Source organism: Squalius cephalus, assembly GCF_949319135.1.
Source record: "Squalius cephalus genome assembly, chromosome: 12".
NCBI classification, from domain to species: Eukaryota; Metazoa; Chordata; class Actinopteri; order Cypriniformes; family Leuciscidae; genus Squalius; species Squalius cephalus.
This window is the reverse complement of record NC_137133.1, coordinates 16,768,257-16,840,345: the sequence shown is the minus strand read 5'-3', so window position 1 is coordinate 16,840,345 and position 72,089 is coordinate 16,768,257. Positions and strand designations below refer to the sequence as shown.

The window sequence follows — 72,089 nt, the reverse complement described above, 5'->3', positions numbered from 1 at the left end:
AGGTGTCTGGAGGCATAAGCTGCTGCTATCGCGTCCACTATCCACCTGGACAAGCTCTGTTTCGAGGCGGCAAGACCCTTGGTGCGTCCGCCGAAGGAAACAAAGAGCTGCTCTGAACGCCTGAAAGCGGCGGAGCGCGTGATGTAAACTCTCAGCGTTTACATCTCAGCGTTTACATCATAGGAGGTTATCACTGTCCCCACTGTCGGATGCTGGCAGAGCCGAGAGGGACATAACTTGTGCCCTAAACGGGGTTCCAATCGCTTTGGGGATGTAACCGTGTCTCGGTCTGAGAATGACTTTCGAGTCATTCGGCCCGAACTCAAGACATGCAGGGCTAACAGATAGCGCGTGCAAATCACCCACTCGTTTGACTGAAGACAGAGCTATCAGAAAAACGGTTTTAAGCGACAGATACTTTAGATCCGCGGATTCAAGCGGTTCAAAGGGAAAAGCCTCTAGGGCCGCTAGGACCAAGGACAGATCCCACGAGGGAACCGAGGGGGGCCGCGGGGGATTCATCCGTCTAGCTCCTCTGAGGAAGCGGATAATGAGCTCATTCCTTCCCATTGCCCGGCCGCGCGTCGTCTCAGCGAACGCTGCAATAGCGGCCACATATACTTTGAGCGTGGAAGGGGATCTGCCCTTTTCCAACAGCTCTTGTAAGAAGGAGAGCACCCGCGGGACCCCGCATGCGCGCGGATCCAAGTTTTTAGTAGCGCACCATTTAGAAAACACCGACCATTTAGACGCGTAGAGCCGTCTCGTGGAGGGGGCTCTCGACTGTGTGATCGTGTTCACGACCCCTTCTGACAGGTCAACGGGTATCCGTTGATCACCCATGCATGCAGCGACCAGCGCTCTGGATGGGGATGCCAGATCGATCCACCGGCTTGGGAGAGGAGATCCTTTCTCACCGGGATCGGCCATGGGGGTGAGTGCGACAGCCTCACTAGCTCTGGGTACCAAGTTTGGTTTTCCCATCGCGGGGCTATAAGCAGCACTGAGTGGTGCGTTTCTCTGATCCTCGAAATGACCTGTGGCAACAGGGAGATCGGAGGAAAAGCATACAGCGGGAGGCTGGGCCATGTCTGGGACAGCGCGTCCTCGCTCTTCGAATAAAACTTCGGGCATTGAGCATTGTCTTTCGACGCGAAGAGGTCGATTTCCGCTCTGCCGAATAGGCACCAGAGAAACTGGACTGTCTGGGGGTGCAGAGACCATTCTCCCGGGGGAATGTTGTCCCTGGACAGTCTGTCTGGACCGACATTCAGGTGGCCCAGCACGTGCGCGGCTCTCAGCGAGCGCAGCGAGCGGTAAGCCCACACGAGAAGGCGTTCTGTCAGCCTGCACAGATTCCTGGATCTGACACCGCCCTGTCGGTTCACATAGGATACCACGGACGTGTTGTCCGAGTGGACTAGCACATGGTGATCCCGTATGAATGGGAGGAAGCGCCTGAGCGCGTTCTCGACCGCTATCATCTCCAAACAGTTTATGTGGAGGCATTTTTCCCGGTCTGACCACAGGCCAAAAGCCGGTTTGCCCTCGAACAGAGCGCCCCAGCCTGAGGTGGAAGCGTCCGTCGAGATAACTTTGCGGTGTGAGATAGCTCCCATTGTCACTCCCCGCTGGTACCAGTCGGCCGCTAACCAGGGCTTCAGAGCTGAAACGCAGCTCTGAGTCACTCTGATGCGGATACCGCCGGAAGCCCATGCTCTGTGAGGCACTCGGGCATTCAGCCAGCGTTGTAGCGGGCGCATTCGTAAAAGACCCAGCCGAAGCACTGCTGCGGCTGAGGCCATACAACCCAGTAACCTCTGAAATGTTTTGAGAGGTACGGTGCTGCCCGGCCGGAGGGACGCGGCCAGGCGTCGAATGCAGCGCGCGCGCTGTGTCGACAGGCGGGCCGTGTACTGATATACCTGACCGTCGAAGGCGAATCTCAAGAATGGCCTCTGACGGGGTATTATCAGGATCTGAAAAGCACGCGTCTTTTAGATCGAGAGATATAAACCAGTCCCTCGGGCGAATTTGCGCGAGAATTTGTCTGGTTGTGAGCATTTTGAATGGTCTTCTCATAAGAGCCTTGTTCAAACGTCTCAGATCCAAAATTGGTCTGAGAGCTCCGTCCTTCTTGGGAACGAGGAAATAACGGCTGTAAAAGCCCGACTCGCTCATGGAAGGGGAAACCGGTTCTATAGCCCTTTTGCACAGAAGTGTAGCTATTTCTGCTCGAAGTAGATGTGCTACATCCCCATTCACTCTGGTCTCGATACGCGCTTGAAAGCGCGGAGGGCGGCGAGCGAACTGCAGAGTATAGCCCTGTTTTACTGTGCTTAGCACCCGTTCTGATGCGCCTGGAATAGCTTCCCACGCTTTTGCGTGTGCAGCCAGGGGCAGAATGGCCTCCGGGCTCCGATCGCCGCGCATCGCGGGCTCGAGAGCTCGAAACGGAGGGGCGGGCGCGGCGCGCGCGCTCTTGGTGCTTAGATACGGCGGATCGCACGCAGCGATAGCTGGCCGTTTTACACACAGTGTCCCGGTGGCTTTAGACGGGGAACATAAAGTGTGAGGCGCGACGCGCGATGGCGGCGTCGGGGGCGAAAATGTTCGTTAGTATGTGTGAGCGCTCGAGGGCGGGCACAGGACTTACATTCAGGGGCGGGCGCAGCGCGCGCGCTCTTGGTGGTTAGATACGGCGGATCGCACGTACAGTAGCGATAGCTGGCCGTTTTACACACAGTGTCCCGGTGGCTTTGGACGGGGAACATAATGTTAGGGAACGGGGCGAAAATGTTAGTTAGTATGTGTGAGCGCTCGAGGGCGGGCACAGGACTTACATTTAAAACATGACCGGTCGTGCGAGGCCGTGTGACAGAGCGGGCAGTGAGTAGGTGTGGGCACGGAGAAGTGGACACGTGACCTACTTTTAACACTAAAGCGGCTTTTGCCTGCTTCATGAGAGTGGGCTCTGTGAGAGACACGGGATGTATAGTGCTTGTGTACAGGGGTGAGCACAGAACGTGGGCACATTCACTGTACTAGAAACACATACGGCGTCAGCCGTGCAACCAGACATTATGCTCTTTTGAAATTTTTCTGGGTTGCCGTGAGAACGGCGGATGCGCGCAGGCGAGCGGGTAGATACCGGCTCGTTGACTGCGGGGTAAACAGCTGCAGTAGCCGTGGCAACGGGGACTGACAGAGCGTTAAGCTTCGACGGTGGTCCAGCCGCAGGGCTGCGGGATTTAACCGTCTTTTATTCTCTCGTGTTTAGACGCTCAAAAATACTCGAGCACCCTGAGAAGGTGTGGTGCGAGAGGCGGGTTCGCTTTCTGTAAGTAAGAAAGACTGGCCGCGAGCTCGGAGAAGCAAGCAGCACAAATTTTTATCTTCCCCGAGAGCTGGGATCGAACGCGGATCTCTCGCATGAAAGCGTATGATTCTGCCACTGAGCCACAGGGGAAAACACATAAGCTTTCAGTTAGCGCGAGCATATAAAAAGCGACCTCATGTGTCGCGTCGGCGTTTGTTTGCAGGCGTGCGTGTGTTTAAAACAGGCTCGTTTACTGCAATTGTAATATTTCCAGTCGCCTGAACTTAAGAGGGGACTGAGAAATGTGTGAGGATTGGCGGTTGTCCAGCCGTAGCGAGACTAACACACTCTCTTCTCTTTTCGCCGGTGAGTGAGGCGCGCACGCTGAACGCTGCTCGTGACCGTCCGCTTTGTCATCCCTTGAACGGCGCAATCTGCGCGGCCCAACGAGGGAGAGAGCGGGCTTGTTTTCTGTATGTAAGAAAAACTGGCCGCGAGCTCGGAGAAGCGAACAGCATAAACTTTAACTGCCGCGAGAGCAGGGATTGAACCCCGGTCTCTAGCTTGACAGTCTAGGATTCCGCCACTGAGCCACAGGGGAGAATACATTAGTACTCGGTTAGCGTCATCATGTCTTGTGACGGCGTTTGCTTGCAGGCGAGCGTGTATTTATAACAGGCTCGTATACTGCAATAGTAACAATTCCAGTCGCCTGAACTTAAGAGGGGACTGAGAAATGTGTGAGAAATGGAGGTTATAGTCCAGGCCACGGCGGGACGAAAACACTCTGTTCCCCTTTCACCGGAGAGTGACGCGCGAGGACGGAGTAGCTTTCTTGTAACGTAAAGAGAGCTCCAAGACCGTCCACTCCTGCCATCCCTTGTGAGCGGCGCAGTTTGCGCGGCTCGAACAGAGGGAGAGGAAACTCGCTCCGAGACCGTCCGCTCCTGCCATCCCTCGTGAGCGGCTCAGTTTGCGCGGCTCGAACAGAGGGAGAGGAAACTCGCTCCGAGACCGTCCGCTTCTGCCATCCCTTGTGAGCGGCGTAGTTGCACGGCTCGAACAGAGGGAGAGTACGGGTATCTATCACATTCGCCTCATCTCCTGACGCGGCGGCGGCGCGGGCGAGAGCCGGCGGTTGAGCGGCCGGGAGGGAGAGGGCGAGAGAGAGCTCGAGGGAGAGGTTCCGGCGAGCTCCTCAGTCACAACAGTCTCCGGTGGTCGCTGCGAGCGGCGCTTCTTATTGCGCGGCCCGGCAGGGACAGGCGGAGCGACAGCTTGGTCGAAAGCTTCAAGTCGAGCCCGCAGGGTCGACATTGAAAGCTCTTCGCACTCGGAGAGTGCGGTGGCGGCGTGCCCGCGGCCCAGGCGGAGAGCGCAGAGAGGTGGCGGTCTCCGTTGCTGAGCGGGGCGCGGCACGAGCCGCAAAAACGAGGCGTTTTTACAAAAACGCCTCGTGCTCTTTTAGAGTACACACAGAAACAGAAATAATGTAAAGGATATGTCGCCGGATAGCGTAGCAGGCACGGATGGCTGAAGGCGGCGAAGACGGCCGGCTTCCTCAGGCGCTGTCCTAAGCTTGCTGGTCGCTGGTTTCAACGGCGGCGGCTCTCAAGATCCAGCGATGCGAAGAGCGTCGCTGAAGACAAGAAAATCAGAATTTTAGCCTATGAGCGCTGAATATATACACGCTGGCCACACCCATTCTGACGGTTAGAAGGGTGTGGAGGGCGCGAAGCGCCCTCATTGGTTGCCGCGTTCAGAGCGCTCACCGATAGGCTTAAGCAGTTGCCGCCGAGCAGCCAATGAGCACGCTTATACAGCCTGCCTAGGTCTGTCGGCTGCTGCACTGCGTTGACAATGTATACAAAATTAAGGATAATTTTTTGGCTTCAGATCTCGAAGAAAGAAGACTTTCCCGATGCGTAAGCTAACCTTACGCAATACGAGAGACCTCTCGTAAGAGAACTCCTCTTCAGTCTCTGTGTATATTTTTATTTACTTTTATAATTTATTTAAAGTCCCCCTGTGGTGAAAATTAAGCTTTTAATGTTGTTTATATGTCTATGTGGTGTTTTTAATATGTTTTAAGACAAACCATGTGCAAATTCAAAAGTCAACACCATTGTTGAGTATTTTCTCTTCAAAACTTCAGTGAACCAAAGACAGTCTCAAAAATGCGGTTTTGTCACAAACTACCTTGTAGCCAATCATGTCAATGTGTGGATCTCTGAGCTGGTGTGAGTGAGTGGAGGTGGGCCGAATTTGCATATTCACAGAACTGCGTATACCAAATTAGGCAAGGGTGTAGAGTTACATTCAATCGGTTTTAAGGCATGACAATTCTTTTTTTCAAGGAAAATACTTTTAAAGGGGTCATGAACTGAACTGAGAATTCAAATTTTCAGTTAAGAGTTTGTTATACTATAAAAATACCCAGTAAGTTTCAAAACTCAAAACTTCCTTGTTATTCCAAAAACTGCTTTTATTGAAACCAAGGCCATAAAACGACAGGATCTCAAAAGTGGAGACTTGTGACGTCACAGGGCAGCGAAAGACCACCTTTGCAGAAAAATATAAATGCCTACGTTTACATAACCGCATCTTTGGCGCCGCCCACTGGCGCGTTCGTGAATAGTGACACAGGATCAATACCATTACCTTCCCAAGGATCCTAATGCAAGGAAAGTAGTTTTTTTTTTTTTTTTTAACGACGTGAATGTCTCAGCAGTGCATTATTTGTTTGTATTCGGTGCATTTCACTGTGGATTATTTGGTGAATCAGTCGCAATTTCGACGCAGGCTTTGCAAACAGACTGTTACAATATAAATCTGCCAGTAACGCCACAAACATGTAAGTAACCATGTTTATTCTAATACCTGATCTATGATCAGTGATTTCTGATGTGTAATCAAGTTCAGACAGATAATCTTTCTCTCAAAATCGTTCAATACACATCAGTAAATCAATCCAATGACTATCAACTCCACATCGTTTCTCTTAGTAGGATGAATACTGCAACCTTTCAGGTGATGAAATAGATCTAAATATGATGCTTTAATCCAGGGGTGGGGAACGTCCGGCCCCCGGGCCGTAACCGGCCCGCAAAACAGTTTGATCCGGCCCGCGAGTCAATTCCTCCCAAAAAAAAAAAAAAAAAAACTTCAGAAACAAAAATCTCAGCAATTACTTTTCCTGTGATAGAAAACGCAAAATAGGCAAAGTGGCAAGCAGCACGAGTCCACGAGCCGTGAAGGCAGGGCGAGGCCAGTAGCGCGAGTATGAGTCACCTGCGCGCCACACCGGTTTCAAGTTTCTAACGGATGAGCTTCGGGGGCGCGCGCGCCGTACCGGTTTCAAGTTTCTCACTGATCAGCTTCGGGGCGCATAAAAGGATCGGAACGAAGACAGCGGAGGACCAGGCATGGACTTTACTGTGTGTGTGTGTGTGTGTGTGTGTGTGCACTCAGACTAAATCACATGACTGTGTGTGTGTGCGTGTGTTGCGTGTGTGTGGTAGTCGTCCACGAGGGGCTGCTGCTTTTACTTTCGTTTTGTCATTTGCGTATTAAAGTGGAATGAGTGGCCGACAGTAGAATGTGTGGCCAACAAAAAAAAAAAAAAATTTAACTATAAGCAACCCAATTTGTCTAGATCTGTATTATTTCCTTTGTATAATGAGCTTAAATATTGCTGCGCAGTCGTGTGATTTAGTCTGCTTGATTAACATTATTACAATGTATTCCTATTTAACTCTGATATGTAGCCTATAAGGTCCTCGAATGTGTTCGAATATTTCACCAGCATCAGCCTTTTCACAGTTTGTATCACTCCGATTGTCTGTGTTTGCGCAACTTGCATCATTAAGCCAGTAGGTGGCGACAAGTGACTGTCTTTATGAGTGAACAATTGAAATTTAATTGAACTGATTTAATTGTGCCAAAAACATTGATTATCTCAAGATAGAAACAAGTTGCTGAAACCAATTTTTAATGCTAAAAAATTTACATGTATGCAAAATAATCCTTGAAAGATTTCTCATTTAAGGCCATTCCTGTTTGGAATATGTGATTGTGTATTGTCAACAATAAGCAGAAACATTTTGCATTTCCATTTTGTAGTGTGGATCATTCATTTCAACATGTATCCTCATTCTCATGTTTAAGATCTGTTATCTTGACAAATAATTTATGCTACTGCCCACTGACATGCTTTTAAAGCTATTGTTGTAGGTAAATGCACATATGTAGGTCCGAGAAATCAAAATTTTCTCGGGGGAGCATGCCCCCGAACCCCCCTAACTACCTCACATTTGAATGTGTGTATCTGTGTGGTAATATGGGCTGGTGTGGCTACAGTGCCAGGACTGAATTTTTTAACCAGTCTGCCCCCTGCATATGTAGGCCTAAAATATACATTATTATCTGTATCGAATCATGTTATCTTGTTACCCACCCCCAGCCCCTGATGTTTTTAAAACCTAGAAACGCCCCTGCTCATTACAATGGCCCTTAAAGAATGTTAAAAAATTGTAAATGGCCCTTGATAGGAAAAAGGTTCCCCATCCCTGCTTTAATCAATACTTTTCACGATTCGTTAATCTCAATAGCTGTAATAGAAAAAACTTTGTAAAAGTACTCAAGAGATTTCCACATATAATGCTGGCTATTTCAAAAGCAAACATGTTAGCCAGTCAAAGCAGAGGGTGTTTACACTGAAGTCTCACAGCAGACACACACCTTAAAGGGGTGGTTCAGGATTTTCGACATCGGACCTCATTTTCAAGTGAGCCTGGTTGTTATTCATCAGTGGAGACAGTTTTCAAAAAAATTCATCCAGTCCTTACTTTTGGATAGTTCGCCTATGCTAGGCTAGCGCGAGTCAACGGTGCACGTTAGCCTGCCATTAAAAACAGTTTTACCCACTCCACAGTACACCAAAAGCAAATAAATTATAATGCCAGACTATCGATGTAAATGTCTATTGAGAGAATAATGTTAGAAATCAAAGTACTCTTGTATCTCAATTATCTGCGGCAGGTAATACACTTGCGTGATTGTTATGTGGACCGGCTCTCTCGGTTTCCTAGGTAACCAAATATAACTCCGCCGCTGCTGTAGACTGCTTATAAATACAGGGAACAAATTATAACTAATGCAATGTGATGAAAGGGTAGTTTGATTTCTAACATTATTCTCTCAACAGACATTTACATCGATAGTCTGGCGTCATAATTTATTTGCTTTTGGTGTACTGTGGAGTGGGTAAAACTGTTTTTAATGGCAGGCTAACGTGCACCGTTGACTCACGCTAGCCTAGCAGGCGAACTATCCAAAAGTAAGGACTGGATGAATTTTTTTGAAAACTGTCTCCACTGATGAATAACAACCAGGCTCACTTGAAAATGAGGTTTAAAACAGCACGTTCAAATCAGAGGCTACAATCGGGGTAGGATAAATGCCTTTTATTTCTAAATTATGACAATTTTTGATGTAAACATCATACTAACATTATAAGCGCACCCCAGGAAACATTATAAAATAATAAAATAATGCAGTTCATGACCCCTTTAAATATGTATTTTTGGTGATCAAAGGTAAGTGTTAAAGGGGCATTTCACCCATTTGAACATTGTTTTTTATTTAAAGTGGGTCATATATGTAGTCGAAATGTAAAATACATTTTGAATTTGGTGCCTTTGTGACCGAGAAAAGACAAAAACTAACTTCAGGACGCATTTGTATGAAAGACAACAACTCCCACAATGCACCACATTGCACAGCTCCGCAAGCCACTCCCACTAATCCAGAAAGCGCATATCTGCCTATAAGAGAAATCACTCTTCCGTCTACAAGGCTAGCTACTAGCTAGAAGCGGTGATGCGGTGGCACTGGCACTTCACTATATTCTGCAGCACCTAGACACTCCCAATACATATGTACGAGTATTGTTTCTGGACTACAGCTCCGCTTTTAACACAATCCGGCCGACGAAGCTGACCGGCAAGCTGACAGAACTGGGAGTACCAACTACCACTTGTAATTGGATAACAGACTTCCTCACAGATAGGCCACAGGTGGTGAGGATGGGAAAGAAGGTCTCAGCTGAGCTCACAGTAAGTACAGGAGCCCCACAGGGATGCTGTCTCAGCCCTATACTTTTTTCATTATATACATATGACTGTGCCACCAACTCGGACAATAACAATATCGTCATTAAATATGCAGACGACACTACTATTCTTGGCCTCATCAAAGGCGGCAATGAATCATCATATAGGGACATGGTTCACAGAGTCACTGTCTATGGGGAGGACAATGATCTTGTTCTCAACATAGACAAAACAAAGGAACTTCATCTGGACTTTAGGAAGAGTGCTTCCCCCCTACAGCCTTTAGCCATCAAGGGGATTGAGGTGGAACGAACTGACAGCTATAAGTTCTTGGGACTTCATATCTCCGAGAATCTTAGCTGGGCTAAAAACACTGTTGCAACAGTGAAAAGAGCTCAGCAGAGGCTGCACTTCGTTAGGGTATTGAAGAAGGCCGGACTTAAAAGCCAACCTCTAACCCATGTTTATAAAGGCCTTGTCGAAAGTATCCTCACCAGTGGTATCACAGTGTGGTATGGCAATACCACCCTGGCTGAGAGGAAATCACTGCAACGGGTCATTAAGACTGCTGAGAGGGTTATCGGCTCTAACCTCCCCTCCATGGACACCATATACACCCAGCGTTGTAAACGAAAAGCACAGAGCATCCTTAAGGACAAACACCACCCAGCTTACTCTTTGTTTAAATGGGTGGACACAGGCTATAACCTGAGACATCGTAGGCCTGTGAGCATTAGCACCCACAAGGCCCGTCTGTTCAAAAGTTTTTTCCCAGCCACTGTCAGGCTAGTGGCACAGGACATTAAGGAGGGAAAAAAGTATCCTATTCCATGTTTTTAATTATTGTAATGATTAGTGTAATAGTAATTTATCCTATTAAGAGTTTTATTTTTTGTATGCACAACATTATTATTATTTATTATAATGTGTATTTATCTAAACTAGAAAGGTTATTTATACATCGGTTCTGTATCTCTTTCGTATTCCTTTCTGTTTAGTCGCTCTTTGTTCTACCTCATGATGTGTATGTGTATGTATGTATATATGTGTATGGTGTGCGTGTGTGTATGCACATATATGTGTACATGTATATATGGAAGTATGTGTACGTAGATGTATGTATGTATGCAAGCTATGTGTGGGTGTATGCATATATTTTATTTTTTATACATTATTTTTAATTTAGAACCTGACTTTGAGAAACGCATAAGAATTCCAATGTACCTGTACTGAAACGTACCTGTGCAAATGGCAATAAACTTTAACTAACTAACTACTACCAGAGCTTGAAATTCATTTCACATTCACACAAAATGTCTAGTTAGTTGGCGAACTCATATAGTGCATTACTCCTCGTTTGTATTTCTTTCGAAAAGGTGAATTATTGCATGGTACCTGGATGTTCAGTCAGAACATATGCGGTGCGAAACTAGGAAACTAGTTCACAACACAAACGTCCGTGTCCTCGTCTGATTCAGAGATTTCGTCCAGGAGAAATTGTCATCGTTGAAATTCTTTGCCACAGACGGACTCTATCTCTGTGTTCGTAGCGGTTCGTAGTTGCATAGTGAGATCACCGGCGCCACCAGTCCGCCCTAACCCGAGCCAGTTCGGGCTCCTCGTCCGCGGCAGGCAGGTCTTCTGCCTCGGCTGCTCTTCGCTATAATGCAGCTTGTAAAGGTAGCCACAAACACAAGCATCAGACTTCCGAAATCCTCTTCCTCTATATCATATTGAGCACTCTCCCCCGCTATTGTCATAACTTTACATCTGTCTCCACAGCGCCTGTTAGCTTAGCTTCAAACAAAATGGAGGATATTGCTTTCAGTTTCAGAGAGTAAAGTCCCACCCACTGATCTGTAATAGGTCTGTAGCGTGAGCGGGTCCCGCCCCCTGGGAAAGATGAGGAACTAGTGCTTGTAGTCTCAACAGAAATCCCTCCCTCTTACACTTCCTCCTACAATGACGCAAAATGACGATTTTTGCGTCATTGTAGGAGGAAGTGTAAGAGGTAAATAACGGATTTCTCCCGTCTCAGGGGAAAATGAGAGAGTGTTGCACGACCATTCAATAGTATGACTGGGTTTCTAACAATGCAAAGCTTAATGCAAATGGGTGAAGTGTCCCTTTAAAGGATTAAATGATTTACTACAGGGGGAATTTAATATATAGGCCAATTAAGGCCAATGTATACATTTTTATTTTTTAAATTTGCTACTTTTGTATAAATTATCTCATAATTTGTAAATGGAATTGATTGGATGGTTGGGGGTTGCAATTGGTCAAGCTCATGTGAGGTTATCCCACCCTTGTGCCAGTAAACACGTCATCGGAGAAGTGAATAGATGCCAATGCAAAAAGAAAGTGGAAGTTATTTTAGTTAAAGATTATGAGGACACATTCATTTTTTTTTTTTTAAAGGTTACACTGTTTTGATGGTCCAGTTTAGACTTTCTACTAACTATAAGTAACTTTGCAACTACATGTCAACTAATTGTCATTAGTAGTAGACTAAGGTTAGGATTAGATTAGGTTTAGCAAAATAAGTTGACATGTAGTTGCAAAGTTACTAGTCAGTAGAATGTCTGTTGGGGAGCATCAAAATAAAGAGTTAACAGATATTAAGCAGACAGTCAACTAATACTCTAATGAGAGTTAGTTGACATGTACTGTAACTAACTGTTCAAAGTTACTTGTAGTTAGTAGAATGTCTAAAGTGCACCATCGAAATAAAGTGTTACCAGATAAATCATTTATAATAAATATGGCAATATTCAAAATAAATAATTAAATTTCAGAGTTGGTAACCCTGTTAAATGCATGCTTAATTATTTAAGCAACCATGCATAATAAAACAGCTTTTCATGTAATTATTTTGCCTGTATTTTTCCAAATATTAGTAGTATAAAAACGAGAGAGCAAATAGGGCAACCAATTAGAGCAATCATATGTTTGCTCTTTCTCTCTCACTCTCTATATCTCTCTCCCACTCATGTTCTTTTTCTTCATCCTCCACCTCCTCTTTCTGTCTGCTTTTCTCACTAAGGCTGCTGAAGGCTTGTCAGCAGGCCTCCATGCTTTTCCATCGTTCAGCTTTAGGGCTTGACACATCACAATGATAAGGAAGCAGTAGGGATACATTAACGCAAAGATGATGTCACATCTCTTTTAATTAACCCAGTGTGAGCTGATGCCCAGCTGCCTGATTCCCACAGGGGAGGAACTTAACATAGCAGACCACTTCCCTCCTATTGCTTTTATTTTGAGAAGTCCAGACATTCAGAGAAACATGATCACATATGGCTACTCCTTACTTTAACAATCACAACCCCTAATAATGTATAAGTCTAGTCAAAATCTGCAAAAATCTGACTGAACCAGAAAAGTATATCAGTTTTTCTAAATCAGTTCCTTCTTGTGAACACGAATGTGTATTTACAGCCATGTTTACAGTAACATGTTGTTGCTATTTTTATTCAGGGTTGGTGAATTATTTTATTGTTGTTGTCGTATAGAGTTGATGTTATTATTAATGAAGTAGCTGGTTTGTGTTAGTATTAGTGTTAGGTTAGTTGGGTGGCATGATAGTGAAATTGTTAGCATTAAAGGGGGGGGTGAAATGCTCATTTTCACTCAATCTCCTGTTAATCTTGAGTACCTATAGAGTAGTATTGCATCCTTCATATCTCCAAAAAGTCTTTAGTTTTATTAGTTTCTTTAGTTTAAAGATAGGCTGTACCGAGTCTTTCCGAAAAAACCCGAGCGTCTGGAGGCGGGCCGTGTGGGCGAAGCCAGAGCCATAGAGAGAATCCGTCGATCTGGGCTTTGTTTATAAAACATTCATCGTCGAAATGCAGGGAACAAACAGTCTACACAACTACACAACAATCTGCATCCACTGTTCCTAACGCTGGGTTCTTTGGGAAGCTTTCCCTCACATCCAAAAACACACTTTGGAGACACTATGCAGCGCTGCCGATGATTTCCTGTTGAAGCGCGTTGATGTGCGCGGTCTCGCTCTCCTCTGGTCGACGTGTGCGCGGCCGCGCTTTTCCGGGAGAAATGCTCATATAAGGAGTTCCACTTTGGTCTACGTCATTAGATCCACGGTCGAAAAAAAACCAGCCGAAACTTGTACCAACCCGGAAGTAAGATTTTCGGCACAGAAATTCTCCGTTATTCGTCCAAAATATTTTTTAAAAACTTTGGCCATGTTATGCATGAGAATCCATCTCTTTAACACTGTAAACAACTCTGAATACATGAAACACCATTGTACCCCCCATTTAATGTAAGCCAGTGAGATGAGAATTAGAATGAATGTGAGCTAGAATTAATGGTGGCAAAACGGGTTAGAGTTAGGGTAGTTTATGTTAAGACTAGTAAGTGTTAATGTTAGCATTAGTGTTATAGAGGGAGTTAGTCCTAATGTCCTCAAAAGTGCTGGCTACTAAATTTTGCATAATGCTAACAAGGGCATACAATAGAAATCAAAAACTATACAAGGTATAACAGCAGAACAAAAAACACACACAATTACAATAATTTACAATCTTCAAATAGATACAATCTTTTCACCTGAAATGGCTGAGAAAGCTTGCTTAACAGCGATCAGTTACTTGTCTTGATGGTCAAAGTATTTCATTTGCATGATATTATATCCTGCACTGTTGTTCTATAAAAGTAGTACTACAGAGAATTCGTCAAAACATTAGAAATGTAAAAAGTCATCAATCATCAATCTATTGTATCCAAAAGGAAGATCTGGATTGGTAAATTACCCACACAATTCAGTAATGTTCAAATGTCTATGAGATAATACACTGCTAAATGCTATACAGTATTTAATCTTTGATTCAGTGTCTGGGAAGTAAATGTTCCCCTGTGGAAAGTTTGGTCACACATATCATAGTCTAGTCTCAAATAGAAGTATACATGTAGACCAAATTAATGACAAGTAGGTTGAGGATGGTTCCAATAATCCCGAAAAAGCCAGGATGGACTCTTCCCTGCTCTTTATCTTTGGTGGTCTTGAGAATTGATGAGTGATTGCATAGTCCAGCGTTTTCGCCTGGTGGGTCAGTCTTTTTGAAAGTGGTCTGCATGAGAATGATAGATTCCTTTTACACAGAGAGGTGAACAAAAGATGAAAGAGAGAGCTTTCATCAATTACGCCATGGCTAATGAAGAAGACAGATTTAGCACACACTGAGTGCGATAGTAATGATGTCATAAAATCTAGTGTAAATTTTGTCCTATAATTAATTATACTAATTTGCACTCTCTGAATGCCTGGTACTTTCATCTAGGGAAGATTAGCAAAGGAGTTGATGACATAACACTCATGTTTCCTACTTTCCATTAATTCCAAAATGTATTAGAAAATGCAATTCATACATACAGTAACTTGAATACAACTCTTCTATGATGAATGTGTTTTTTTTTATTTTCTGAATTCATGAAAAAAAATAATATGAAGTAGTTTGGCATAATTGTACATTATTACCAACAGTAATGATTCTGTAAATAATATCAACATTTAATGATGATTCATTAAATTTAAACTTTTCAAGAAAACAGTTAAAACGAAGGTTACATCCTGCCTGTAAGGAGGTAATGTGGAGTTGCAAATATGGACTGACTGCTAGAGCAGTACTACATGATGAAGATCTCTGTGGTAGATCCCGCCTAGTTCAGGGGTGGAGCCAATACCATTATAGAGATGGCAGAGTGGAAGGTATGGGCTAGCCAACAGGAAAGCCGTACCGTGGACAATACACATATGGGATCACAACATATGGGCATCTAGTCTAGTACAGGGGCTGACCAACCGGGCATACACACAAGTACTAGACCTAGCGTCAGATGCCTCTGCTGCATCTTCCATATTCAATGCTGGAGGAATTCCACCAGGGTTCACCAGTTGGCGAACTCGCCTGAGGAGCAGAATAAGCGCATATACACCGTCCTCAGAAGGGAATGGCACACCAAGCGAGACACTGATCTATCCTTCCCACATATTACCTATTTGTAGACAACACACGGGAAGACACTGGCTCCACTCAGAGATTGTAGAATCTTGCAAATGTGTTAGGTGTCGCCCAGCCCTCAGCTCTGCATATTTCTGCCAGAGAGGCGCAGCGCACCAACGCCCAGGAAGAACCAACACTCAGTGTTGAGTGAGCTCTTACTCCCAGGGGGCACAGCTCGTCTTGAGAGTTGTACGTTAAGACGATGACATCCACTATCCAGTGGGCCAACCTCTGGTTGGAGACAGCCTTTCACTTCTGCTGGCCTCCATAGCACACAAAGAGCTGTTGTGAGGTTCTGAAGCTCTGCGTGCAGTCCACGTACAGTCTACGTACAAACGCAAAGCGCGAACAGAACATAGCAACATGAGGGCTGGGTCTGCATCCTTCGGGGGCAGCGCTTGAAAGTTCCACCTTGGTGGTTTGCCATGCAGAGAACGGCAGAATCCAGCGCAGGGCAAGATGTACAGCTAGCAACTCGACTACCATTTGCTGGTAGGGTCCTGTCCAGGAGCCCGAGGCTGCATGCCCATTGCACACAGCACCCCAGCCCGTGCTGGAGGCATCTGTTGAGACAACAACATTGGACACTTGTACTAGGGGAACACCTGCCTGTAGAAAAGCAAGGTCCGATTGCGGGCTGAAAGTCCGGGGACAGACCGGAGTAATTTCCACTCGATGTGTGCCGCGTTACCATGCCCATCTCGGGACCCGGTCGTAAAGCCAACGCTTAAACACTCTCATATGAAGCAATTTGAGCGGCACCAATCTGAAATAGTTTCAGTGGAACCACTGTTCTGCTCTTGAACGAATTCAGGAAGTTCAGCACGGACAGGGAAAGCTCGTTCATGAGGCGCGCCGACATGTCGACCTAGTCCAACTCCAACTTTCACAGTTGACCCGAAGCCCCAAGCGGCTGAGGTGCGTTAGCACAATGTCCCTGTATTTGCATAACTGATCTCGTGACTGGGTCAGTATGAGCCAGACGTCGATATAGTTGAGAATGCTAATGCCCGCCTCCTTCAATGGAGTGAGGGTGGCCTCCGCTATATTTGTAAAGACGCAGGGTGACAAGGACAGCCCGGAGGGGAGGATTTTCTACTGTTATGCCTGTCCCTCGAACGCGAAGCATAGAAACGGTCTGTGTCGAGGTAGGATCGAGACATGAAAATGAAAGTGTCATTTAGGCCGACCACTGCAAAACAATCTTGGCTGCGAACGTACGCAAGAATGCATTTCTGCATCAGCATCTTGAACGGGGGCTTGTGAAGGGCCCGGTTCAAAACGAGCAGGTCCAAGATAGGTTGTAACTCACCGCCTCTCTTGGGCACGATGAAGTATTAACTGTAAAACCCTGACTTCATGTAGACTTTTGAAACTGTCGATTTCCACACGCAGGACAGGAGCATCCTTGTCTGCCACTGAGGAAAACTGGACACTGCTGAACCTGCGGGGGATGCAGTGCGAACTGAATCGCATAGCCAAGTCTGATCGTCCGAACGATCCACAAAAAGGTTTATTTAGTGGAGAAAGGTTCTTCAGATTATTAAAATGTTCTTCAAACTAAGAAAACAATATTTAAAGAACTGTACTGAAAGGTTCTTAGGGGAACCCATAATGGTTCTTCTATGGCATCACTGAGAAAATCTCCTTTTGGAAACTTTATTTTTAAGAGTTTAAGCTAGAGCAGTGGTTCCTGGTCCTGGCCTTGGTCTCCCAACACTGCACATTTTCGATGTCCCTCTTATCTGAAACACATATTTGAGTGCTGCCTCCGAGATTGCATTCCTACTATTTAGAAGGCAAAAAGCAAAAGTATGTGAAAAAAGAAGTATGTCTGAATTCCCATTACGGGGAGAGGGTGATTTGAGACTATGGGGAAGTTGAGCCACCCCTTGTTTCTAGGTAACCATAAGCAAAGTTGGTCATGTGACAACAAAAAAAGTCATCCATTTTACTCACCCTGTGAAGGAGAGAGGACCATGGAATAATTGGTAAGTATGTTTAAGTAAAATAATAATAATAATAATAATAATAATAATAATAATAATTGATTATATTATGGTTTTTTTTCTTTGTGAACTTGATTTTGTTCTGAAAATGTTAAACAGGCCTTGTGCAGTTCAAGTGTGACATCAAAGTACCACAATTCCTTATTAAAGGGTAACTCTGGCCAAAATGCAACCTAGACTCTTTTTGTTAATCAACCCGAGGCAAACTTTTGTTTAAAAGCATAATTAGAATGGAAACACCACTTTTAAGTTTGACCATATTTTCGTTTTGGGTTAAAATGCCTTGTGAATGGGAGTGAATGGGGCACTTTTATGATAGCATCAAAAATCGCTATTTTTAAAACACTAAGGAGGTTCGACACAACATGAAACTTTGCTCGAAGTATCACCAGGGGCTCTACACATGAACTTGAGCATTGAGAACATTGTTTGTGTACACAGAGTTTACTAAAAAGAAAGATTTTGAACAACTCACTGTAGCTGTGTCCGCCAGCATTTTGACAGTCAAAAATTGTCCAAATCAATTTATCCAAAGTGATTATTCACAAGGATGCACAACATCCTGAAATGTATGTACATATTTTAGTTGGACACATTACTGTCATGCACTCATCTAAAGACTCAACTCATCCTGCTCTCCCCTAGATGACATACTACTTCCCACGAGATTATGAAGTTACTATCCTATTATGGCACAGAGGATTTATGAATGGCAGTAAAGAGATGCAAATGATGCTAGTATGTCACGATAATGACAACATGGTGAAAGTAGTACGTAAATATTACATTCATACACATTCTGTAAAGTAATATAAAATAAAATAAAATAAAACAAAACTCACCTGCCGGTGGCCTTAGTAATCCTGAAGACATTAATTAGCTTGTTCAGGTGTATTTGATTAGGGTTGGAGCAAAACTCTGCAGGACAGCAGCACTCCAGGACCAATCGCTGCCCATCCCTGGTTCGGCCAGACCTTTTGTTCTTGGACTAATGGTTCATTACGTGGTTCATATTCAAAGCCATCCACAACCTTGCCCCCCCCCCCCCATATTTGTCTGATCTCCTCCAGGGTCCAACTTCCACCCGCTCCCTTAGATCCTCTTCCTCCATACACCTGTCTGCCCCCCCCCCCCCCCCCCCCCCGCTCTGCTCCCCGTCTCTGGAACTCATTACCACCCCAACTCAGAAACATCGATTCATTCTCCCATTTCAAATTGCAACTCAAAACACATCTGTTTAAAACTGCCTATCTCACTTGATGTCAATTGCTCTGCCTCTTTCTGTTGTTTTTGTTCTATTCTTTATTTTTTGCTGCTTTTAAATGTCTTATGTATCCCTGTACGGTGTCCTTGAGTGCAAAGAAAGGCGCCTTTAAATAAAATGTATTAATATTACACTAACTCAGACTGAGTGTTTTTAGTTTACAAGGCCTGGTTCTACATAAACACCGCAATATTAGGCAGACTGCTGACCCCCAATGGCTATTTAATCCTGTTTGATCTCAACTGCTTTAACTTTCTGAGATCATGTTCAGGAGAGGTGCTTACCTGACATAGTTTCTGGAAAAGATCCTTGCCTTAAATCACCTTATCTGAGAAGAAATTAGGAAAATGTATAGGACTTTAAGGTTCTGTCCTCCTCAGCCCACATATATACAACAGTTTATTTCAGCCCATCTTCATACGGTAAGTGTTGACTATGGTTATATATAAAATGCTTACACCATTTCCTTTCATGCTTTTTTATTTCCCCCCAGAGTATTGATTGTGTGCCGCAAGTGTATAGCCAGGGATTTGTTCTCTGCGGTCCTGGCAACAGCGTTTTTAATAACGCCATGGAAATTTTCAGCAACTTCTGTGTGTTCTTTAAAAAATGTAGCTCTGACAACTGCTGTGAAACCTTCTTTCCTGCTCGAGTCTCAGATGTTTACATGTACCTGCAGAGCAGAGGTGTCAAACGCTCTTCAGGAACTGGCACCAATGACCTGATTCTGTTTGCAAACAAAATCCACATGGAGAATAGTGGCATTCCCTGTTCCTGTGCCTCATATTTGAGAAAACCTGAGCTGTGTTCTAAATTGCCCCATATACCCTCATTCACTATTCCCTACATTACTTCACTAATACAGTCCACTTGAAGGAGTGAATTCGGACACTGAGTGCGCTGAAAGGGCTGCCGCTTTTGCAGTTTGTGCTTGCTGTTTAATAATCCTTTGAAACTTCCCAAACTGGCTGCTCCAGTAGCAATGAAAAGATTAATCTTGAACTCTGTAATGGAAACTAGAATGTATAAACCTTAATAAACAATTTAATAATAAATCTAAAAGGAATTTATACCTTTATGATATTACACTGTATAACCATGCACCAGATGTTTGGAAAATGGATGGATGAATGATTCGGCAGCGGACGCTTCTTCTGGTGAGATGCGGGAATTAATTCTGCGTGACCCTCACAGTGCATTTTGGCTATTTACTAGCCGTTGAGCGTATCAGTTGCACACTCGTTATTGCGGTGCATTATGGGTTTGAATGAGTCCAATCGATAACGTCCACCACACTATAAAAAATGTCGCTGCCTTAAATTTTTAAGTACAATCAACTTGGATGTTTAAGACATTTCAACTTTACTTCATTACATTAAACTGACTTAAATTAGTTTAATTTTGAATAACTTAACTTATTTTGATGAATTAAAGCAATGTAAAAGCATGTTGTCATAACTTATTGATCATATAATTTTTTACAGTGCATTGTTTCGGACACCACTACAAATGGCTGTCCCCTCAAATAGTGCCCTTATTTAATGGAATAGGGGGCGATTTTAGACACAGTTGTGGTGTTGCCTAGCAACCAGCTTAGAGGGAGAAGTAGTGCTGGGATATGAAAGCTTTTGAGAGGATGGTGAAAATGGCAAGTCAGGCATGGTTTACCATTTAAAAAAAAAAAAGGAATAAAGAAAGGTGGTACCATGTAACCTTGCCTACTACATTTCCACATCTCAATCTATTATTTATTTATTTTTATTTTTAAGAATAAATACTTGAAAATACCTCCTGTATGATTTGACTTTTAAAATAGTTTTCTATTTTTTTTTTTTTTTTTTTATTAAACACAATGTCAATTTGAACAGTCTGGCATTATAATGAAGGTAAACATATAGACCAAGTATAAACAATTAAATAATAATAATAATAATAATAATAATAAGGAATAATTCATTATTTGAAATTTTCGGTAACACTTTATTTTACAGTGTCCTTGTTACATATGTTACATGTACTTACCATAGTAATTTATGCATTAATTTAACAGTAAATGATGCATAATTACATGCAACTAACACTCAACCAAATCCTAATCCTACCCTAACCCTATAGTAAGTACATGTAGTTACTTAATAATACTCAGTACTTACATATATAATTACACTGTAACAATGACACCTTAAAATAAAGTGTAACCTAATTTCCCTTGAAACATTTACCCCTGGTTTCACAGACAGGGCTTAAGACTAGTCCTAGACTAAAATGTAAGTCTGAGCTGTTTCCACTGAAATAAACTTGCACTGACTGATCTTAAAAATATATCAGTGCCTTTTTAGTTTTAAGATGCACATCGGTAATGATTTTTTCTAAGCATGTTTATAAAAAATTACTTAAATGTCCTAATTGATCTATGGTCTAATCCTGGCTTAGTCTAAGCCCTGTCTGTGAAACCGGGCCTTAAAGACTTAAATATGTGCTTTTCAAAACCACATGGAATCAACGAATTGATTCATCATTTTAATTAAAAAAAAATAATAATTTTAAAAAAATCGCTAAAAGTAATTTCTAAACTATTTTTTTTTTATATAGTTACCTTAATGACATCATTTTTGGTTTTCTATGATCAGTCAGAAAACAATTGTAAGACTATTGCGTCCTCTAGTGGACACACGTGAAGCTACAATCATCACTAACTCCAATATACTTGGAATGTTATTTGTCGAATCAGATCTTTGACCTATTCTTTAGACCTAATTTTTGATTAATGTCCTTCATGATTATCAATTTCCAAATTTGTCAAAGATACAAACATTAAAACAATCAACAATATGAAACTCTTTACACTTCAAAGAGTCAAATAGGAGATGTCCATGTATTATATCGCAACTGATGAAAAAAAAAATTTAAAATAAGTCTCACCATTAAAGCCAAGTAGATACCTTTGACCCAAAAGATTTCAACATCTTATTTGAGTAAACTGCAAACAATCTACAACAGGACAACTTCCAAGCATGTTTTTAGACCAGACTCATATTAAGAAGACTTTATGAAAACCTGAATCAACAAGCACATTCTTTGCAATGACATCAGATCCACAGAATTCATAATGTTGCGTCACACCCAACAGCTTTACTTTCAAACAGTGGGTGCTTTATATTATTTTATTGACAAAAAAACTGATATACATCTAAAATACATGTAATATATTTCAAAATACAACATTTTAAATATGCAGTGGTCTAACATTAGAGTATCTGAAATAAAGGCAAGCATACTGCAATAGAAATGTAATCATCATGTGTGTAATACGGTAATTCTATGTCAAGTGTTTTACAGTGATTCTTCAGGATTTGGGAGTTTTGACTTCATATCCTTTAGTTTGGACTTCAGCAGGTCAAATCACCCTTCACAAGTCAACCTTTGATAAGTTTACATCAATGGACAATCATCCTACAGATGCGACTTCGCTGACTAGGACTGTTTTTCTTGATCCAGGAGAGCTGATCTGATTCCCAGCTTCTGAAGTTCCTCTACCAGGTCGCCGCTTTGATGCATCTGAAGAAGAATATCGCAGCCCCCGACAAACTCCCCGTTGAAGTACACCTGTGGAATCGTCGGCCAGTTGGAGAATGACTTTATTCCTTTCAGGTGGAACAAAGTTGCATGTCAGTAAACATCATTTTTTTAGTCCTTAAAAGGAACACGCTGACTTTTTGGGACTTTAGCTTATTCACCATTTCCCCCAGAGTTAGATAAGTCCATACATACACTTCTCATCTCCGAGCGTACCGTAACTCTGTCTGACGCACCCACCGCTAGCCTAGCTTAACACAAAGACTGGAGGTAAACGGCTCCAGCTAGCATACTGCTCGCAATAAGTGACAAAATAACACCAACATTTTCCTATTTACATGTTGTGATTTGTATAGTCACAGCGTGTACAAATAACAAGGTCACATGAGACACAGCCATCTTCTAACCGTATACATACTGGGAACTATATTCTCAGAAGGCGAAGCACTGCTACTTGGGCGGAGTAAGCCCCATGGTGGTGAGGAGCAGAGAGTTCGCTCAGAGTTGGAGTAAATCACTCCGCAGAAGTAGCAGTGCTTCGCCTTCTGAGAATATAGTTCCCAGTGTGTATACGGCTGTGTCTCATGTGACCTTGCTATTTGTACACGCTGTGACTATACAAATCACAACATGTAAATAGGAAAATGTTGGTGTTATTTTGTCACTTATTGGGAGCAGTATGCTAGCTGGAGCCGTTTACCTCCAGTCTTTGTGTTAAGCTAGGCTAGCGGTGGGTGCGTCAGACAGAGTTACGGCACGCACGGAGATGAAAAGGGTATGAATGGACTTATCTAACTCTGGGGGATACGGTGAATAAGCTAAAGTCCCAAAAAGTCGGCGTGTTCCTTTAACTCTCACATGCACAACTCTGGAAATAATGTTACTTGACCTGGATTTCCTTATTCTCTTTTTAATTCTCCTTAAGCATTTAAGTCTAGGCTTTACTGTTTGGAAACTAACCTCAGTGGTCTAAGGGTTAACACCCCTTTCTTCCTGCTGCGCAAAACTGATAAAGGCAATCAGAGCTGACCGGGTGACTGCTGGTGCCGTTAACCTATACTTGTGCTGTATTGATCAAACTAACCACGTCTGGAACCAAGTTTCAGACCCAAACTAAAGTGCACTGTATGGAAGTCATAATAATTAGAAACTTTCTCATAATGACTTTGTTACTCATTATTTCGAGATGCCTAGTCATTATAACGAGAACGTTTCTGATTATTATGAGATGTTTTCTCATATAATGAGAAACTTTTTCATAATAAGTTAGTTACTATTACCATGAGATGTCAAGTCATTATTACAAGGAAACATCACATAATAATGAGAAACTTTCTTAATATTGAGATTTTTTTCATAATACAATTTCTCATTCATATCCCGTAATAACAGACCAAAATAATAATGAAAAATGTTCTCATAATAATGAGAAACTTTTTAGTAATAATGAGAAACTTTCATGCCTTGGTTTCTCAAAAATGTAGAAACGTTCTCATAATAATGACTTAGCATCTCGTAATAATGAGAAACTAAGTCATTATTATGATAACTTTTCAGATTATTATTATGAGATGTTTTTATTACAAGGAAACATCACATAATAATGTGAAACTTTCTTAATAATGATTTTTTTTTCCTTATTAATATCCTGTAATAATGGATCAACATAATAATACAACACTTTCTCATAATAATGACTCAATATCTCATGATGAGAACAATTTTAGTACTAATGATAAGCTTTTATGTAGTAATTCCTTTTATGTTTATGTAACCTTTAATGTAGTAATGCCTTTCTCATAATAATTGCTTGACATCTCATAATAATGAGACTAAGTCATTCATTATTATGAAATGTTTTTCATAATTAATAAGTTTCTTATTATTGTGAGATGTCAAGTCATTATCACAAGGAAACATAACATAATTATGAGAATTCTTTTTTTTTTTTTTATTAATAATTAATATTACTGGCTGTCGATTAATGGATCAACATAATGAGGTAGGCCTACTTTCACATAATAATGACTCAATATCTCATAATAATGAGAAACCTTAGTAATAATTAGAAACGTTCATGTAGTAATGCCTTGGTTTCTAATCAAATGAGAAACTTTCTCATAATAATGACTTTGTTTCTCATGAATATTTCGTAATAATTACTTAACATCTCATTATTCTCATAATAATGAGAAACTGACTAATAATAATGACTCATCTCATAATAATTAAAGTTTTTAATAATAATAATAATAATAATCATAATAATAATGTGAAACTTTCATGTAGTAGCCTAATACTGAGAAACTTTCTCATAATAACGTGTCATTATTTTGAGATTGGAAGTCATTATTAGATTTTCCCCAACAATTACTACATAGTACATACCATAAGAAAGTTTCTCATATGAGATACTAACTAAGCCATAATTATGAGAACGTTTCTTGATTTTATTATTAATAATTGGCAGCTTAAAATAGATTTTTCCAAAAAGGTGTCACTAACTTTTGATTTCATTATTAATAATTGGCAGCTTAAAATAGATTTTTCCAAAAAGGTGTCACTAACTTTTGATTTCATTATTAATAATTGGCAGCTTAAAATAGATTTTTCCAAAAAGGTGTCACTAACTTTTTTAGTATGTCACACGTTTAAGAAGAACCACACATGAAATAAAACCGTCGTCCATGTAAACTCCAAAAACTCTTCAAACAACAATGACCAGCCACTGACCTTCTCTAATATCCTGATCATCAAGTACGTTATAAGCAGCGTAGCTGTCGACCCCGTGCATTCTGAGGATCTGAACGACGGCGTTGCTGAAGCCGCACATGGGCTGAACAGGGGTGCCTTTCATGAAGACCACCACCTTGTCCTTCTTCACCATCTCCTCCATGTTCTTCTGGCCCGCGGAGGAGCACATGAGGCGGGCCCAACCAGACAGAACCTCTCCATTATACTGAGCTGTTCTGTAATGCCACGCGCCCGGTCGAAGACACCGGGCTGTCGATCTGAGAATGTTGTTCATTGTACTAGTCTGAAGGGTTTGGTTAAGATTTTAAGTGGTTTGTGTATGTGTGTCACGTCCTTTCACTCGCCACAGTGACAGAACCTCACCGAAGAAACTAGTAGGAACGTAAGCTCCGCCTCTTCGAGAATAAACACTCAATGGAGGAAAGCTATTGGTTCTCGTCTTTTTCTTATCCTCCGTGATTGGTTGAATCCTGCGTCAGTCATGAAGGTTACACAAGTTGCTTTTTATCTCTTGACAGCTTCTATTTTAGCGAAGTAAAATATTGATCTACTATTACACGTACATTCACTGTAAATTAAAAACGCATTTTTTTCTCCTTTATTTATTTTTTTAGTAAGAAGTAATTAGTGGAGGCATTTACATCCGGTTAGAATAACACTGACGTTTTTCCTTCCGGTACGTACATGCTCCAACCGGCTCCGACTCATTTATGCGAATCGGTTCTTTGAAACTCTTTTAAAGATTCATTTAAAAAACGATTCAGTGATTCCTCTATCTTGCTGGGAATTTCAGTTCAGCAGTGATTCCGCTCATAAAACACACAGCCATTTAAAAGCACTGTAATCTAGTTATAATTTGATTTTGTCATAATTGTAAAACAACTAAAAACAGTGCTCACTCGACATTGCTCGAACGCATTAAATAATCGTTCGATTGTTTGCTATAGGCTATACAATACTGTCCTACTGTCCCATATTCAAATATCCCTCCTTGGATGTTTATAATGCCACTGATTGCTTTGCAAATACATGAGGAAATAAAAGATAATTCAAAGCAAATACCTGTCTGGTTTGTTGCCCAAAGCTACTTAGAAAATAATTTTACAAATAATGATATTCTGGTTCAAAGAACCCTAAAAATGGACATACATGCTGCAGTGTATAGGCTGCATCCCACAATGTGGAAAATCTATCAAGAAAAGAACAAAATATAATCTTTCAGTTTATACAGTAGAACTGGTAGCCATTATATTGGGATTGCAGTGGGTAGAAAAAAAATGTTTTAGTTGCATCTGATAGTTTGTCTGCACTCACAAGCATACAATCAGGGAAATCATGCCGGCCTGATATGATGCTAATTGAACTATATCAAACAATATACAGATTACATAATAAAGGTTTGAGGGTTTGTTTGGGTTCCTGCACATGCTGGTGTGAAAGGCAATGAAGAAGTGGATATGGCTAAACAGTCTCTTAAATCACCAACAGTAGATTTACAGATTCCATTAAGTAAAACTGAGGTTAAAGCAATCATAAAATATCAAACTCAAAAAATATGGCAGGAATATATGGATATTAATGATATAGGAAGACATCTGTATAGTATTCAAAGCTATGTTGGCATGGAAAGGGAGATGAGTAAAAAGCAAAGTGAAGAAATGATTATCACCAGTCTCAGAATAGGACATACAGGGCTCAACAATTACTTCATCTATTAGGTAGAACAGGTCTGATGGAGCGAGTATAAAGGTTATTGCTAATTATATATTCTACATTCTGCCAAATCTTCTGATCCACACTCCCGTTCAGTAGATGGCGGTAAAGCACCTAATAAGCCGGTTTGCCAACCGCCAATAAAAACATAAGAAGAAGAAGTTAGTTCGTTTTCGGCTTGATTAAATGAAGTCTGCGGTTGTTGCAAACCGCGTGGATGTTCTACAGTTTTGTAAGTAAGATTTAAGCTACTTTTGTCCACGTCTGTCCCCAGAAAGAAGTGCAGTCTCGCGATCCTGTCTCCGCCTGCAGTGGCTGGAGACTCGACGAGGCTGCATAGATCAAAATGGAGGAGCAAAAGGCGTGACTTCTCTAGACTTTGAAGTTTTACGTGCGATATTCTTTCCACAAATCTCGTCCTGTTTCCACGGCGGTAATGGTTTGTTTTATACCGTTACCAATCTCAAAACAGGCAGAGTAATACAGCGGCGGCAGTCAGATATTGTCTGGCAGGAGAAGCGCGCCTTTCAGACACTTCGAATTGCCACAGTGAAACGTTATGTTGTGAATGGAGGAAAAACCTTGCATTGACTAATTCAGACTGTTTTCTATATCCGTAGGTTCGTCCGGATTCCAACATTGCTCACCATAATCTCGGTAATGTGTAAAGGTTTGTTTTGTGAACGTTTTATTGACTTTACTCCAATTTTTTTTTCGTTCAATAAAAAGTGAATTCATGCACGCACACAAAAAAATCCCAGATTTGCGTCTTTTTTTTTTTTCCCTACCATAAGTCAATCAAGTATTTTCTGAGGTATCTAACTTTAGCCATTCAGCTAATTGTTTGTAGCTTGGGTAAACTCTGAACATTGTAATTTTCATTCATGCATGAGTAGGCTAGTTCATGAAGGTGCATTTGTTTATGTCTGAGGCCTGGCTTCCTTGGGTTATAAAATGAGCCACTATCTACACTCTGTCCTGCAGAACCTACAACAAGCTCAGCCAGTCTGTAGGAGTGATTTATAACAAACTAATTACACTTTTATACTCAATTACACTCACAAACTCCCCTAAACACTTCCCCTAGGGAGAATCCCCAGCACAATTTAAAAGTGTGGTCAAGTGGACAAGGGAAGTTTATTTGGACAGACCCTCGATTTTGACTGAGGGAGTCTTCTCATGTACACTTCAGGCATATCCATATACAATGCAACACAATTGTGACATCACAATCAACTTCAAGTGCTTGCATTTAATTTATCCAAAAGTGATCAAGAGTTTATGGTGTTTAAACCAATTGCAATGTTTCTGCCAGTAGTGGGCACTCGTGCAACGATGTACACCTGAGTGATCGAGGGGAGGGCATAAAAAAAGACTTAAACGCAGCCTAAGTTGTTCCTTCTATAGTTAAATTGTCAATTTTAAGAATGGTCTGTTTTTATTTCATGGTGATAAATGTAGGCTATATTTAAACTATTTCAATAGTGTTTATAAAGTAAAACATAAGTCTCTATGTGAAGTGTATCATAGTGGTATATTTCTTTAAAAAAAAAAGTTATGTTTTGGTATTTCATGCAGTGACATTCAGGTATATTTAGGCCACATCCACACGAAGCCAGAGCTCTCCCTATCCAATCTTTTTTTCCCCTCATTCTAAAAAAAAATCTGTAAATTGCGTCATCTCAAGAAATACCTACATACACAAGAAAGAAAATATAAATAAGTAAAATAAAAGAAATAAAAATACAAGTAAATAAATATAGGAATAAAAGAGGCTCAGTAGCTTCTGCAGCACGAACACAAGCATGTAATCCGCTGTTGTTGTTGCTGTTACGTGTCGTGGTGTGTGACTAGGATCGACACGTGGGGTGATGACATCATCGTTTCACAAAATATATGGATTGGCTGTACACAAGAAAACGCAAGGGTGTCGTTTTCAGATTTACCCTCTCTGGGACCCGATTTAAAAAAATAGCGGTTTCAGGCTTCCAAAATGCCGGATCCGTCTGGACGAAACGCCCATACGATCAAGTCCCTGTCTCTCTCTTGAAACCAATAAATTAACCAGTGAATTAAACGACAATTCATCAACTGGCCGCTTGAGGCTGGCTGCAAAAGTGAGTCAAATCTGCATCTCCCCCATGTAGAAATGCCCAACTTTACAGCAGAAAAAACATGTTTACAGCCTGGAGCAAAAAGTGGCTTTGGTCTATACAGCTAATGTTTCCCTTCATGACAACTGTGAGGGGGGTGAATTTTTTTTAGAACTCATCCGTTTAAATTATATTAAGCCATAAATTTCTGCATAATTAAGAGGTGTCCACTTTTGAGTTGACAGGTGGATTCCCACTGCTGTGGTCATTAGTTGTTTGTCTGCTGTCTGTTAGCCGTCACGTTACGCGCTGCCAAGATGGCGAAGGTCGGCCACGCCCACTTTAGGCTTCAAAAACGGTCTTCAGAAACCTACGGGTGACGTCACGGACACTACGTCCATATTTTTTTACAGTCTATGGATACGATACAACATTTTTACGTATACAGCTAAACGTGTCTCCGTGTGTACAAGGCCTAATTGTATGAATACATTGACCCACTAATGCAGTATATAAGGCAACAAAAACATTGTTGTTCTTTAAGCAGTTTTTAGCACACGGACGACAACATTATCAAAACGATCCTGTTCACATGGATCCGCTGTAAAAACGCTGTATTATCATGGCAGGCCAGTAGTTGGCGAAGTCACTTCGTAAAGAAACACTATGCGCCTACAGACTGAATGTGTAATACACATGCGCATGATGTCACCGTTTTCACAAATTTGCATTTTTGTAGTTTACACGGAGACAATAACGTTATCATTTTGAAAAAACTTGCTCTTTGAAACCCGTTTTCAAAAGTTTGCATTTCCAGGTCCCCAAAATGCTGTTGTCATGTAAACAAGTTTTCATTTTTTAGTTGAAAATGTCCCCTTAGTGTTAAAATATCCTTTCATGGTGAGGATTAGCTAATATTTCCTTTTACAATAAAGAAAATAAACTTTAACCGCCAAATCATAGTTATACTATGAACAAAGCATCCATTCAAGCATCCACATGTTTTATTTGTTTAAAGTGAATAGGTGAAACACATAAAAGTTAAAGTATGACTATGAATGAGTATTAAATATTGGCTTGAGGCAGTAAAGGATTTGCAGGAGCTTTCACAGTGTATGGAGGAGACGGGCGTGTACTGGCAGGATTTGACGCTCAAAAACACTTCTCAAACCCGACGACTTGATTTCCTCAAATGTTCCCCTGTAGCGTCACTGCAGCTACTGTAGCATATCCGTGACTTTGAGAAGTTTTCTTGGTCCTGTTCAGGATGTCCTCAACATTGAGTAAGAGAGATGGACGTGTTAAAGACAAGAAAAGCGCGAAAAGAACCCAAGGTAAAAGAATCCATAACGGTGTACATACATAATTCACAGGTACAGTTCTTATAATGAATTATCTTTATGCTTTAAAGAATTTTGGGTGGATATTTTTATGATCACGCAATGTTTTAAATGGCAAGTTTGCTCCATTGTATCATAATATATATTATATTTTCCAGTTCTGGCACAGGTTTAAAAAATAATTTTGTATTTTTCTTTTAAATACAGAATTTTATATTATGAACACAATATGACCGAAATGGAAATGGAAATAAAACAACATTCTGAAAAACAAGTCTGAAAATAAAATGGAACGTTTTTAAGACAAACTTCCTCATTCATTTCACTCGTGCATGTCTCTTAAATGAAAGCGAACCTGCTTATACCTGTTCTCACCTGCTCTAAACCTGTTACAATGTTCTGAAATGACAGCATGTACAAAAGTTGACTCAAAAAGGAGTACCCATGCTCTGAGAAAAAGCCTGAGTTTGATTTCTTTGTTTACAGAGGAGAAGCAGGCAGTCCAACAGAGAACTTTTACCAAGTGGATAAACATGCATTTGAAGAGAGTGAGAATTGTCTTATTTCTACTGCAAGGACAATCAACAGATTCAGTTTTTTACATGCAACAAGGCCAATCAACATATGATTTTTTTTCTTCATGAGTGTCAGACCTATTACTACAACAGAAGTATTGAATGTCTTAACGTGTTGTTTTTGTAAAAATGTCATCATGTTTGTTTATTAATAATGAAAAATGAACATACTGTACATTTAAAAGTAGTCATTAACTGTCATGTCTACTTCATTTAAGTTCCTTTCTGTGTTGTAGTGTGACCCACCTTTACAAGTTAATAACTTATTCACTGATGTTCAAGATGGAAAGGTTCTCATGGCTCTTCTAGAGGAACTGTCAGGCTGTAATATGGTTTGTCATCACATATTTTACTGAAAATATACAAAGTTTGATCACTATAAAACTGTCATACATAAATGTGGCTTTCCTAAACACATAAGAAGTGTTTTTCATGTGCTTTAGCTTGATAGATTCAGGCCATTCCCGCATCACATCTTCAGACTAAACAATATTGCAAAGGTCTTGAATTTCCTCGAGGACAGAAATGTAAGTCCTAATTAATTTTTTTTCCCCCATGTCTTAGTGTGAATCCCTGTACATCACATACATGGTGGGTGGGAAATATATCATGGCCAAGAATTAATTCCATCATTTTAGTTAAATGGATAGTTTAACAATATCAAAAATGAAAATGTTGTCATAATTTACTCACCTTCAAGTTGAGGACATTGAATTCCATAGTAGAAAAAGTCAATGGGGCCCATCAACTGTCTGCTTACCAACATTCTTTAAAATATCATCTTTTGTGTTCAGCAAAAGAAGAAAGAAACTCATACAGGTTTGGAACAACTTGAAGGTGAGTAAATGATGACAAAAATTTAAATTGTGGCCATGTACAAAATAAAACAAGGGAAATAATTAGTACGTGACAACGATTTAAAGGGAACTAATTAGTAAAACACAGCCATCAATATATATTTTTCCTTCCATATGTCATGTTTAAATGTAATCATTTATATTATTTCCACACAGGTGAGTCTTATAAATATTGACGCAAATGATATTGCTGATGGCAATCCTTCAGTTGTTCTCAGGCTAATCTGGAACATCATTGTATACTATCAGGTAAAGCACACTAACACTGTGTAACAGTAAGGAAAGAGTTCCATTGTTCTTGTGAGTGAGTGTTTGATCGACTGAGTTATTGTGGCTAAATTATTTTACCATTTGAAGATTAAACAGGTTACAGGACACCTAGAGAAATTCCCTTCCACCTTCAGTCTGCTGTCATTACCTTGTGGCAGTGATTCTTCTGGTCGTAGTTCTCCAGTATCACCTGGAGATGACATATTCGGCACTCTACCCTCAAAAGGCAAAAGGTCTTCTCATAATCTCAAGTACCGCGGTACAGCCATAAAGACTCTGCTTAGCTGGGTGCAAAACTGCACAGCAAAGTAAGTCAATTAATTCACTCAGCCACAATAAAGACAAATGTGTTTCTTGATATCCAAATTGGTATATTGTATATTTGTCATAATTTACTCACCTTCATGTAGTTCCAAACCTTTTTTCTTCTGTGGAACACAAAAGGAGACAGTTTGAAGAATGTACTGATCACACTTTTCCTTGAAATTGAAACGGAGACTGACGCTTTCAAGCTTCAAAAAGATGCAAACACTACAAAAGCATTGTTTTGTTCCCTATATTCCTTTCAAAGTCGTGCAGTAACTTTGTTTTTACTTCAAATCTCCTTCTCCAGTGAGCTGTAACTGAGGACCACGAGTGAGTGTGTTGAACTTTGTAAACAAATAATTCAGAGTGGTTTTGTGAAGCATTTTAAACGACTTATTGAAAACATATAACTCAAAAGAACAATTTGTTCCAAATTAAGCATCAATACTTCTTTCTTGAACTCTTATGAACACACCAAGTTGGATGTCAAGGCTGGATCTTAAGATGTTCAGTAAATGTAACTTGAATTTTAGTCTGTTGCTCACTCAATACTACCAGATGACTTTGTATGGACTATGGACCGCTTTCATGGTCTTTTGCATCCATTTTGTCCACATCAAGTATAATTGCATTAAAAAATAACATTAACTTACACAGAAGAAAGACAGCTTTGGAACAACATGCAGCTAAAATGATTTGATTTTTTTTTTTTTTTTTTTTTTTTTAAATCTATGCCTTTAATTAATTGGATGGACTTCCATAATTTATTCAATCTTAGAAAATGCTGTTTCAATCTTTTCTTTCAGATATGGGGTAGAAATTCATGATTTTGGTAACAGCTGGAGGAGCGGAATGGCTTTTTTGGCTCTGGTTAAATTCTTCTGTCCTGAATTTGTGGACATGAGGAAAGCTTTGTCCTCTGAGCCCCATCTAAACATGGAGACAGCCTTCACAGCAGCATATGAGTGGCTGGGGATTCCTCCACTGCTGGATCCAGATGGTAACACACACACACAAACGCACACACACACACGGTAACACACGCGCACGCACACACACACACACACACAAATACTCATGTTGGCTTTTCATGTTTTATAAGTACATTCCACAGACATAATGATTTTTATACTGTACAAACTGTGTATTCTATCCTCTCTTACACTAACACTACCCCTAAACCTATTCATCACATAAAACTTTCCACATATTTAAAAAACATTACTTTGTATGATTTATAATCTATTTTCCTCATGGGGACCAAAACATGTCCCCACAAGGACAAGGATTTCAGATATTCCCATCTTTGTGGAGACATAATTGCCATTTTGTCTCCATAACGTAGGGTTTGCCAGAACCACACACACTATCTGCTTTCTTTTACTTGAAGAATAGCTGTGTATTGTTTGTGCCTTCTATATAGGGGACCATGCTTAATTGCTGCGTGACCTGCGCTCTTCAGAAATAAATATGTTGTAAAAACCCAGAATTTTACTGCAGAACTATTGTACTACAGTAAATATTGCCTGTGAATATTGTATAGCAAAGTGTTGTATTGTTTTCTTAGTTTTGTGACTGGATAGCAAATAAGCAGAATTTATTTTTGAGTGGGATCCATCTTCAAAGCAACTGGACCGCAAGCAGGTGTGTTTGTTATTTGACCGGACCTTTTTTTTTGCACTAGATGTTGCAGTGCATTCACCAGATGAGCAGTCCATCATCACCTATGTAGCCCAGTTTCTTGAATGTTGCCCAGGCCATGGTGAGGTGAGGATATGTGTATCTTTCATATCAATGATTGCGTAAAAAGGCCGGTCATATAAAGTCACAGGTAAAGCTAACCAAGACTTGCTTATCTGGAATGGTAACATTATTGTGAGTAGATATATCAAGAAGACTAAACATGTGGTCACATGTGGATTCCTATTGAAATTACTGGATTTTGCCCTCGAATGTTCGCCAAAAAATGATCAATGTGCTGCCACCAGTACCAGTATCAAAATTGAAGGTGGTAACGGGATAGTTTCACCTCCACAGAATGAAGCTGAAGAGGAAGAGCCGGACTGTTTCATAGACATGTATAAAGTGTATTTATTCAGTATTTTTTTTTTTTTTATAATAATAATATGATTGATAATATAATAAACATAATATAATAATATAATGCATCCATGTATAATTCAACTCCAAAATGTCGGAAATACTGTCTATTAATGGATCCTACTGGCATTTCAGAGGTTTTTTTTTTTTTTTTTTTTTTTTTTTTAGTTTAAAGGGTTCATGAACTGGCTTTCTAAAACATGTTATTGTTGTCTGAGGTCAACTTATGACGTTCGCTTGTTTTTTACATTCAAAAACATCAAAATGAATGTTAGGCTATGTTCTACCCTGGTTTTGAGCCTAGCTCCTGAAACACTCGGTTTTTATGGGCGTGCCACATTGAAGACTTGGAAGTAAACCCACACTGCTATGATTGGATAACAGTTTTGCATATTATAATGAGTTTCATGTAATGCGCGAATCGGTGGGTGGGGCTAAACAGGCAGTGTTGAAGTAGGCATTGATCTTCTTCTGCGGAGGTGGTGTTTGATACCCTTTGACGTCATAGATCCCCAATTTTGAAAAACCTGTCGATCGCTGTGCCTGGTATCAATAAAAGCTTTTATTGGAATAACAAGGACGTTTTCAGTTCTGAAACTTATAGGATATTCTTATTGTATGATGACCTCTTATATGTCAAAAGCTCAAGGAAAATTGTATTTCTCAGTTCATCACCCCTTTAAAGGGTTAGTTCACCCAAAAATGAAAATTCTGTCAGTAATTACTCACTCTCATGTTGTTCCAACTGCGTAAGACCTTCGTTCATCTTCGGAACATAAATTAAGATATTTTTGATTAAATCTGAGAGCTGGATCACTGCTCCATAGGCTGCTAGGTGACCGAAACTTGCTGGCCCAGAAAATGTATTAAAGAGATCGTTAATATAGTCCAAGTGACTCCAGTGGCTCAATCTTAAGTATATCAAGCGACGAGAATACTTTTTGTGCGCAAAAACAAACAAAAATAACGACTTTATTCCACTATTCATTTCCTTCTCTCTGGGCCTCTAGTTGGTTCACGTAGTGTTTTTGCGTAGCGCGTCTGTGTTACACGTCACCACGTATGCTCACTATTGGTCGACGCTTGTCATGTGTGTGATGCGTGGTGACGTGCAACACAGACGCGCAGCGCAAAAACACTACGAGGCCCAGAGAGAAGGAAATGAATAGTGGAATAAAGTCGTTATTTTTGTTTGTTTTTGCGCACAAAAAGTATTTTCGTCGCTTGATATACTTAAGATTAAGCCACTGTAGTCACTTGGACTATATTAACGATCTCTTTAATAACTTTTCTGGGCCAGCAAGTTTCAGTCACCTAGCAGCCTATGGAGAAGTGATCCAGCTCTCAGATTTAATCAAAAATATCTTTAATTTGTGTTCCGAAGATGAACGAAGGTCTTACGCGGTTGGAACAACATGAGGGTGAGTAATTACTGACAGAATTTTCATTTTTGGGTGAACTAACCCTTTAAGGCCTGAATGATTTTGATTTAAATACATGTGAATGTTTTTAAATTTTGCATCATTTAGTTGCTAAAGATAGTTTCAACAGATCTTGAGTCAAGGCTTAGAATTACAATTAAATCTATATATTTTGTTGACACACTGGAGTATGGAAGCTCACTTTGGAGTAAATAAGGTAGGCCTACTCCACTAAAAAGAGGAAATTGCCTTTTTATTTACTTTTTTTCTATAAGGTAGAAAATACATACAAAATTAACCCAATGTATCACCATTGGAAACAATTTATTTTAAAATTGTGATGTTTATTCTCAAGCAAATTAAGATAAAATAAACAGTTCTATTAAAGATGTATTGCTAATCGCATTGCATTCACTGATTCACAGGACAGTGTGTCAACAGATTCCTCTAGAGGCACACCAAACTCCATTGAAAGATGGGACAGACCTTGGATTGATTCGGTCAGCTGTGTGTCACAATCTAATGTCTCCGCTGAAGTTTTGAGATGCCTTCATAACCCTTCTGAGACCTGCCAAGAAGAACAAGATCAAGAGCTCAGCTCAGAGTCGCTTCATATCTGTCCTTCAGACAACCCTGTGGGTTTATCTGCTATACCTCCACATTTCCTCACCATGAAGAGTTCCAGCTGGTCAACTGGACAATCCTTCTCAGACTCCACTGGAGGGCAGTGTTGTGACTCCGTAGCATGGAAAAAAGGCTTGATGGTAAACCTGGAGGATGATGGGAACAGTTCTGAGGTTTCAAAGGCCGTTTATGCAATGTCAATGCTGGATTCAGACGAGGAGGACGCATACAGCTACATCTTAGAGCTGGACCATAAAGAAGCTGGAATAGTGTCAAATGTCGACTTTGAATTAAATGCAGTCATGGATTCACAGGGAATGGAGTTTGATATAAATGTTGTCAGTACACTTGAATCTCAAAGTAGGGAAAGAAACTCATTGTGTCATTTGTGTGATACACAGAGTCATTTAAAACCCATGGATGTATTGATGTCATGTGATAGCAAAGGTACAGATGAAAGCACACTGGGACAGGTCAAGGACATTCATGTATCCCAAAGGGACTGTGACTCTCTGCCGATGAATCGAACTGGTATAGAAAACACAGAAAAGACTGCCAGATCATCTGCTGATGAATGTTTGGACTTGGACTGTTCATTCAAAATGAAGGAGAGTATTTACTTGGATGTATTTACTCTGACTTGCAGTGATGGTATTGATCATATGCAAGTGGACAATGATCTTGATAAGGAGAAAATTAGAGAGGACCTTTTCCTTTGCGAAGTGAATGGTCTATCAGAAAATTACCAATATGAGCAAAACAGTTTTTTAAATCAAAGTGTTTTGGATAGAATAACCGAAGAACCTGCAGTTTCACATTTGAGGTTAGGATTATATTTTTCATTCATTTTATCACCTGCTCATTGAAAAAACGTGCCTCTACCTATACATTTTTGCACAACTCCAAAAACTTACCTTTACAAACAATTCACAGATTTACATTAATCTGTTTTATATAAAACTGAACATGTTTTTAATGGCACTCACTAGACATTTCACTTTGAAACATGCAATAAGCATAATATCATTCTGCAGAAATGTTGCCACAGGTACGTTTTTCCAATGAGCCTGTTTGCTTTGAAAATAACCAATAACCGCCTCTTTCTGTGTTTTAGGAACGGCGGTCGTGACCGAAATAGTTATGAGCTGGAAGAGCTTCATGTGCTTCTGTTCCTCTGGATGATCGCCTACTGCTGCCTTATATATCCTCACCTGGACTTCTTCAGTCTATTAAGTAAAAACTAGCAATGCTAGAGCAATATACTTACAAGGAGAGTTCTACAAAGTGCAATATTGTGCGTCCACACACGCAATTCAGTTTATCTCTTTCTCATTGTTTGTAAGTCAGGATCAGAGCTAAAACTTGTCCTCTAAATAAAGTGGGTTTAGATCACATACGGAATTTACAGTTGAAGAGTTACAGACTTACAATAGACTATGTGGATTGTCAGTATCACATTGCGAGAGCATGTCAAAGGTCTTAAAGGGTCATTGAGTTTTTTGTCATTGAGTTTGTTTTTGAGCTGTACAACTCATTCCTGCAGCACTCTATAAATATTGCCTTTTTGCTGCTTTACCTTTAATATATATCTACATAACTGTCCTTCCATGTGACATGAGCAACAAGGTTCAGTGTTATTTACTTTACAGTGTTAACTCTTTACCCACCAGCATTAAAAAAATAAAAAATTGCCTGCCACTGCCAGCCTTTTTGATAAAAAAGAAAATCACGTATTTGTCAAAGACTACATCTGGATCAGATTCAGAATGATGATCAAAACTTCGAGTCCATCAAAACCCCCACAGCTTCACAGTCCTCGTCCTGGGTCGACATTTCATTCAGTAACATTAGGCAGTTTTGATTTATATGCTGTTTAATGTTGATGATCGCGGTATTTTACATTTGCATCTGCTTACATACTGTAATGTAAGCAGCTTGTTTCTGCTTCTTCTTCACCTGTGTTTTGATCAGGAGATTCTGCACTCTTTCAGAAGATGCGAAATAGCATAACAGTGAAAACACTGAATGCCGGAAATTTTCGTCAATTGCGGGGAAAGAGTTAATATATTTTATTTTTTATTTTTTGTTCTCCTTATGTTTTATTTGTTTATGTGAAATTGGTTTCATGATATTTTTTGATCAATACGTGAATGTTAATCTGACGTCTATAATATTGTACAAAATTGAAAAGCATTAAAGAATAAAATAATAAAAATATTTATTTTGACAGAAAATGGTAATGTCAGGTAGTGGAAAGCATGTTGCAATTTATAACAAATGTTAGCATGCACCAATAAAGTGATTTTCAGTTCGTCCCAGCAATCAAACAGTTATATGTGTGTGTGTGTGTGTGTGGATCTGGAGAAGATAAAACAGGCCAAACTGTTCAAATATGTAAGACTAAGCGTGGGCTGGATGAGATTTGTGCCCTCACTACAGAGAGCCAACATTCTGAGAATGTGTTTGTTTACTGTCAAGGTCAGGGCCGCTAATCAATGTCAACATCTTTCAACATTTCCCTTGGAAAACGATCCAAAGAGGAGTTTGGACAGTTATGTGTACCCCCAACTGTGTTTTTTGCAGTGAGTTATCAAGAGATGTGTACAGTATATTTTGATAGTAGCAAAGCTGTTAATATTCACTTCTCCAGGGGAATTGGACAAGCCTGAGAGACGCAGGCGCTAAATGGTGTTGGAAGCTATACTATGGATGCCCTAGTGCTCTACAATGACCTTGTCTTTGGTTTGTTTGCTACTTACAGCATGGAGAAGCAGAGGGAAAATCATTGTTTCTCCTCAGTTGGACTGTCCTTTGCCCTTGTGAAGATATGGAGAATCTCACATGACCTGATCTCAATAAGGTTTGATGAATGGGCTTCTCAACTTCACAGAGGCCTCTGTGGAGGTCACATATTCCTGGTCATCCATAACTTAAAGAAGACACTTACAGCTCTTACTCAGTATTATGAAAGTCAGAATTTACAACAAGATTCAAATGTGGCTCTAGATTAAAATATATAAATTAGTTTTGAAATATAGCGGTCACTTTCTTTTATATTGTGTTGTACAGTGCATTCAAAGTATTCAGACCACTTATTTTTTGTTCCCCACACAATTAATGTATTAAAGTATTACATGAATAAACATTACATACTCCATAATGACAAAGAAAAAATATATTCAGGAAAATGTGCATATTAAAGAAACAACAACAGTCCATTTGGTGGCGGCAAATCAACAAAAGCTCATTTGCCAACTGCCAGTATAACATTGAAAGAAGAAGATAAACAGAGTCTGTAGATTTTACCAAATTTAAATTAAAGAAATGTTATGATATAAATTGAATGATCTCTATTTTCAGGTCAATGATCAAACAAGGAAATTGGCAACATATCAATTTGGTCACTTGGTCACACATCTTTGCTTCCATTGAAACACAAGATGCTCTGATCATTCTCAAGTCTGCATGATAATCATCTACATGATTATTAAGTTTTAAACAAGCTTGTGGAGTTAGTTTGGGAGTTCATGTAGCCTGAGTGTATAGAAGCTCAACATTATTATGTTTGTGTTGTTTTATAATGATCAAAATATTTAATTGACAGATGCCGATTAAATGGTTTGCGGCTGACCAGAGAAATGGTGAGTGACATAGAGTGTTTTTCACACAAGAAAAGTTATGAAAACAAGAACAATCAGTCTACAGCCTGTAGTGCTGCTGCAATAAAAGCAAATTGATACATATAACATACTAGGAAATACAGAAATTCTTGTTTTTTTTACTTCTCATTCAATGTATTATGATGATAATATCATCATAATACATTGAATGAGAAGTCAAAAACAATATTATTGTAATTTATAATGAAAAAAAAAAAAAAAAAAAACTTTCTCACACCAGTCTTAGGCTTTTGGACCCCACTGTATACTTCAATCTGATCCAGTACAGAAGAAGCTGTCTTAAGCCAGACATTCTGTTTGTGGCCAATTGCAGCTCTGTAAACAACAAGCTCAAGAAGCTTCATTCTGAATTCAACTGTTGTAAACATGCCAATAAAATGGAGAGAAAGTGACATTCCACACTGTCTAAGACATTGATTTTCTTTCCCCCTTTGACAGGTTTGCAGAGATCCGACTCCCAAAGTTTGCTTTGGAAAAAAACATATACTTCAGAGACCCTTGAGAAGCACGGTGTTCACTCAATGTGAATCAGCCAATTGTAAACAGCCATCAAAGGTGAACGATCTGGTGTTGACTCTTGTGAGGGTATTCATTTTAAGCACCCTCCTATCAGAGTACAGTATATCACTGGTTGATTGATTGTGTCTCTCTCTGCAAGCTCTGTATATAGTGAACTGATTGTGGATGAAAGCCCAATAAAAAGGCATATAATAATAATAATAATAATAATAATAATAATGCAGGAATAAACCATTACTGAGTCATGTAATAGGAACGTTTTTTCCACCAAAATAAACAGAAATGCATATGGGTCATTGACGAATAAGGTTTTTAAAAGTGTAAAAAAATAGAATGGAGATATAACTATATTTGAAACCATTTTTTTTGTTTACCTAGGTGTTAACAATAAGATTTTGTGGTTTGTACAATCAATTAACACTGTTTTTTGTCATTTTTTACAAGATGGAAAAAATGTCACCAAAAAAGTCATTCGGTTTAACCACTGATTTGAAAGTTAAAAACTGATTTGACATTGATGTTGAGATAGTATATAGTGTGTACCACAGAAGAAATATATATATAAAAAAAAAAAAGATCACTGATCTCATAAATGTAATCATTTATTGGACTACTCTAAAAACTCCAACATATTCAAGTAAAACATTGCACAGGGAAAGGAGAAAAGGGGAAATGTAAAAAAAGAGCCTTATCTGCTTTATATTTGTATTATTGTAGTTCCTTTAGTTATTAAAAACAATATTATTCCATTTAAATATTTACTATATCGGTTTTACCAAATGTCCTTTTGACACTTCAAAATCTTTAAAAATACCTTTATATGTAGTAATATATAATTAAAACCTTTTGGATTCAGTAAAAGAGATCAAGTTGTACTACCTACATACTTTGGATGATATATATTTGTTTTTTTATTATTATTAAGGCCTTTGGACAAAAAAAAATTGACCCATATACATTAAATGTTTAATTGGAGCGTAAAAAGTAAATAAATTATTTGGGTTTTTAAATTTGTTTAAAACCTAAATAAGAGAAACTTCTAATTATGGACAGCTAATTTTAGAGCTGTGCTTCAACTGACCATCACAGAAAATAAAAAGGCACAGGCTATCACAGTATCTTAAGATGTGAAGACTTTTTGATTAACAGTCTGAGAGGAAGACAGTCATATCAATCCTAAATTGCTGATTGACTACTTTTTAAATCTAAATCTCATCAACAGATTTTAAGTAGGTACTGAAAACCCCTGACACAGAAGTCTAAAACTGTGTTGCATCACTAAATACAGAGCAACAGCTAACCATGAGTGATTGCGTTCACAGAACGGGGGTGGAAACAAGTTAATGTTTAAAAATTTTACTCGGCCGATGCTTGAAGGACTATAAATTGACACCAATCCATCTGAACAGTCTCCTGTCAAGAGGACTTTGATGGTGAGTTACAATTGTTTCGCTTAAAGTGCTATGATTTTACCAGAATTTTAAATAGCTACTCTTTGAAATTTACGTTAAAAATGTGAAATGCAAAAGCATAGATTTGTGTGATCAAGTAAAAATCACAAAGTTTGTACAATGCTGTGCCCTCTGGTCATAAAACAGGTGGATAAAATGTGGGGAAAGATTTATTGCTGTGCGATTGCTGCCCTGCTGGTAGTAACGGCCTGGGCCGCACCCCACGAAGGTCACGACCATGGTGGCCACACAACTGATCACTACCACCATCTCCACCATGAGAAGGATGAACCCCACCCCGGCCACGAGGGGTCCAGCGATGCCTGCCACCTGCTTTCTCCACACAACGCTGACTTCGCCTTCTCTCTCTACAAGAAACTTGCATTCCATCCTGATGCCCAGGGCAAGAACATTTTCTTCTCCCCGGTCGGGATCTCAATGGCTTTGAGCATGTTGGCTCTAGGTGCCAAGGGCAGCACTCATTCACAGATATACAGCAGTCTGGGTTATGGTGGGTTGAAGCCTGAGCAGGTCGATGAGGGTTTTGAGCACTTGCTCCACATGCTGGGCCACAGCCAGGACGCCATGCAGCTGGAGGCAGGAGCTGGTGTGGCCATCAGAGAAGGCTTCAAGGTGGTGGACAAGTTCCTGAAGGATGCTCAGCACTACTACAGCAGTGAAGCCTTCAGCGTTGATTTCTCCAAGCCTGAAATTGCTGAAGAGGAGATTAACAAGTTCATCGCCAAGAAAACCCATGACAAGATAACCAGCATGGTAAAGGGTCTGGACTCAGATACAGTGATGATGCTGATTACCTATATGTACTTCAGAGGTACTAAAGAAACTTGTCTTTCGTTCAGTGATATTCCTGTAATAATCATGTATTTCATCTTTGAAAAATCTTGGTTGATGCTGACCTGAATTTCTAGCAATTTGTCTTGATAGGCAAGTGGGACAAGCAATTTGATGCAAAGCTGACCCACAAAGCTGACTTCAAAGTGGACAAGGACACCACCGTGCAAGTTGACATGATGAAAAGAACCGGCCGCTATGACATTTATCAAGACCCTATCAACCAAACTACGGTCATGATGGTGCCCTACAAAGGCAATACTTCCATGATGATCGTTCTTCCTGAGGATGGGAAGATGAAGGAAGTTGAAGAATACATCTGCAGACACCATATTAAGAGCTGGCACGAAAAACTCTTCAGAAGGTAATATCATCGATACATCCAGATTGAAATTCATGTACTAGTTGACTTCTGACTTGAAGGTTGATGGTTGTTTAGTTGCTATAAGATATTTGGGAACTTTTTGGTTCCATATTTGTTACCATATTTGGGAGCCATGGTAGCTGATATACCATATTTTACATTTATGCCCTTCAGTTCTGTGGACCTGTATATGCCCAAATTCTCCATCTCTGCAACTTCCAAACTGGACGACATTCTGCAGGAGATGGGAATTACTGATGCATTCGGTGAGGCAGCAGATTTCTCCGGGATGACAGAAGAAGTCAAAGTCAAGGTGTCACGGGTATGTGTGGACTTGTTTTTACCGTTTGAAGCAACATCATAGTTTATAGACCTAAAGAATTTGAAAACTCTTGAGAGTCATGTTCACATTTTGAACCCAATCTCCAGGTTGTCCATAAGGCAGTCCTCAGCGTGGACGAGAAGGGCACAGAGGCAGCAGCTGCAACTACAATAGAAATAATGCCAATGTCCCTACCAGACAGCGTGGTGCTCAGCCGGCCTTTCCTGGTTCTGATTGTAGAGGACAGCACCAAGAGCATCCTCTTCATGGGCAAGATCACCAATCCTACTGTGTGAGATCCTACTCCACACATAACTTGCCGGCCCTCTGCGTAAATGCTAATCTTTGTGTAGATCTTGTTTTAAACTGCAATAAATGTTGATTTGATTGTAATGAAGTGTGTCATCAGCACTTTATTTCACAATAAATTCCTGTTTCGCATGTACATATTACTTTTTATAGTAATGACACTAACTGGGTAAATACATACCCCTAAACCTAACCTTAACCCATGTAGTTACCTTACACTACTCAGTACTTTCATGGGTAAGTACACTGTAAAGCAGTGGTTCTCAACTTCAGTCCTCGGGACCTGTTGCTCTGCACATTTTGTATCCCTCTCTTATCTGACACACTCAGTTCAGTTCATGGAGTCTCTCCTGACGAGCTGATGATCTGGTTCAGGTGTGTTAAATAAGGGAGACATACAAAATGTGCAGAGCAGCGGGTCCCAAGGACTAGAGTTGAGAACCTCTGCTGTAAAGTGCACATGCTGTAAAATAAAGTGCAACCAAAACCACAATACATGCATTTCTCAATACTGGTCTCAACATAATGCTGTCTGGAAAAACTACAATTTTGAGCTTATTAAATTGTCTTTTTTTAAAATGTATTTATTTATTTATTTTTACATACATTTAACGTAATGTAGCAGGTAATTTAACACAAATGGATTTGCAGTAGAATCAAACTCATCAAAGCAAATTTGGCTAAATGTATCAGTGGTGGTAGTAATTCTGTAACACTTTCTGTTCTTGCCTGCAAACTAACGATTTGTAGCATTGATCTTTTTCTGTTAGTTTCTGCTAGTCACCAGGACATAGTTTAGCAGGTGATACCGGACTACACAGAATCTACTATTATGTAATATATAGTGGCACATATACAGTATGAATACTTTATTATACATACAGTGGGGTCAAAAACTTTAAGTCCACCATAAATGAATGCTTCTAATTTAATCAGCTTTTCTCTATTCTCCGTTTCTGCTCAATCCTAGGCTTTGGACTCTACTGCAGATAGAGCTTTGATTACAAGCCATGTTTTGGGTTGCACAACAGAGGGAAGGATGAGATAACCTATGGTTCATTCCCCTCACCTTTCTGACCTTTAACCTTTCGATAGAGCGTCTGCTCCAGTACAGTGTGTTCAATCAATACCTCGTCCTCCATAAATCCAACACAGCAGGCTCAGGCATGTCTGTTTCTTCTACAAGATCAAAAGTGCAAATAAATGAAAATGAAATGAAAGCCTTATTGTGTGTAGTATGCAGTCAGGAAATAGATCACATCAGAGTGATACTCATTCCAAGATAAATCAGTCTCTGGCAGAACCTCATGTGTTTCTGCTCAAGCCTGATGCCATCATTTGGTTGTGACTTTTTTGAGGGCTGACTAATGAGTGGTAAGTGTATAGGGATGGGCAATATGACCGAAATCTTATATCACGATATGAGTAATTTTATTTCATGATAATATATGATGATATCATGACAATTACACACACACACACACACACACACACACACACACACACACACACACACACAAAACCTACAATAGAACAACAATACAAATGAAATAGACCTACCTGAAACCTTCAAGCACTAGATAGGCGAAATAGGTTACCACATAATATAAAGTAGTCACATGTACCAAAAAAACCACTGCATAGTCTTCTTCACTGTGCAAATTAAGTATACATTTATTCTCATTAAAGTTGCAAACGTGATTCAGTCAAGAGCAATGAGATCGTTTGATTAACACTTAATGGATACTGTAGTTCACCCAAAAAATGAAAATTTGCTGTTAATCTACTGGCCCTTAGGGCGATCCAAGATATAGGTGTCTTTTTTTGTAAAGTAAATTGAGTAAATTGTGCGAGCTTAATTTTTCAACCATCGAAAGATCTGCAAAAAACCCATACATTTACCCGCACATAGACTTTCCCCTCAAAGAAATAAGGACAGAAGTGGTTGAAAGTGGACAAAAGAGACACCAGGTATAAATGAGAATCTGTGTGTCCACTTGTGATCTGATTGACCAAAATGCATCTTGATACCAAGTGTAAACAGGGTCTTAGCACTGATGCACATGCTTTCTTTCTCAAATGATTCCGACTGTGTTCACTAGGATACTCGCAAAGACAGGCATTCTGACACTTGTGTATTTAACCGTTCAAGCCCAATAAGGTAATCACATGCTGTATAATTAGCGGCTTCATGTGCTCGCGTTGCAGGTGTGTGTCTCTCAGACAGCATGTGCATATAACGAAATGAGTCCGCTTTTGCAGCTTATTGCACTTGAATGTTTTAAAATCTTTTGTTTTTAAACCACAAGGCTTAAAAACGCATTCAAATGATAAACTTTCGTGATGAACATCACGTGAGCGTGACCGCGATAGAAATGATAGTCCAAAATCTCTACAGGTTAACAAATTTATACCTGTTAATCGTGTCTACAGGAATATCATAGTTGTAAATTTGTTTTATTGGATTTGTTTTATAAGTGCATGCTCACAATGTGAATTAAACAAGCCTAAATGCTAAACCCTAAAGTGCTGCACAAAAACATGTCTAATGTGTGTTGTGGGTTTTCATGTGTTGTTTTGCTTTCAGTAACTTACGGCGACGGGGATACAAGTTGTGTGTCATCTGAAGGGTTTAGATCCAGTTATTGTTCTCCACCAGAGCTGCTTACATTAGTTTTGTTGTTCTATGCACGACTCAAATGCTCCGCTCTCCACTCGGATATAAAATCTGTCGTTTAATGAAGATTTGATGGATGAATAGAGGCTTGAATCCCATTGCACATTCATACAGACAGTTACTGTACTACTGTAGTGTACGCTACTGTAAGTTGTTGTCTGAACAGGACATTTCAAGACTCACACCTGTATGTAAATGTGGTTGTCAATCCCAAAACTGACAGTGTGAATGTGTGAACATGGCCTTATTTTCAGTAGAATGTCTGTTGGGGGACCGTCACAATAAAGAGTTAGCAGATATTAAGCAGACAGTCTACTAATACTTGAACAAGAGTTTGTTGACATAGTTGCAAAGTTACTTACCGGTATAGTTAGTAGAATCTCTAAAATGGACCATCGAAAATAAAGTGTTACCTTGCCCATTTGCTGGTTTATTTGAAAATATACATAATAATATATTGTTTTAATATATTACAATATATTATATATTACAACTAGTCTCCCATGGAAACGTATTGTGTAATAAATCACATTATATTTTGCAGTGTATTCCCATATATTTTTGCTCCATAAGGGTAAAACATTAAGACATATAGAATGTGTACTTTAGCAGGAATGACTGCTACATTTTGTGCACACGTTGCTTGCCGGACTATGGACATTGCTCTATTTGGTGTTCCTGTGTGCACTAGTGTACTGACAACAAGCACCCCCACTCCCCCATCTGCATTTGCCACCAACATGTGCAACTGAAAACCCACTGATATGTGTTTGTTTACTTGCATCTAAAACACCATTACTCTGTCTAGCCTTGACCTTCAGCCATTAGCATGCTGCGTTATACATCTCTCCCATCAAAAGCTACTGAATTAAACAGCATCGATCTGATTTTTCCCATTCACATGGTGGCACTGTTGTTTCTCATACGAATAATGCGAGAAAGGCAAAGTGAGGGAGAAAGAGAGAACACGCTGGTCTCCCAGCACAGCAGATGTTAATTTTTTTTCAGTTGGCTATTGAGCGCCAAGCAAAGCAGCCAAGCCTCCCAATTCACTGACCATTTAACACTACTAATGACTTTCATGCTCAGTAAGGCCACACAAAACTGGCATTCATTTTGAGACAGACCCTCATCTCTAAAAATGGGACACGAGTTTAAGGACAAGGCAGGTGAACGCTCTGCGCTGGCAGCGCTACGAGCAGGCGAGGGCCGTGTCCCTGGGGTGGATGGTAGCAGAGTTAATTGAAACTAAATGGATTCTGCGGGCACGGCATGAACTACCAGCATGCGGAGTCACAGACGGGTGATAGAGGTGATGATAGACATCATATGGCCACAGCAGGACACCAGCAACACACCAAACAAACTAAGCCCAAAATGCTTGTATTTATGACATGTACATCCACGGGAAACACTTATCAACAATAAAATATGTTAATAGTCTATATTGTAGTTGCTGCTATATGCATTTTATCTCATTTTAAAATGGTGAATGTTAAGTACAATTTTAAACAGATGAGGAATGTCTTTAAGCGCTAACAAATTGCATTGCACCATCTTAAGCTACATTTATAATAAATAATATACATAAATATTCTGAACTAATAAGAATATTTCAAAATGGCTGCAACTCTATTATCAAAGTTCATATATGGCCTCCTATCATTAGCATTCAACAATCAATAATATGTTTTTAGTACAAAGCATTACATAATAATAATAATAAAAAAATGCTAATTATGAACGTAGAACTGTCTGTTTAACCATTTCTACTTTGAAAAGTTAAATGGTTATTTTATATGACCGTTTATATTTATTTTGAGATAAATATAGTGAAATTCAAAGACAGAGATAAAATATGCTGTTTCAAATTCACATCAATGTTTTTACATAATTATTATTTAAATACAATTATTAAATAAAATGATATATCATTAAACCATTATTTGAATTACATTTACTGGCTATATTGATTTGCACTCATTTCAAATACTTTTATGAAGACTACCACCATTCTCACATAAAATATGCAGTACACTCACCAGCCACTTTAATAGGTACATCTTTCTAGTACCACGTTGGAGCCTCTTTTGCCTTCCAAAACGGCCGTAATTCTTCATGGCATAGATTCAACAAGCTGCTGGAAACATTCTTCAGAGATTTTGATCCATATTAACATAATAGCATCACACAGTTGCTGCAGATTTGTTGGCTGCACATCCATGATGCGAATCTCCTGTTCCTCCACATTCCAAAGCTGCTCTATTGGACTGATAATTTAATATTGTGAAGCTGCTTTGATACAATCTGTATTGTGAAAAGCGCTATATAAATAAACTTGACTTGACTTGACTGAGATCTGGTGACTGTGGAGGCCATTTTGGGTATATATGAACTCATTGTCATGTTCAAGAAACCAGTTTGAGATGATTTGAGCTTTGTGACATGGTGTTTTATCCTGATGGAAGTAGCCATCAGGTTGACTGTTGTGTTTAAACGATGATCACACCATAACACCACCAGCAGACTGAACTGTTGATACAAGGCAGGATGGATCCATATTAACTTTGACTTAATGAATTTAATAGCAAAACACTTACTGGATGTCTTTAGATCAATTCATCAAATGCTGTGGGCACAAATGGTACTCCTTTTGTGGAACGAGTGCAGCTTGATAAATAATGGGATTAATTCAATTTCATCTTAAATGAACATCTGAAATAGCAAATCCTGGATACAGGACTGATCCAGAACAGGGCCTGAAGCAACATTTGTGATTCAGTTAACATGCAGGTAGACATTAATTACACCAGATCAGCCTGACTCTGATAAGCAGAAAACAGAATTGATTTTTAAACTTTATTTAATTATTTATTTTTTAAATGTGTGCTTACTGAATAATTTGCATCTTCATTATGCAATATTTGTATGTGTGGATTAATGGTAATTTAAAAATGTGTGCAATGAAAAATCAACAACACATTACATATGTAAAAAAAAAAAAAAAAAAAAAAAAAACTTTATGGAGATTTTTTAATTGGTTTAAAATTAATCTTTGTTATTATTATTATTATTATTATTATTATTATTATAAATGTAAATAGATTTCCCCTCTGGGAGAATTCATTATCATGTTACTCTACAAACCCACATTTATGTGCATTACGTTTTTATTGGAGCCCAATTTTCTGTTTAGAATAAGATGTAGCTTGTTAGTATGAAGGATCCAGGCTTTATTTATATGAAAGCACAATCTGTGTTTTGAGGTAATTCATGCTGCAGTCTACTGCACTGACCTTGCAAGAGAGGTTGTAAACAGATGCTAAGTTATTGTCTTCCGTGAAGCAGTTTATAATGAAATGTATTTTTGTAAGCAAGTACTTTACCATGAGGCAGGAACAATCATATTTCTAAAGTGTGACAGCTAAGTCATTTGAGCAGATATCCTATTAAACCAACAGACCTGTTGCTTTCTGCAAACATGGCTTGCATTGCATGGACTGATAATAACAGAGGACAAAAAGTATGCTACTCTTATATGCGCAAGCATTTATTTTGTTGTATAATAGCAGTGCAAGCTGATGTGATGACACCAGCTGGAATGAGGCAGGTCAGATTTACTGTGGGCTTTACAAAGTAACTTGAAGAACAGACAGCAACACGCTCATTTAAGTGGATTCAAATGGACTGTAATGAAGAAAAATGTTACTTGCAGGGACAATTACATCTTATGCTTCCTACTGGGAAATGTTTGTAGGCTCCCTCTGTGAAGAAGACATCAGTCGAAAACATGAACAACGTAGAAAAATTCAACAAATCCAGTTATACAACACAGAATAACAGTTATACAACAAAGAATCAACAATCTTTTGAGACATTTTAAGACAATTTTGAACATGAAAAACTGTTTTGGAATGAATCAGTTGAGAAAATGATTATAGCCTATTACTCAGTTGTAAAAACTGTCGTGTTTCGTTTTAGAATGAATCAGAGTTATCGAACAAATCGGTTGAATTAATGATTCAATGACTCACTCACAGAGATCACTCACCACCTTTGACTGGTGTAGCGATGTAACCTGCAAAAAAAGACAGTCACTTTTTATCTCAACAACTGACTTTTCTCAGTTGCGAGGTTCTAACAATTCAGACTTTTTCCTTTATAACTTGGAATTGCAAGTTTAGATTACACGATTCTGTGAAAAAATGTCAGAATTGCGAGATATAAACTTGAGTTTGTAATTGAGTTTATAACTTCTTTTTTTTTTTCAGAATTTAATTGACCCTTTGCAAAGACCCGCCCACCTTAGTTACTGTCGCTATGCCCGACAAGCTACGCTGTTCTCACGCCACACCGTGTTCTCACGCAGTGAAAAATACATCGCGGAGCAGAGAGGAGACTGACAACACGCTGACAGACAGGACAGACCAGGTTACTTTTCGGTTACTTTTGATATTAAACATATTAAACAAAGTCTCACCTTTTAAATTTGGTCATTTTTTAAAAGAAATTGAAACGATACATACCGTTTTGTGGCTCTTAAATGTGTCTGACAGATCGCTGTAGAGCATCAGTTAAAGCTGCTCGTCAACCGATCATCTCTTCCTTCTAGTTCATTTATAGCATCAAATAAACATGAATGAACATAAGAAGGAATGTTGTTTTAAACCGCGGAAAGGCGTCAGTACATTGCGTTTTTCAAGTTAAAATCCTCCCATGTTAATCTGCTATCTCTCCTGCCTGCTTTGTCGGATTAAATGGCGGATGGCGGATTATGATTGGTTAGATCGCCTGTCAGTCAATTACGAATTGTGAGACAAACTCGTAATTACAAAAAATATAATAGATAATTGCGAGTAATATATTAAAAAAAAAATCTGAATTGTGAGAGAAAAAATCGCATATTATATTTATAAATATAATATGCGATTTTTTCTCTCACAATTCAGATTTTTTTTTTCTCTCAATTACAAGTTTAAATCTCGCAATTCTGACTTTTTTTCTCAGAATTTAGAACTCGTAATTGCTAGTTATAGGCCTAAAGTCCGAATTATGAGATATCTCGCAATTGCAAGAACAAAGTCAAAATTGTGAAACTAAAATTCTCAGTTACCTTATTTTGTGTGAGTCTTATTCCATGGTGGAAATAATCTTCCCTGGATTAATTTAGATTTGTCTTGTTTGAAGAAAGTGTGTGTGTCTAATTAAGTGAAAGAGAGAAAGAGAAATCTGATAGGTGCAACTCTATAAAGGAAAATTATGCCATTGGGATTTACAGACATCACAATTTCTCTTTCTGATCATGCACACACTACAGTAAGTCTTCATGAACTTTGTTTTTCATGAAAGCTATTTATTTTCCCTCCAGCCATCATCAATAAATCATAACAAAGGAAGAGAGAGAGAAAAAAAAACAGTAAAGACCGTTTCTCTTTCCTGCCATTATGTGCTCCTGGAGATGGCCCATAAATTAAACATCAAAAATAAACATAACAAAACACAAAGGTCTTCAGTCGTGGATCGGGGATGTGAAGATGGTGTATGGAAATGATGCTCTTCCACTTCAAAGCACAATCAGACGTTATTAGCAGAGTGAGAGAGGGGGTGTTGAGGGAGGGGATGCAGTTCCATCGTTTTGTTCACAAATTAGATTTTGGGAAGAGATTCATCATTTATAATTATTAGACATCTGATCATCAAAGCAATCACATTAATTCAGGGAAGAACTATACTTATTCAAATATCTCCCAAGTCTTCTCTCAATCTGCAGATGGCATAGCAATTGCTAGACCTTAAAAATTCATTTTAACCTTATGATCCGCATTATCATTTTTATTTCCCGGTCACAAAGGAAGAACTTGTTGTACAATTTGTAGACAAAATATACAAATAATATACAGTAGGCTATACATGTATAGAAATGCATCTTGGACGGTTTGCAACCTGACAAAGACTACAACTAAACTAACTAGTCCAGTCTATGGAACCCTGGCAAGTACTGCAGGGTCATTGGGTAGGGATTTGGGTAGACAGTGTACAGACACAATCTTCAATATTCATAATAAATGTATATTCCGAAGTCAGGAAGAATACAATGTCAATGGAAAGGCCTTCAACTAATCATTACTCTTTGAAAACTGTAAAAAAATTATATATATATATATATATATATATATATATATATATATATATATATATATATACAGGTGCTGGTCATAAAATTAGAATATCATCAAAAAGTTGATTTATTTCAAGAATTCAACTTAACAGGTGAAACTAATATATTATATAGACTCATTACATGCAAAGTGAGATATTTCAAGCCTTTATTTGTTATAATTTTGATGATTATGGCTTACAGCTTATGAAACCCATGAAATCAAAATACCAGAAAATTAGAATATTACATGAAATCACACAGTAATTACACAGTGATACCATGGTCATTGAAGCAGGTTTTGGTTCTTTTGGCAGTGTGGGCCGGTGCAAATCTTGCTGGAAAATGAAGGAAGCATGAAGTGCTCTGGAAATGTCCTGGTAGACGGCTGCGTTGACTCTGGATTTAATAAAGCACAGTGGACCAAAGTCCTCTTTTCTGATGAGAGCAAATGTTGCATCTCATTTGGAAACCAAGGTCCCAGAGTCTGGAGGAAGAATGGAGAGGCACACAATCCAAGATGCTTGAAGTCCAGTGTGAAGTTTCCACAGTCTGTGTTGGTTTGGGGAGCCATGTCATCGGCTGGTGTTGGTCCACTGTGCTGTCCACTCAACGCAGCCGTCTACCAGGACATTTCCAGAGCACTTCATGCTTCCTTCAGCAGACAAGCTTTATGGAGATGCTGACTTCATTTTCCAGCAGGATTTGCACCTGCCCACACTGCCAAAATAACCAAAACCTGGTTCAATGACCATGGTATCACTGTGTAATTACTGTGGGATTTCATGGAATATTCTAATTTTCTGGGATTTTGATTTTGTGGGTTTAATAAGCTGTAAGCCATAATCATCAAAATTATAACAAATAAAGGCTTGAAATATCTCACTTTGCATGTAATGAGTAAGGGATAATGTATAGAGAGGCGGTTGTTATAGCGAATAACAAGCCCGACAGGCTGAACGAGACCCCGACGCGAAGCGGAGGGGTCTTGACAGCCTGAAGGGCTTGTTATTCGCTATAACGACCGCCTCTCTATACATTATCCCGCTTATTACATGGCTACCTACAAAATAAATAAATAATTTGACACGAATTATTGATTTAAAAAGGAGTTTATTGATTTAAAAACGATTGTATTGCTTCCGCCAAAGAAAATAGTCCGTTCCGCGTCCATAGCAACGCGCTGTTTTTCATGGCAACGGTCTGTTATACTCCGCAGCGGTCTGTTATAAAGAAATAACAGACCGCATTCTACATTGGAATTCAGCCAAGCCATGTAATAAGTCTATATAATATATTAGTTTCACCTGTTAAGATGAATTCTTGAAATAAATCAACTTTTTGATGATATTCTAATTTTATGACCAGCACCTGTATATATATATATATATATATATATATATATAAATATATATATAAAATATATAATATATATATTTATTACATGGCTTGGCTGAATTCCAATGTAGAATGCGGTCTGTTATTTCTTTATAACAGACCGCTGCGGAGTATAACAGACCGTTGCCATGAAAAACAGCGCGTTGCTATGGACGCGGAACGGACTATTTTCTTTGGCGGAAGCAATACAATCGTTTTTAAATCAATAAACTCCTTTTTAAATCAATAATTCGTGTCAAATTATTTATTTATTTTGTAGGTAGCCATGTAATAAGCGGGATAATGTATAGAGAGGCGGTCGTTATAGCGAATAACAAGCCCTTCAGGCTGTCAAGACCCCTCCGCTTCGCGTCGGGGTCTCGTTCAGCCTGTCGGGCTTGTTATTCGCTATAACAACCGCCTCTCTATACATTATCCCTTACATATACAGTACTGTGCAAAAGTCTTAGGCGTGTTAATATTTAACGTAAAGTAAAATACGTTTTAAACGTTTTAAACGTAAAGGGTCGTTACACCATCTATTGATTTGAATTAGTTAATAGAAGTTAAATCATAAATAAATTCAATTTGTGATTTTATTTTTGAAAGCATTCTCACTTTACAGCATTTTAACACAAGTGCCAGTACTTTTCACAGTACTGTAGCTTTGCAGGAAGGTTTCTTCAAGCATCTCGGAGATGTTCCCGCAGTTCTTCTGGATTTAGTCTGTCTCAGTTTTTTCTGTTTCTTCATGTAATCACAGAGGGACTCGATGATGGTGAGATCAGATCATACCGGCTGTTGTCAGATTCCTTGTGCATACACAAATCTCTGGATTATTACAATTAATGGCAAAAAGAATGTTTGGAAATGTAAACTGATATTTCCTACTGACACACTACAGCAAAAGATATAAATAACTGACTTAAAACATTTTTTTTTGGGGGGGGGGATATTGACATGCCTAAGACTTTTGCACAGTACTGTAGGCCTATATATATATATATATATATATATATATATATATATATATATATATATATATGAAGAGTTCAAATGCAAAAGCCTTTAAGTGCCATCTGAAAGTTTCTTCTAAAATGATAATTTTTACCAAGCTCGTATATTTAAATGTCAATGAAAATTACCTATTAATTGTCATTTAAGTGAAATTACTGAACTTAAATATATGAGCTTGGTAAAAATTATCGTTCTAGAAGAAAATTTCAGATGGCACTTAGAGGCTTTTGCATCTGAACTCATCATATTTATATATATAGGATGACATTCTTTAATGTCATCCTAAACATAAAATACAAGGAAGGATATATACTGTATATATATATATATATATATATATATATATATATATATATATATATATACAGTATATATCCTCCCTTGTATTTTATGTTTAGGATGACATTAAAGAATTCCTGGATTATGCAAGTGACAAACATTTTGATATTGTCTACCAAGGAGTTCAGGAAATAACATGGTGAAAAATATGGCTACTAAATTAATTTTCCTGTCTCAAAAGCATTATTGTCATTGCTAGAATATATTTTACTTGATAAATTACATTGTCAGCAGAGCAGATTGTTATTCCCCTGAAGTAAACATCAATTTACAAAGGTTTGCATTTTGCTTTTCAAGTTTCTTTCTAAAGAGAAGTGGGAACATTAAAATTAGATTATAAAAGCTTTTTTTATTTTTTTTATTATGTTCCTCAGGTTATCACTGAGCTCAATCTACTGCACTGAAATGATCTGTGAGATGAAATGTGAAATGAATAATGCAAGATTCGTTTAATATAAGTTTTCACTCATCAAATTCTCCTTGAGTGAAAAAGTGAAAATTAGTCATGTTTTTATTTTTAGCAATCACGAATGCAAAATAAAGCGTATAAAAAGTACACAAACCCTTAGGAATTAGATTAAATTAGTATTACATTTTAACTGATAGATTTAACAAAAACTTTTATCTGAACAAAGTAAAAAAAAAGTATAAATAATACAAATAAAACCTGCTTAAGCACCAAAGGCAGTGCTTTTCCACCAAATGGGCCGCACACATCCTGAAAAGTGAAGCCAAAGCATTTTGATTGCCCCCTGGTGGCTGTGTAAATGGGGTGTGATTGACAGATGTGCTTGTGATTAATGCTGCATTCACGCTATGTCATAATTACTGTACATAAAGCTCTGTATGCTTACGAATTGCTCTTGCGGTACTTTGATACCATACACCGATCGATCTGCACAGTGCCGCTTCAAGGCGAACACACCTTACATCTGCAGTCAAGTGGTTCAGCGGCCATGTGCTACAATTTGGCTGGCACTTCTACTGTATAACCGAAGTTGAATTTCTTTCCCATGTATCATGTCAGCCATTGTCCCGCACCGACTAAACACCCTCTGGCTCTGCCTGCTATAGTAGCCAAGCCTCAAACTCTCGCTATAGGTTGAGCTGGAAAGAGATTGACAGATCTGAGCAAACTCTCTTTTGATGATGCCCAGGAGGCTCAATGTTTTCACATTTGGGGTAGATAAACCCAGGAATGTCATACTAATAGTGGTCAATGAACAATAAACTGGGTTAAGAGAATGCATTTACAATAAAACAAATCTCACATAGGCTACTTCACCTTTAATGGAAGTAGATTTCTGTTGTCGTGGCTCCTAAATGGTGGTCCTACATCGTACAGTGAGAGTGGTTCAAAGGTGGACATTGTCACGGTCTGGCGACCAAAGATAGCATGCGATAATTTTCTGACAGTGTCCGATTTTTAGCATGATCATCTCAAAGTGTGTTTGCTGCTACAATGTCTACTGACTAGCCAATAAAAATGCAACATGAAATGGCGTATTGATGAACGCAGCATTAAAACTTAAAACTACTTACCTCAAGCTCCATTTGCAAAACTGACATGCCAAGTTGGCCTCTTTTCTCAAGCTATGACCACGTCCATTTTCTCCTCTTTCGCTTCCTCCTCTTTTTTCAACGCACATAAAAACCACAATTGCCAAAGTGCGATTCATCTTGCTCTTTTTGTTTACCACTGGCCCATGCTAATGACGTTCTTTATACTAAAGAACCTATGATTCAATAGGTGTTATCATTGTACAGTCTACATACATGTCATACCCAAGATTATTAGATCCATGTCGTACAGTGTGATTTGTAATTATCTTATAGGATTGCCAAAATCGTCTGTAGCAGGCATTAAGTCACTGTGCTTTCTTAAAATCTCATAAAAGCTTGATTGTTTTGGTTTGAATGGATCACATGACAGCATCGCATGACTAAACATGCATCAATAGGTGTGTTTGGGTGCATGACATCAGAGGACAGAAAGCGATTAGAGAGCAGATGGCTCCGTAGCTACTTTGCTGTAAAAATACTTTGAGGTATTTTGATGTCATTCACCGATTGGTCTATGTACAACAACCAATGTAATAAAATGTTGCCAGAGTCACATTCATTTGTTTTAGATAAAACTGAACGTGCTTTAAGCGCCGAATCACTGGACTTTTTAATTTTGAAAGTGCTACATCTACAATGCAAAAACTGTGTTAACAAGACTAATTAACAAAACACCTGGGAACAACCCAGGACGGTCTAGGAAGGTGAAGAAAGCTACAGTAGCTGCTAAGGTTCCCATTTGACAGTTGCTGGACTGGTGTGTTCAAGTGTACTGAGCTATGAAAGAACAACCTTTGAATGATTTAAAAAAAATCCTCTTAGTTCAGAAAACCTCTTGAACAAAAATATTTGCTCACCAGTCTATTATAAAAAAAAACTGTAACATTTTATTATACGGGTGCACTAATAAGCATCAATTCATTAATTCATATGGCTGGTTTCACAGACAAGGCTTAAGCCTAGTCCCAGACTAAAATGCATGTTTGAGCTTAACTGAAATAAACTTGCTCTGACATATCTTAAAATATGTCACTGCCATTGTTTTGTCTGTGAAACCATGCCAAGAAGAACTAAACCATACATTAATGATTACTGCATCAGCAACTAAAAAGTCTACCTGATTAATAGATTAAGTATTAATAGATGTTTTGCTAATGTTGAGGTTATTTCAGATTTGTACAAAGATTGCTTCATACATTTAGTTTAACTGCATTGTTAAAGAGGGCAAGCTTTACCATTAAACTGCATGCATTTTAGACACTTACATTCTTCTTGCTCCGTCAATGCTGTCAAATCACAATTTTAACACCCCGCCGCAGCTGAAATGGAAGATTTGATTGGTTTTGCACCCAAATCAGACCTTTCTTTTATTGGCTGAAGCGCATGGGCTCCACCTCAGTAGTTTGAAAAGTGTCAGCAAGCCCTGTTGCTCCGTCAGCACCTTTGTACTTTTGGTGAAAAATAAATGTAGCAAAGTATTTTTATTTAACTCAAGAAAAAGCAAAAGTACCACAATTTAATTATACTCAAGAAAGTATAAAAAAAATAAAAAATGTACTCAAGTACTATAACGAAAGTATTAGTTACTTTCCTACTCTCAATGTCAACCATAATCATAACTGTAACAACATATTATTACTTAATGAGTTAATAGTCATGTGCCTCAACAAGTAATGTCATAACATAATGATATATTTGCAAATCATTAGCTAGTGATTAATTAAAGCAGAAAACTGGAAGTTGAAATACATCGCTTTGACCCATATGGTAATTAACACATTAATTTACACTATTAGTTAATACTATTTGTTGTTAAGTAATTAATAGCCTACATGATGACAGATGTAATTGATAGCAATTCATCTATTACTTAATCTATTAATCAGATACTATTTATTAGTTACAGTACTGATGTGGTAATCATTAGTGAATGGTTTAGTTCTCCATGAGTCATACATTAACGCATGATTATCTGTGCATTAGTTGAAGCATGAATTGATACATACAGTATTAGTAGACCGAATTGTAATGTGCTACCATTAAAACTCAAATTTGAAAGTTTTATTTATTTATTTAATTAAATTAATACATTTATTTATTATACCAGATACTATCAGGTTAGCTGTCAAAGGCCAAAAAAAACAACAACAACAACAACAAAAACAAAACAAACAAACAAACAAACAAACAAAAAAACAAAAAACAGATGGATATATTGATACAAATATTTTGGTTTCATAAGCCTGAGGGTGATTCTGCTACATGTTGACCAAACGCTCTCAGAGGTGAGAAATGTAAATACTAATAAAGAGGGTTTTGAAGTACAACAGTGTTATGTTGCAAAGGTGTAGTGCACTTGCTGCTAGGTTAAAGTTTCTTGTAGGGTGTATATCAAACGTCTTTGTTAATTCCACCAGTAGGATTCAAACCAGCTTTGACTGGCATGGGAAACGTGTGCTCCAACAAGGATAAATCTAGAGTACCTCTTGAGACCAGGGGAATGAGATTTACCTGCACAGCTCCGGCTAGCTGGCTTAAAGGATGCCAACGACTGCAACTTCCAGTGTCAGTCACTAACACACTTGAAGCCAGTGAGGGAGTGAGGTTTACCTGCACAGCTCTTTCTAGCTGGCCTCTGGCCTTCCAGTTACCTAAAACTCACTCCCATCCGGGGCCCCTGCACCAATGTAACTGGTTCTACTCAAATCATGACGAACGGGATTCAAACCAGCATCATGGGAGGTGGGCACACAAACAACGACGCTAAGGACCACAGCATCTAACGCCAGTCGATAGCTCTTCTTGAGGCCAGGGATTTGAGGTTTACCTGTACAGCCTTAGCTGACCTCCATTACTCTAGCATTTGGAGGGGGTGCATTTACAATTCCTCTTCTTATAATGAATTGGAAATCATAGTTTTAAAAAAAACAACAACAACAACAACAAAAAAAAAAAAAACACTATCTATTCTGTTTTTTATTTTACAGTCGATATTTGTTTGTAATATCTGTGAGGGTATGCCCATGTCAGCAATGCAGTATGAGTGTTTACTCATTTAGCCCGGCTTCCAGAGAATATACTTGTTTTATAATGAATTAATTTGCTCTTACAACCAAATGTATCAAGTGTTATGTTTTGTATAAAGAGAATTGTCAGTTTGAACTTTATTCTAATTCATCCTCAATTATTGCCCCTCAAGAACAATTGCGGTGCTCTACAAATATAGGGCAGGAAGAGATGAATAAACATATTATTGCATCTAAACCAACAGCATGTTTATTAGATCCAATACCCACTATCCTACTGGAAAAAAAAAATCAGAAGAGCTTCTTCTCAATATTATTAACTCATCTTTATCTCTAGGTCATGTCACAAGAGCATTCAAGCTGGCAGTTATTAAGCTTCTCATTAAGAAACCACAACTAGATCCAAATGAATTAGCAAATTACAGATTGATTTCAAATCTTCCATTTATGTCTAAAATATTTGAAAAAAGTTCTAGTAGTCCGCTCAATTGTGCTCCTTCCTGCAAAAAGAAAAAGAAAAAAAAAGAAGATATCTATGAAAAATATCCGTCCAGATTCAGGCCCCATCATAAAACAGTAGATAAGATATACGTCAGTAAATTATGAAGTGCCGCAAGGATCTGTGTTAGGCCCTCTGCTATTTTCAATATATATGCTGCCACATTGTAATATCATAAGAAATCATGGAATTAGTTTCCATTGTTATGCTGGTGATACTCACCACCAGATGAAATCTCTACATTATTCAAGCTGACAGTGTGTTAAAGATATAAAATATTGGATGACCTGTAATTTTCTTCTGTTAAATTCAGATAAGACTGAGGTATTACTTATTGGACCAAAAACGTGTACACAGAATCTCTTAGAATACAATGTGCATTTAGGAGGATGTACTATTACTTCATCCTCTACTTCAAGACCTGGGGTGTGTTTACCTAAAAAGGTCACCTAAACCTTCTCAATGCTACGTCATTCTTAAGTTATATCTTAAGCTGTACCTTAACGTTAATATGTGTTTCCTGAAACGTTCTTAGATAATTATACCTTCTGTAAAGGCCTTGTCAATGGGACCCTTATCCCCATAGCCAACCCCTCAGTGCTCAACCTGGCCTTCATTTGTCGTTATGGCTTCGCTACCATCAATGTCCAGGTGGTGGTGGACCACAGGGGGATGTTTGCAGATGGCAAAGTGGTGTGGTAGCACACACAACAGCTTTGTGTTGGTCAATTCGGTCAAGACTCCGAAAGAGGGGTTTTTGGGCAGCGCATTCTAGGAGACGGCGGTTGTCCCCTCAGCACCTGTATCTTCTAAATCGTGAAACCTACCCCACCACACAGGCCAAGCACAATTACAAAATCGCACACATCTGTACCCGCAACTTTGTGGAGCACTCAATTAGGCGCTGGAAGATGCGTTTCCGGTGCCTGCATAAATCAGCTGGAGTGTTGCGTCTGAAGCCAGAAAGATTGCAGTCAGTGGAGGTCCATGAGGAGAAAGAAAGAAGGTGTCCACAACCCACCTCAACTAAGAGATGCCCTGCACGCTTCTGGTGTACAATCGAAGCAGCAAATCATTCACACCTGCACCCTATTTGTTTTCTTTTTATGTCACCACAGAAAATTCCCCCTTTTTGCGGACATACACATTTTCTCCCTGCCATTGTTTTGTTGCAGTTGTGCACAGCCGAGTTAATTTCTCCACCACAGTAGTACCCAATGACAAGTTTATAGCATCCTTTCACTTGTATGCTCAAACATCCAACCCCACACCCAAGTAATCAACTTATTTTTTTACGTCCTTACTCCACTTATCCAATGGCTCTCCTTTTAATGGTCCTTTGTGCTGTTTACAACAGTCCCCACTGCAATTGTAACTAATCTAATTTTATAATTAGTCAAAAGGTACATTAGTTTTCTAGGTTTTGTCAGAATACACATACCTCAGAGTGGAAGTCACAGTTTGTCAGATATTTAGTTCACGAGATTGGTAGGAGTCAACACTTGGTTCATTAACATAATAGTGTAACATATTCCCCCAAAACTCTGAAGTACTCATTAAACAATGTAGCACATTGGACCTGCTCTATAAGATGGTTAAAGCATCCTTCACAATTATGTGCCATTGATCGTTGCGCAATGAATTCTTTACAATAAAGACGGTCTGCAGACCCAACATTGATGACAGCAAGTTTGTGTTTAATCAAATTGGTGTTAATTTGAACAAAAACACTAAAAATCCACATACTAGGAAATAAACATTTAAAGTTTGCTTTCCTGGAGCCTGCAGTCACTGGGTTGGTGATAGTTCACCTGTAATGTAATCAAAATTGTTTGAATTCAAAAGATAACACAACACTGGACTAACTTCAGCTGTTGAACAGCTGTTCCCTGTGTGGATGTAATATTCATGTTCTGTTCCAGTAAGGTCCTGACAAAAACTTCACACAGAAGGCACTATGGCAATTTTATAGCAATTTATCGGGATCAATGCGCTGTGTGAAAGGGGCTTAATTGTGCTTGCAGGGGATGTTTATTATTTTTAGAGACATGTGACCATGCCAAAGTAATAGTCGCCAGGAGAGTTTAACAGCATCCCAGATGAGAAGAATCCTCCCGGAATTAATTAATGGCTTACCTGTGCCCCTTTACCAAAGTTTCTTACGTATATAGAACAAAGTTTGTCCAAGATAATGCTTTTCATTCACTGAGCATGCGTACGCACAAATTTGTGAGTGAAATGTGCATATGAACGATTTTAAGACCAAATCACGATTCACCGATTTTTTTTTTATTAATTTTATTATTTATTTTATTATTATTTATTATTAATTTTTATTAAGTTATTAACATAATTTCGGGAGGAGTATGCTCTTCTAATCTTCTAATTAATACCAATGTATAAAAAACAGCCTCTCACCACTTCCTGTTGTTAGTTCTTTCGGCATTTGGCCCACCCAAACCTGCATTATGACTGACTTCCAGGAAATCAAACTGGAAACCCTTCTGACGACAAATGACAAACTTCCCTTCCCCCTTCTGACGACAAACTTCCCTTCCCTTCCCTTCCCTTCCCTTCCCTTCCCTTCCCTTCCCTTCCCTTCCCTTCCCTTCCCTTGTTCACACAGGTTGCTGAACTCTCACTACTCCACAAGCCAGCTCTATAAACCTCGCTCAGGAAGACCCTTTTCTCCTCCTCTTTCTAGATCATATCAGGGCCCGCCAGCTCCTCACTGTGATGCATCTCATCCTTCATCATCACCTCCTGTTGAGAAATGGTCCATCAATGCTCTCAGACAAGCCCTATCCAACATCAGCATCCATTTCTCGCGGAAAATTTAAAAGCCCAATTTCACGATCTGTTCGTGCGCTCTCACCAAAACTATCTGCCTACTCTCAACCCCACAGAAGTTTCGAAGCAATCAGCCACCACACGATTTATACGCTTCACCTCCAACTCACTTCAGTTTCAGCCTTCAGCCGCTTCCTCTTCCGCCACTCATTCCAGCTGACACAATAGTTCCACTGCCACTCCGACAGGGACTGTAACCTTTCCCCCTCCCACAGGTGAGACACTCACTGCTTCATCTGTTCACAATTCTACTATTTCTCTTCCTCCTGCCTTCCAGTATCAATCAAATCCATCTAACCATGGAATAAACCAAAATGTGAGGCTGCCTTTGCAAATAGCCCCCCTTGCCCCCTTCCCTGCCCTCTTCCATTGCTTTCTCCTCCACTATTGGAGCAGACCCAAGCATGCTGCTGCCTCCCCTAATTGTATATGGCTCCTTTTTGTATATTTTTGCCTATGAAATAAGGGGGGCTATTGGAGCTTAATATCCTCTCTGAGCCCCTCTAGAGCAGACAGCAAGCCAAATCTGTTTACCACTTAATCTTACCGCTAAGATTATATGGGCACAACTATAGGAACAACTGACCACACATATGCAAAAGCACTTACTCTGTACAGCCTTATAATCGTGTAAAGAAGTTATAATTCATCCTAATACAACCAAGACCTTTTGAAGTATGTTGCATTAATTGTATTATATAATCCATATATACAATTATATATATATAAAAAAGATTAAATAATACAATTTAATTTAATCTTAAATACATACAAAGAGTAAGAAAAGCTGTGTTATACCTTCAGCTGCAAGGTTTCTCTGAATAACGCAGATATACGCATATGTACAGCTGAGAGGTCTGTAGTCTGGGTCTGTATAAAATGTGTTTATTGTGAGAACTGGTGAGAATGGTAGAGTTGGCATTACTCAAGGAGCGGGTGAGAGCGCGCCTGCAAACAGCAGCAAGTTTGACGAGAGTGTCACGATTTGGTTATGTTTCATGTTCCTGTTTCATGTCTGTCATGTGATCCCCTGTTCAAGTGATGTGACCCTGACATATGTTCTCTTGTCTGATGTGTCATGTTGTCATTGGTTCATTGTTTCATTGTTCACAAGTGTCCCTTGTCTTGTCATTAGTCGTGAGTGTATTTAAGCACTCATCTTTGCCATGTGTCTTTATCAGGTTCTCTTACGAGAGGTCTCTCGTATTGCGTAAGGTTAGCTTACGCATCGGGAAAGTCTTCTTTCTTCGAGATCTGAAGCCAAAAAATTATCCTTAATTTTGTATACATTGTCAACGCAGTGCAGCAGCCGACAGACCTAGGCAGGCTGTATAAGCGTGCTCATTGGCTGCTCGGCGGCAACTGCTTAAGCCTATCGGTGAGCGCTCTGAACGCGGCAACCAATGAGGGCGCTTCGCGCCCTCCGCACCCTTCTAACCGTCAGAATGGGTGTGGCCAGCGTGTATATATTCAGCGCTCATAGGCTAAAATTCTGATTTTCTTGTCTTCAGCGACGCTCTTCGCATCGCTGGATCTTGAGAGCCGCCGCCGTTGAAACCAGCGACCAGCAAGCTTAGGACAGCGCCTGAGGAAGCCGGCCGTCTTCGCCGCCTTCAGCCATCCGTGCCTGCTACGCTATCCGGCGACATATCCTTTACATTATTACTGTTTCTGTGTGTACTCTAAAAGAGCACGAGGCGTTTTTGTAAAAACGCCTCGTTTTTGCGGCTCGTGCCGCGCCCCGCTCAGCAACGGAGACCGCCACCTCTCTGCGCTCTCCGCCTGGGCCGCGGGCACGCCGCCACCGCACTCTCCGAGTGCGAAGAGCTTTCAATGTCGACCCTGCGGGCTCGACTTGAAGCTTTCGACCAAGCTGTCGCTCCGCCTGTCCCTGCCGGGCCGCGCAATAAGAAGCGCCGCTCGCAGCGACCACCGGAGACTGTTGTGACTGAGGAGCTCGCCGGAACCTCTCCCTCGAGCTCTCTCTCGCCCTCTCCCTCCCGGCCGCTCAACCGCCGGCTCTGCCCGCGCCGCCGCCGCGTCAGGAGATGAGGCGAATGTGATAGATACCCGTACTCTCCCTCTGTTCGAGCCGTGCAACTACGCCGCTCACAAGGGATGGCAGAAGCGGACGGTCTCGGAGCGAGTTTCCTCTCCCTCTGTTCGAGCCGCGCAAACTGAGCCGCTCACGAGGGATGGCAGGAGCGGACGGTCTCGGAGCGAGTTTCCTCTCCCTCTGTTCGAGCCGCGCAAACTGCGCCGCTCACAAGGGATGGCAGGAGCGGACGGTCTTGGAGCTCTCTTTACGTTACAAGAAAGCTACTCCGTCCTCGCGCGTCACTCACCGGTGAAAGGGGAACAGAGTGTTTTCGTCCCGCCGTGGCCTGGACTATAACCTCCATTCTCACACATTTCTCAGTCCCCTCTTAAGTTCAGGCGACTGGAATTGTTACTATTGCAGTATACGAGCCTGTTATAAATACACGCTCGCCTGCAAGCAAACGCCGTCACAAGACATGATGACGCTAACCGAGTACTGATGTATTCTCCCCTGTGGCTCAGTGGCGGAATCCTAGACTGTCAAGCTAGAGACCGGGGTTCGATCCCCGCTCTCGCGGCAGTTAAAGTTTATGCTGTTCGCCTCTCCGAGCTCGCGGCCAGTTTTTCTTACATACAGAAAACAAGCCCGCTCTCTCCCTCGTTGGGCCGCGCAGATTGCGCCGTTCAAGGGATGACAAAGCGGACGGTCACGAGCAGCGTTCAGCGTGCGCGCCTCACTCGCCGGCGAAAAGAGAAGAGAGTGTGTTAGTCTCGCTACGGCTGGACAACCGCCAATCCTCACACATTTCTCAGTCCCCTCTTAAGTTCAGGCGACTGGAAATATTACTATTGCAGTAAACGAGCCTGTTTTAAACACACGCACGCCTGCAAACAAACGCCGACGCGACACATGAGGTCGCTTTTTATATGCTCGCGCTAACTGAAAGCTTATGTGTTATCCCCTGTGGCTCAGTGGCAGAATCATACGCTTTTATGCGAGAGATCCGCGTTCGATCCCAGCTCTCGGGGAAGAAATAAATTTATGCTGCTTGCTTCTCCGAGCTCGCGGCCAGTCTTTCTTACTTACAGAAAGCGAACCCGCCTCTCGCACCACACCTTCTCAGGGTGCTCGAGTATTTTTGAGCGTCTAAACACGAGAGAAGAAAAGACGGTTAAATCCCGCAGCCCTGCGGCTGGACCACCGTCGAAGCTTAACGCTCTGTCAGTCCCCGTTGCCACGGCTACTGCAGCTGTTTACCCCGCAGTCAACGAGCCGGTATCTACCCGCTCGCCTGCGCGCATCCGCCGTTCTCACGGCAACCCAGAAAAATTTCAAAAGAGCATATGTCTGGTTGCACGGCTGACGCCGTATGTGTTTCTAGTACAGTGAATGTGCCCACGTTCTGTGCTCACCCCTGTACACAAGCACTATACATCCCGTGTCTCTCACAGAGCCCACTCTCATGAAGCAGGCAAAAGCCGCTTTAGTGTTAAAAGTAGGTCACGTGTCCACTTCTCCGTGCCCACACCTACTCACTGCCCGCTCTGTCACACGGCCTCGCACGACCGGTCATGTTTTAAATGTAAGTCCTGTGCCCGCCCTCGAGCGCTCACACATACTAACTACATTTTCGCCCCGACGCCGACATCGCGCGTCGCGCCTCACACTATATGTTCCCCGTCCAAAGCCACCGGGACACTGTGTGTAAAACGGCCAGCTATCGCTACGTGCGATCCGCCGTATCTAACCACCAAGAGCGCGCGCGCCGCGCCCGCCCCTGAATGTAAGTCCTGTGCCCGCCCTCGAGCGCTCACACATACTAACGAACATTTTCGCCCCCGACGCCGCCATCGCGCGTCGCGCCTCACACTTTATGTTCCCCGTCTAAAGCCACCGGGACACTGTGTGTAAAACGGCCAGCTATCGCTGCGTGCGATCCGCCGTATCTAAGCACCAAGAGCGCGCGCGCCGCGCCCGCCCCTCCGTTTCGAGCTCTCGAGCCCGCGATGCGCGGCGATCGGAGCCCGGAGGCCATTCTGCCCCTGGCTGCACACGCAAAAGCGTGGGAAACTATTCCAGGCGCATCAGAACGGGTGCTAAGCACAGTAAAACAGGGCTATACTCTGCAGTTCGCTCGCCGCCCTCCGCGCTTTCAAGCGCGTATCGAGACCAGAGTGAATAGGGAAGTAGCACATCTACTTCGAGCAGAAATAGCTACACTTCTGTGCAAAAGGGCTATAGAACCGGTTTCCCCTTCCATGAGCGAGTCGGGCTTTTACAGCCGTTATTTCCTCGTTCCCAAGAAGGACGGAGCTCTCAGACCAATTTTGGATCTGAGACGTTTGAACAAGGCTCTTATGAGAAGACCGTTCAAAATGCTCACAACCAGACAAATTCTCGCGCAAATTCGCCCGAGGGACTGGTTTATATCTCTCGATCTAAAAGACGCGTGCTTTTCAGATCCTGATAATACCCCGTCACAGGCCATTCTTGAGATTCGCCTTCGACGGTCAGGTATATCAGTACACGGCCCGCCTGTCGACACAGCGCGCGCGCTGCATTCGACGCCTGGCCGCGTCCCTCCGGCCGGGCAGCACCGTACCTCTCAAAACATTTCAGAGGTTACTAGGTTGTATGGCCTCAGCCGCAGCAGTGCTTCGGCTGGGTCTTTTACGAATGCGCCCGCTACAACGCTGGCTGAATGCCCGAGTGCCTCACAGAGCATGGGCTTCCGGCGGTATCCGCATCAGAGTGACTCAGAGCTGCGTTTCAGCTCTGAAGCCCTGGTTAGCGGCCGACTGGTACCAGCGGGGAGTGACAATGGGAGCTATCTCACACCGCAAAGTTATCTCGACGGACGCTTCCACCTCAGGCTGGGGCGCTCTGTTCGAGGGCAATCCGGCTTTTGGCCTGTGGTCAGACCGGGAAAAATGCCTCCACATAAACTGTTTGGAGATGATAGCGGTCGAGAACGCGCTCAGGCGCTTCCTCCCATTCATACGGGATCACCATGTGCTAGTCCGCTCGGACAACACGTCCGTGGTATCCTATGTGAACCGACAGGGCGGTGTCAGATCCAGGAATCTGTGCAGGCTGACAGAACGCCTTCTCGTGTGGGCTTACCGCTCGCTGCGCTCGCTGAGAGCCGCGCACGTGCCGGGCCACCTGAATGTCGGTCCAGACAGACTGTCCAGGGACAACATTCCCCCGGGAGAGAATGGTCTCTGCACCCCCAGACAGTCCAGTTTCTCTGGCGCCTATTCGGCAGAGCGGAAATCGACCTCTTTGCGTCGAAAGACAATGCTCAATGCCCGAAGTTTTATTCGAAGAGCGAGGACGCGCTGTCCCAGACATGGCCCAGCCTCCCGCTGTATGCTTTTCCTCCGATCTCCCTGTTGCCACAGGTCATTTCGAGGATCAGAGAAACGCACCACTCAGTGCTGCTTATAGCCCCGCGATGGGAAAACCAAACTTGGTACCCAGAGCTAGTGAGGCTGTCGCACTCACCCCCATGGCCGATCCCGGTGAGAAAGGATCTCCTCTCCCAAGCCGGTGGATCGATCTGGCATCCCCATCCAGAGCGCTGGTCGCTGCATGCATGGGTGATCAACGGATACCCGTTGACCTGTCAGAAGGGGTCGTGAACACGATCACACAGTCGAGAGCCCCCTCCACGAGACGGCTCTACGCGTCTAAATGGTCGGTGTTTTCTAAATGGTGCGCTACTAAAAACTTGGATCCGCGCGCATGCGGGGTCCCGCGGGTGCTCTCCTTCTTACAAGAGCTGTTGGAAAAGGGCAGATCCCCTTCCACGCTCAAAGTATATGTGGCCGCTATTGCAGCGTTCGCTGAGACGACGCGCGGCCGGGCAATGGGAAGGAATGAGCTCATTATCCGCTTCCTCAGAGGAGCTAGACGGATGAATCCCCCGCGGCCCCCCTCGGTTCCCTCGTGGGATCTGTCCTTGGTCCTAGCGGCCCTAGAGGCTTTTCCCTTTGAACCGCTTGAATCCGCGGATCTAAAGTATCTGTCGCTTAAAACCGTTTTTCTGATAGCTCTGTCTTCAGTCAAACGAGTGGGTGATTTGCACGCGCTATCTGTTAGCCCTGCATGTCTTGAGTTCGGGCCGAATGACTCGAAAGTCATTCTCAGACCGAGACACGGTTACATCCCCAAAGCGATTGGAACCCCGTTTAGGGCACAAGTTATGTCCCTCTCGGCTCTGCCAGCATCCGACAGTGGGGACAGTGATAACCTCCTATGCCCTCCGGGCGCTGAGAGTTTACATCACGCGCTCCGCCGCTTTCAGGCGTTCAGAGCAGCTCTTTGTTTCCTTCGGCGGACGCACCAAGGGTCTTGCCGCCTCGAAACAGAGCTTGTCCAGGTGGATAGTGGACGCGATAGCAGCAGCTTATGCCTCCAGACACCTGCAGTGCCCTCTGGGCATCAGAGCCCACTCCACTAGAGGCATGGCCTCGTCGTGGGCCTGGTCCAGCGGAATTTCTAATCACGGTATTTGTATGGCGGCGGGCTGGGCCTCCCCATCAACATTCGTGAGGTTTTATAACCTGGAAGTTCCTGCCCTACAGGCAAAAATACTGTCAGCATAAGTGACATGTATGCTCTGCCCATTTCTCGTGTGCAGACTACGTTCATATGCTGGCGCTATTCTGGTACTATACTCAGGGTGAAGTGTTTGACTCAGACCGGCTGATCCGCTCTGTTTCCTATTTCCCGTTACGCGCTGTTGTCGGTGCTGGCCCGCGCTGCTGGCCGCCCGTATTATTCTCTGTCGCGCGGGAATTTTTCCCTTCATGTGAGACCGACTATGTCGTTTTTCTCCTACCCTTATGAGTGCTTATGTACTGTATGGGCTCGCTCTGCCGGCCCTACTGTTTGTACTGTTATATGTTTATAGACCGGCCGCGCCGCTCTATTTCATATGCTGCATGAAGTGCCTGTACTGCGCTGGCCCGTCTCTCCGACCGGCCACATTTCCCAGCAGAGTGTTTTCCCCGGTTTCCCTGGGATTCATGGGCTGGATGCTCGGCGCACACGGCGTTGACAAAGGGTTCCCGATGCGTAAGCTAACCTTACGCAATACGAGAGACCTCTCGTAAGAGAACGTACTCGGTTACTAATGTAACCTCGGTTCTCTCTAGAAGAGGGAACGAGTATTGCGTAACCTGCCGTGTCGCGCCACGAGCTTTTGCGCTTCAGACTGCGAAAACCAGAATTTTAGCCTATGAGCGCTGAATATATACACGCTGGCCACACCCATTCTGACGGTTAGAAGGGTGCGGAGGGCGCGAAGCGCCCTCATTGGTTGCCGCGTTCAGAGCGCTCACCGATAGGCTTAAGCAGTTGCCGCCGAGCAGCCAATGAGCACGCTTATACAGCCTGCCTAGGTCTGTCGGCTGCTGCACTGCGTTGACAATGTATACAAAATTAAGGATAATTTTTTGGCTTCAGATCTCGAAGAAAGAAGACTTTCCCGATGCGTAAGCTAACCTTACGCAATACTCGTTCCCTCTTCTAGAGAGAACCGAGGTTACATTAGTAACCGAGTACGTTTTGTTTCACTGTAACCATAGTTGGTAAGCGTCATGTCCACGTTCTTGAGTCCATGCCATGCCACACCATGCTTTTGTTTTGTTTGATCTTGTTATGTTTGTAAATAAACTGCACTTGGGTTCTCTCTACAACTTGCCTTCAGTGGAATACTTTACAGAGAGTGACGAAAGGCTGTAAGGAAAGCGTTTGAGGAAAGCCCTTGGTTGAGATGGAGATGGATTGGCCATGTTTAATGCACGCTGCCGCTCATTTAGAATACTCAAAATTCACTAACATCATGTTCAGAACAAATTCATGTGCGCACAAACATGTTGTGAATCAGGAGGAGATTTTTTGTGAGAAGTTCTCTTGTGCATACAAGTACGAAATAATCCACGCAATTATTAGTGAATGACAAACAATTTCTTTAAATGACCTCATTAGCGTAAAAAAACAGAATACCGTGTTCAGGTGCTGCTAGAATTGTCTGTACTGTTAACCTATCCGATCCTGGAGAAATTATGTCAACTGATTATCCAAGTACAAGACTAGTGTTTTAAGTTAGTTTGAGGCTGGATCCTTACTCATTTTCTATGGCCTATGGAAGTGAGGAGAACTTTGTCTTAAAGGGGTCATGACATGGTTTTTGTTTTATTATGTTTCCTTCAGTGCAATTATAGTATTATTATAGTTTTTTGGACAAAAAACGTTAAAATTGTAGTGATTTATGACCTTTTCCCACCCTGTTTCTCATCTTCTGATTCAAAGAGTCTGTTTTGGGGGTGTTTCCCCTTTAAGAGTTCAGTGTTAACGCCCACTGTTATGATTGGCTAACGTCATTGGCTAAAAGTAGTTTTAAGATGAAATACATTACTTAAAGTTTGCGGCGTCGTTGGGACCCAGAATAGTCGGCACGACCTGATCTTTAAGCAAAGGTTTTCTGGCAAAGCCAGCATCATACTGCAATTTGTTCTCAAAACATTCATCCTTGAAATGTAGAGAACGCACGCTTAAATTAACACAGCCGTGACTGGGACGTCTGCAAAAAATAAACTGCATCCATTTTTCCCTGACGTCTGGATCGTTCGGTAGCGTATTCAAACATTTTGTTTGTCCACAGCCAGGAA

The 72,089-nt window shown here is 40.6% G+C and overlaps 3 protein-coding genes across 7 annotated transcripts; 2 read left to right on the top strand and 1 right to left on the bottom strand.

Moving 5' to 3' along the window:
- Positions 1-20,699: 20,699 nt before the first annotated feature.
- On the bottom strand, positions 20,700-25,468 carry glrx5 (glutaredoxin 5 homolog). Of its 2 annotated transcripts, XR_013822940.1 has the most exons (3): positions 25,047-25,468; positions 21,206-22,381; positions 20,700-20,979 (listed from the first exon to the last, which is right to left on the bottom strand). XR_013822940.1 is itself a non-coding variant. In XM_079888405.1 (2 exons), the coding sequence occupies exons 1-2, from the start codon at positions 25,339-25,341 to the stop codon at positions 22,212-22,214; spliced, it is 465 nt and encodes a 154-aa protein (XP_079744531.1). In that variant the 5' UTR covers positions 25,342-25,468; the 3' UTR covers positions 20,700-22,211. The 2 variants fall into 2 exon arrangements, 1 of the variants encoding a protein (XP_079744531.1); XM_079888405.1 differs by having other exon boundaries at positions 20,700-22,381.
- A 1,448-nt stretch (positions 25,469-26,916) lies between these two features.
- clmnb (calmin b) lies at positions 26,917-38,690 on the top strand. Of its 4 annotated transcripts, none has more exons than XM_079888147.1 (11): positions 26,917-27,012; positions 27,401-27,437; positions 30,700-30,761; positions 31,025-31,120; positions 31,232-31,315; positions 31,802-31,894; positions 32,003-32,223; positions 33,028-33,221; positions 33,906-33,988; positions 36,168-37,189; positions 37,481-38,690. In XM_079888147.1, the coding sequence occupies exons 1-11, from the start codon at positions 26,998-27,000 to the stop codon at positions 37,608-37,610; spliced, it is 2,037 nt and encodes a 678-aa protein (XP_079744273.1). In that variant the 5' UTR covers positions 26,917-26,997; the 3' UTR covers positions 37,611-38,690. The 4 variants fall into 4 exon arrangements, with proteins under 4 accessions (XP_079744273.1, XP_079744274.1, XP_079744272.1 ...); XM_079888148.1 differs by having other exon boundaries at positions 27,401-27,450; XM_079888146.1 differs by lacking the exons at positions 26,917-27,012; positions 27,401-27,437 and adding an exon at positions 28,565-30,207 and having other exon boundaries at positions 30,703-30,761.
- Positions 38,691-38,981: 291 nt separating this feature from the next.
- On the top strand, positions 38,982-43,947 carry LOC307168965 (alpha-1-antitrypsin homolog). Its single transcript, XM_079889283.1, has 7 exons — positions 38,982-39,226; positions 39,971-40,007; positions 40,485-40,601; positions 41,888-42,848; positions 42,962-43,232; positions 43,407-43,554; positions 43,662-43,947. The coding sequence occupies exons 4-7, from the start codon at positions 42,137-42,139 to the stop codon at positions 43,848-43,850; spliced, it is 1,320 nt and encodes a 439-aa protein (XP_079745409.1). The 5' UTR covers positions 38,982-39,226; positions 39,971-40,007; positions 40,485-40,601; positions 41,888-42,136; the 3' UTR covers positions 43,851-43,947.
- The last annotated feature ends 28,142 nt before the right edge of the window (positions 43,948-72,089 follow it).

Bases quoted from the DNA above. Each gene is read 5' to 3' on its own strand.
- glrx5 (XM_079888405.1), bottom strand. From the start codon at position 25,341: ATGAACAACATTCTCAGATCGACAGCCCGGTGTCTTCGACCGGGCGCG. The intron at 22,382-25,046 runs GTCAGTGGCTGG...TCCACCTGAAAG, and splicing joins TGATCAGGATATTAGAGAAG to GAATAAAGTCATTCTCCAAC.
- clmnb (XM_079888145.1), top strand. From the start codon at position 30,141: ATGTCCTCAACATTGAGTAAGAGAGATGGACGTGTTAAAGACAAGAAA. The intron at 30,208-30,699 runs GTAAAAGAATCC...CTTTGTTTACAG, and splicing joins AAGCGCGAAAAGAACCCAAG to AGGAGAAGCAGGCAGTCCAA. The intron at 31,316-31,801 runs GTAAGTCCTAAT...ATTTCCACACAG, and splicing joins ATTTCCTCGAGGACAGAAAT to GTGAGTCTTATAAATATTGA.
- LOC307168965 (XM_079889283.1), top strand. From the start codon at position 42,137: ATGCTGTGCCCTCTGGTCATAAAACAGGTGGATAAAATGTGGGGAAAG. The intron at 42,849-42,961 runs GTACTAAAGAAA...TTGTCTTGATAG, and splicing joins TACCTATATGTACTTCAGAG to GCAAGTGGGACAAGCAATTT. The intron at 43,555-43,661 runs GTATGTGTGGAC...CCCAATCTCCAG, and splicing joins TCAAAGTCAAGGTGTCACGG to GTTGTCCATAAGGCAGTCCT.